The following is a 54,581-nucleotide window of genomic DNA, read 5'->3' on the forward strand; positions in this document are numbered from 1 at the left end:
TGAAGGTCTGTTCGAGCAGACCCTTCGAAGGTCTGCTCGGAACTGACCTTCAGATCTGAAGGTCTGGTTCAACAGATTCCGCGCGAAGGGTAACCCCTTCGCCGTAACCGGCAAGGTCGCCGGCCAGAAAATTTTCCGGCCGGCTCTCTCTCTCTCTCTCAAAAGATTCCGGCGAAGGGGTTACCCTTCGCCGGAATCTGTTGAACAAGACCTAAAGGTCTGGTTCAACAGATCTGAAGGTCTGGTTCAACAGATTCCGCGCGAAGGGTAACCCCTTCGCCGGAATCTTTTGAGAGATGAGAGTTTTTTTTTTTAAGGTCGCCGGCCGGAAAATTTTCTGGCCGGCGACATTGCCGGAGATGACAGAGAGAGAGAGAGTTTTTTTTTTTGTTTTTAAGGTCGCCAGCCAGAAAATTTTCAGGCCGGCGAATTTAATCGGAGAAGACAAAGTGAGGTGAAGAGAGAGAGAGGGAGGTTAGGTGGAGAGAGATAGAGAGAGAGGTGAGGTGGAAAGAGAGAGAGATGAGGTGGAGAGAGAGAGATGAGGTGGAGAGAGAGAGAGAGGTGAGGTGGAAATAAATATGTTTTTAATATTTTATTTAGAAATTAGGAAGGGTATTTACGCCATTTACATAAAAATAGGGGGCTAAATTTGAATTTATGAAAAATTGGGGGCCAAAAAGGAAGCTGGTCACAAAGTAGGGGGCCATATAGGAATTAACTCTAAATTTTATTTATCCTCTAATCCCATCATCTTATAGAAGGTACATTGTGCCACTCAGACTGACGTATGTGAAATAAGTTTTACATAATACAGAGTATTTCGTTTTCCCTGTCTATCCTAAAAAAAAGGCCGCGGCTTTGGGGAATAAAGCAAATTCTTCGGGAATAAAGATTTTTCTTAAAACTAGTCAAATAAGATTGACTTTTTATGTTTCTTTTTATTGCTAAGGGGATTCTAATTTTAGAAGATGCTATAAAAAAGGCTCCTCCATCTCATCACCTCTCTCTACCACTTCATCTTCTCGACACCTCATCATCTTCTCCGGCAAAAGTCGCCAGCCGGCGACCTTCAAACATAAGAAAAAAAAATCTTTTTTTAATTTTCTCTCTTCTCTCTCTAATTTTTTTTTTCTTTTCTCTCTCTCTCTAGATCTGATCTAGAGAGAGAAGGTTTGTTCTCCAGATTTGTTCTTAGTCTTTGAAGATCATATTCCACCTACCCTTGCGACCAAAATGGCAAAACAAACCAACTCGCCCGTTTCGTGATCTTTTCTTACATGGGTGCTTTGAAATTCATGAAGGATTATTTTATAAGTTAAAAGGTGGATAAACTGAGCAAACTTTTAACAGTTTTGGTACTCATTAACAATAAAACACCCTAATATTAAGGATTTGCAAGGCATTCAACAATCATATTTGTTTCGTTCTAAGATGATTGATGCATAGATAATCATTTTTTACAACAATATGTTAATACTTGACTTATATTTTTATGGGTATTTGCCTAAGTCCCGATTTATTAAACCCCTTGACCTAGAATTTTGGTTGCAAGTTTCTCAAAGAAGAAATTCTGGTTATATGGACAACTAATTGTGAGTGGAAGAACTGAAAACTTCAACAATGATGTTTAAGCAAAACCAATACCACAAATCAAAAGCTAAATCAGAACAATTGGATAATTTCAATCTAAATATCATCACAAATGAAGCAGAATCTATCTGGTCTGATCTAATATAATCTGTATAAAGAAAGCTTTAAATCAATCATCAATCAAAGAAACAAAAACCAATCGAATCAAAACTACGTTCATTAAAAAAACGGAAATGCTACTTTCACGGACGAATTTGACGAATAAAAGTTCCGGAATGATGTGGCATCTCTTTTTTGAAACTTTGACTACATCTGGGCCGTCAAAAGATGAACGGTCCAGATTCAATTCTCTTTCACCCCTCATTCTTTCTTTCACTCAGACGTTTTAGAGAGAGAGAGAAGGCACCGGATTCTTATTTTTCGATTTGATCTGAAAGACTGGTACTATAGGTTAATTTGATTTCAGATCGTGAGCACCCACCACCAAAACAAGAATTTGCAGAACTTGAAGTTGAATTGAAATCATGGAACCATCACAACTAAAATTTTGGTTCTTCTGTAAATTTTATTGATTGGAATCAAGAACATAATTTCTTCCAAAAACAACATTTGCACTTAGTTTTTCTTCCCTCCAGTTTTCAATTAAACAAGATTTTGTAAGATTTTCCATCTTGATCTTCTCTTTGCTGTTTTTAGATCTTAAAATGTCATTTCTCTCTCTAAAACGCAAGATCCAGGAATGATATGGCTTGAGAAAGAGAATTGAATCTGGGCCATTCATCTTTGACGGCCCAGATTTGGTCAAATTTTCAAAAAGAGACGCCACGTCAGTTCGTTAAAGCTATTCGTCAAACTCCTCCGTGAATGTAGCATTCCCGTTAAAAAAAAAAATCGAATCAAAACTACAAATAGATCTGATTATTATAAAAGGATAAATAAGTAATTGAAAAAATGTAGGTAAGAAACAGATGAATCGAAAATGTTAGATGATCATTACCATCTCCATCCTTGTCGAATAAGCTGAAAGCTTCTTTGAATTCAGAGATCTGATCGTCAGTGAGTTGATCCGCCATTGTTCCTAAGACAGATCTTAGAGAGAGAAAGAGGAAAAATAAAAAGAAGAAGAAGAAAAGCGTTGAAGACAAGAAACTTTCAAAATCCCTCTTCTGCTTTGCCTTCGCCGCACAATTAGGGTTTTATACGATACCAACAAGAGGGGCATGACAAAGCATATTATTACTCATATTCAGCCACCCCCACCCCCATTGGACGATATCACTTTTTCCATCGTGTGTGTGATCTGGTCTACAGACCTTCTTTCTCTCTCTCTAGATCTGTTCTAGAGAGAGAGAAAAGAAAAAAAGAATTCAGAGAGAGAGAGGAGAGAGAAAATTTTAAAAAAAGTTTTTTTTTTTTTTTTTATGTTTGAAGGTCGCCGGCCGGCGACTTTCGCCGGAGAAGATGATGAGGTGTCGAGAAGATGAAGTGGCAGAGAGAACAGATGAGATGGAGGAGAACTTTCAAAAAAATGTATTCTGTATTCCCCATAAAAATTTATTCCCCGGAGAATTTTAAAAAAATTTGGATTCCCTCGAGAATTTATTCCCCGGAGAATTTTCTTTATTCCCCAAAGCCGCGCGCCAAAAAAAATTAGAAAGTCCGGTAAGAAACGGAAACGCGAAATTAGAAACATAGAGAGAAATTAGAAATTCCCAAATTCGCAAACCCTAATTTCCGAAATCTCAAATTCGGTCGAAGTTAATTTGTTATAAATACCCAATTCTGATCATTCTTCCTGTCGAATTAAGTAACTAATAATGGGGATGAAGAGAGTCGCTTCGTTAGTGTTTCATACTGAAACAAAATTTCCTCGACTTACGAAAGTGAAGAACAAAAATTACTCGTTAGGGTTTCAAATCACTGCCGAACAAATCGTCAGAGAAGCTAGACACATTCAAGAAACAGAAATCAGACAACCTCCCAAACAGAAAATTGCAGATGAAGATGAACTTTCTGATTATCTTCAACAGAAGCGCAAGGAATTCGAAGACCTAGTTCGAAGATCAGGAGGGCAGAAAACTAGGGTTTTCATCAAATATGCCAAGTTTGAAGAATCACAAAGGGATTTTTTTAGAGCAAGATCTGTTTATGAAAGAAGTTTAGAATTAGATGCAAGGAACCATACGTTATGGGTAAATTATGCAGAATTTGAGATGAAGAACAAGTTCATCAATTATGCCAGGAACGTCTGGGATCGAGCTGTTACCTTACTTCCCCGTGTCGATCAACTCTGGTACAAATACATTCATTCCGAGGAGATGATCGGAAACGTTGCCGGAGCTCGTCAGATATTCGAACGGTGGATGAATTGGATGCCGGATCAACAAGGTTGGCTTTCTTATATTAAATTCGAACTTAGGTATAATGAAATTGAAAGAGCCAGAAATATTTTTGGAAGATTTGTCTATTGTCACCCAAAGGTTACCCCTTGGATTAAGTTTGCACAATTTGAGATGAAGAATGGGGAGATTTCTAGGGCTAGAAACGTCTACGAAACCGCTGTTGACAAATTAACTAGGGATGCAGAAGAAGAAGCTGAACTATTATTGGTTACGTTTGCTGAATTCGAGGAAAAATGTAAAGAGATTGAACGAGCAAGATGCATCTATAAGTATGCTCTTGATCATATACCAAAGGGTAGAGCAGAAGATTTGTATCGAAAATTTGTCGAATTTGAGAAGCAATATGGAGACAAAGAAGGGATTGATGATGCCATTACAAGGAAGAAAAGGTTTCAATATGAAAACGAAGTAAAGAAAAACCCATTCGATTATGACTCTTGGTTTAGTTACATTCGTCTGGAAGAGAGTGCTGGCGACAAGGATAGGATCACAGAGCTCTACGAAAGAGCCATCGCTTGCGTACCTCCTGCTGAAGAGAAAAGGTATTGGAAACGTTACATTTACTTGTGGATTAACTACGCTCTGTATGAAGAACTTGATGCTAATGATACTGAGGTAACTAGACAAGTATACAGAGAATGCCTTAAGCTTATTCCCCACAAGAAATTCTCGTTCGCGAAAGTATGGCTTTTGGCGGCTCAGTTTGAGATCCGCCAAAAGAACGTGGATGCTGCCAGAAGAATTCTACTAGAAGGAATTGAGTCGGCTATTGGTAACATAAACTGTCGCAAAACCCTTTATGACAAGTATTTCAATTGGGCTCAACTTTAGTCAAATTTTAATTTTCTTAGCATGTAAAGTCTTTGATATTCAGAAGGATTATAAATAAAGGACAAATATTTATTTATTTTTAATTAGAATGCAACTCTCTAATTAGTGTTAGTTAAAGTTTTTGACTTTTTGCTTGTTGACATGAATGTGGAAACAGGAAGTAATATGGCTTCACAAGTGTAGTATTGAGAGTCTTTTCTGAACCTATGTTTGTGTGTGTGTCTGACCTGCATGGCAGATCAAGTCTCGAATAATCTTTTCTGATTCCTAAATCCTATCATTATTCATCCAACATATCTATCTACTAACTAGTGATCTAGACCTTTTCTCTCTGTGTTATTGATAGGGGGCAGTGTCACAGTCAGAATCTTAACGATTTCATGTTATTTAGGATGCAGAGACAAAGCTCCAACCTTTTGAACGGATAGCCGAGTCAGGGGTTACTAATGAGCACTCAGAGCAGACCCATGGTTTTTGTAACTTCTTCAGGTAGCTCCTCTCTTTATTATCCTTCGTTGTAAAATCCGACTTGTTTAATGTCTACTAGCAGCATTGTGGGAAGGCTTAAACTTTTTCTGAGAACAAACTCTAGGGCTATCCAGAATTTAAATTTTGATAGTTTATAGTCGTTTTTCGGTTTGAGGACAATTTCTTAGGAAGAAGTTTCATACGTTGCAGGTACAAACAAAGTTTGTAAGGGTCGTGGAATATTAACTTTGAGCTTGAACTTGTGTGCCTGTGTTTTTTCCTCAAAACCAGTATCTAAAGTACAGATTACTGGACTTCAGCATTGTCAATTTCCATGTCGTTAGTGTCTGCTTTAGGAGGGTCCTCTGCGGCCTGCGGGTAAGCTGATACCTTTTATCTGTTAGTTTTGTTCTCGAGTTCCTTCGTCTTGATTCCCTCCTTTTTTTTCCTCTCTTCCTCGAACACATTTTAGGTCTTCAAAAAGCCTGACTACCTTATTTGAGACTAATCTATTGTCATCCATTACTGCATTGTGGTTTCCAATCCATTGTTGGAAATAGGCTGTCATCTTCACTGTGCACAGCATTGGGAGTAGCTCATCTATTGGAAACGGAGTTCTTAGGGTCACCCATCCTGTCCTGAAAGGTAGGAAGATTCCCCATCCAAGTACCAAGGATGGCCTCAACCCCTTCTTTAAGAATATCCGAGTCTGATGACGGTGCGGAGTTCCACAACAACCATCTTATGATGGTTCTCATAGTGTCGTCGAGGCTGCCGAAGAATTATCGAAGTCTTAGAAGGTAAAAAGGTTAAAAGAGTTAGGTTACGGGGGTGGGGGTTGATTGCTCTGATTGAATGGGTTGTGGTGGATTTTATGGTTGGTAAGTGATATTAAAGGCTTGTTGTTGGGTCCAGGTGGCTTGCAAGGTTGGGGTTCGTGGAGGTGGTGGTTGAAAGTTGAAACAAGGTAGCGTATAATTTTCAAAAAATGATTGGGACAGTCATTGATAGGGGACAGTCAGAATCTTAACGATGAGAGACAAAGCTCCAACCTTTTGAAGCTGATGAGCACTCAGAAACCCCTGACACAGCTATCCACTCTGAGTTTGAGTTGTAACGGTTAGCCATATTATTTGTAACGGTTCAAACCTTTTAATCACCCCTATGAGTTTGATTTTGTTTTTAGTTAACCCCCTTTTATGACTACAAAATTAACAAATTAGCCCTAAAATTAACAATTTAGCCATATTATTAACCCCACAATAATATTATTATCCCCACTAAAAATTCAGTTTAAACCCCACCAAATTACTTCATTGTAGATTAGCCCAGATTTAGCAGATTTTGTCAAAAAGTCTATAATTTCTTTTTTGCCCCTTACATCATCTCCTTGTAATAAATGTGTTTTTTGTCTCATTTTCAATAAATAATTCAGTTTTCAATATATTTCATCGTTTCTGTGAGTTTTAAAGTATTCACACTAACTGAAACGTCTCAATTTTTGACAGATCGAAATTTAAATCAAAACCGAAATGATTGGATGTACACACATGGCCGGATGACCCTCTTAAGTCACTCCTCTGCACACCTAGGCGCCTAGATTGGGAATAAGACTAGGGGCAATTTTGTTTTTTTATTTATTTTTGTTGAAACGGGGCAATTTTGTTTGTTCATACAATGTGATAAAAATATTCTCCTTGGCGCCTTTGTTTTTCGGTTGACAATTCTACACATTATAAAGTGGTAGACCTGTTACCAAAGCGACATGACCTTCAATTTATATAAAGTATGCCTTTCATTATCACAATTATTAGATTTTCTCTTAACAAAAACAAACCAAGATAACACATCTACTAATAAATGAGCTTTGGTTGGGGTGATTATAGAATTTTCAAAAACAAAAACTACACAATTTGTAACAAAACCATTATCATATACACTTCATTACCTTCTTCCAATTTCTTTCTTTAATTCTTTTAACGTCTACACGATTTTTTATTACGTAAAATGAAATAACAATGAGACCGATATTAAATAAAATATATTCAAGATGAGAGAATTCATAGTTGGAACGTCTGTCTCTTCTCACTCTCAGCATTTCCTCTAACAAATACTGCACAAATTCCGTAAATACGAAAGTTTCTCCAATACAGCAAATAAAGAATTAAATTGAGAATAGATACGCAACTTCAAAGTAACAAGTCGAAATGCCAAAACTACAAAAGAAACAAGCATGCCGAAGGATTTTATACTATTATTCTTGTGAAAAAGTTATTGATGACACCCGTCGAACAACAACCGGTCTTAAAATAACATTCATGTCTCTTTCATAGGCCCCATAAGATAAGTCAAGACACCAACAACGACTGTCTTTTGACAAAAGAATATAGAAAAAACATAATATGATTACATAATACTAATCTCCATAACATATTTAATGTTGTCAAGTAACAAGTAGTAAACTATCAATTGTCAGTGTCCAAAAGAAGTACGAAATATATTTTGAACAACGTAGGGATGATTCATATTTAACTTTGTCAAGAGTTTCTACGATACTCTCCTACGAACAAATATATTAGATATGGTTCGAACTAAATATGAGTCGACAATTAGTCGTACCTAAATTTCAGTTCTCAAGTCCAACTTCAAAAATGCCACAAAATAAGGTTTTTGAAAGCCAATAAATGTTTGATGATACAAAGAAGAGAAAGATGTTGATCACTTGGTAGGAAGGAAAACCCCCAAAATCAATCAAAATGTAACTCCTTTATAGAATTATAGAATGTAAAACTACAGTAATTCAATGATAAAGTGCATTTTTTACTTGAAGAATAACAAGCCCTAGAGCAAAAGTACTCCCCTGCTCAACTTCATGTTTAAACTGACTTTTCTTTTTTGATATCTTCCACTAAAGGTGGAGGAGCCTGAAGTAACCCACAAATGGATTGTGGTGTTGCAATAGTGATAGTTAGAGTCGATGGCAGAGGTAATAATGGAAGGCAAAACTTCTTCACTTCAGAACATTTAAGAACTGCAAAGATGACCAATACACCTATAGACAAAATGAGATACAAATCCCAAAGAAAACGATAAGTCTCACAAACCTAATGATTATTCTAAATATAACAAAAGATTAATCATGTATCAACTTCGCCTATCATATAATGTAAAAAGAAAATCTGGTTACAAAACTTCTAAGGCATTGTTTCCAGTAGTCCCTATTATGAACATGATCTAGAGGTATTATCTGATTTTTTTTCTTAAACCGACCGAAGAGTTAAAGTAAAGGAACAATGTTATGAGGAAGTTCTATACTGTAAAAACAAAATCAGGTTACAAAACTTCTATATACCTTCAATCAATGAATTGAAAGTATATACTATATTGAAAGGAAACCATTTATCGTACCTTCTCTAAAGCGGCAAATGAGTATGGCAAATGACAAGAGAACTTCAGAATCCCAAATAGCTAGCATGAAAACAGGTAGATGAATTATATGGATATTTCTATGAAAGAAGTTAGATGAATATGAATTACGCATCTCCTTTTAGGTTTCTTTGTAATACTTTTGGGTTGGTTTACCACAACCAACCAGACATTTTGCTACGCGATTGGCCTTCAAAATAACTATTTACCCATCTGCATTTTCATCTATGTTTCTTTGTAATACTTTTGGGTTGGGTTGGCTTACCACAACCGTCCAAAAATTTTTGGTACGCAATGTCCCCCAAAATATAACTACATCTATGCAATTTTTGTTTGCCAAAGCAGTCGCATATCTTCCGATATAACTACATCATAAAGCTTTACTTGATTAACAACAAATTTAACAAATACTTTCAAACTCGTTAAGTAACAACAAAATTAACAAATATCTTGAATTCAAATACTCATTTTAGCATAAATCTAAAATGGGTTCAAGGGGAACTTTGTACTAATTTTATCTTTAGAATACTATTTTTTTTATGGAATAACCGAAATCAAATTAAGGGTAAGAATATAAAGGTATACCTCTGGCTTGGTTTGATGTTTGAAGATTGTGTCAAAAAGAATCTGTAAATGGAAATCACAGACTTAGATAAGAAGTTGAACCATGATAAAATTGTTCAATAACAAACAATTCTTTAAAGAGTGAGGGCACGAAAGGAAAAAAAACAAAATAACCTGATAATCGATGTCCATCATTCCCATCTTTGGTTGCAACCACCTTTTCAAAATATGCCTACATTAATAACATTTTCACATCAGTTACATTCAAATGTGTTGACATAAACTCCAGAAAGCCCTGGAGGTCCCAGGTTCGAATCCCAGAGAAGGTGGAATCTGTGGTTATTTGAATTGGGATTATTAGGGTGTAAATAATGTTGTTGGGCTTTAGGCCATGTCTTGTTGGGCTATAGGCCCGGTTCTGTTAGTGTTTGAATGCGCGGTTATCGAGCTTATCACATCTATGATGTATCAAGTGCCAAATGTAACGACATACGTAGATCGTAGTCGACTTCCAAAAAAAAAAAAACTAACTGGCCTATCTTGAGTTCATCGTCAGATAAAACGTAAGTCCAAATCAGTTCTATTTCACCTTGACATTCAAGCAAACACCTTCGCGAACCTAGAAAGAAACTTAATAAACATACCAAATATTAAAATTTTTAAACTATCTAACAATGAAATTGGATAAAAACATTGAAATGTAGAAGATGAAAGACTGAATTTTTTTTTTACCTTGGCCAAAGCAAATGACGGTCTATGGATGAGCACCAAAAGCGGATGACTTCCCAACTATTGTAATAGACAGGAAATGGATGCGTATTTAAGGGTTTCAATGTTCTAACGACTCTCAATTCGTGGAAATGTCAAAAGGGAAGGAGAAGAGAAGATAATGACCATTATAAATTCCCCACTTCAACTTTGACCAAAACACCAAACCCGGAAGAAATTGAAAAGGTTGGATTACATCCGTTTTGGCTGAAGAAATAAAAAATCCACAAGGTGTTAATAAGTGAAAGTGGAGGATTGTCTTCTTCTCAACGTTTTGGATCAGGAAATCTCATTAAGGGGTTTGAAGTTAGAGAGAGACAGAGTGAAAATGAAATCTCATTAAGCGGTTCAGATGTTTCACTGAGAGTTTTAATGGGACAAATTTTTTTTTTTTTTCCCTTTAATGGCGATGAAACTGGGGAGATAGAGAGTTATTTTAATCCGGTCGTTGAACCAGCTCGGGGAGTTTAGACGGTCTAGATTTATCTTCTTGTTCACTTTCTTGCGTTATGTGGGTGAACTAATCTTTTCTTTTTAGGGTAGGTGATAGATCAAAGGGTGGGGATACTATCAGAAACGCAATGAACGGTTGGATTTATCTATCGCTTTGTCCCAGTCAGCAAAAAACTTTGTGTTCTATATAATATATATATATATATATATATATATATATATATATATATATATATATATATATATATATATATATTGAGTATATTTATGCAGATAGAACGAGAAAGATGATAGGTAATATATACTAACTATAACCCGTGCCTCCAGCACGGTTAATGAAGGTGAGTATTTTATACGTTACAAAGTGGTTGACCAGATATTATTCTTTATGACTTGTTGTGATTCGTAGTTTGCTTGATCTATGAACACGGAGGACACGTCATAAAAATCCATTCAAGATTTATGCAAAAAAAATCTTGTTCTCTTGTATTTTTCCGAAGTGAATGATCACGACTCAACAAAAGTAAACTCTCGTGTTATCATCATTGGGTTGGGTCTCCTTTTTAATACAAACATACAAAACTATAAATTTAATAATCTAAAATTTCAAAAACAAATTATTAGATACACATGAATCAACAAAACTAAAACATTTTCGTCAAAAAAAAACTAAACTAAAACACTTGCAAAATGTAAGCAGGAAAAAAAATATTATTATGATAAGTTTGATTCAATATATACAAGGTACTTTTGATTTCGTATTATTCTTTAGGTACTTTGATTTATATATAATCAAATGAAATTTGCTAGATGTACACAAAAATTATATCATTTTTCAATTGACTCTTGGTATAAAAGAAAAGTTGTTCACTCTTCGTAATAAAAAATTACATTTTTGCGGTTATTTTAATTTTGAAGTGTCTTAATTCCTAGTCCCGCCTCTGCTTCCGTATTTCTCTATGTTGTCTCTCTTACAACTCTATTTTTTCGTTCCACATTACCCTAATTATACATCATTTGGCAATTTACATCCAGTATCATATTTCGTTCCATCATTCTTGAGAACAAGAGCTGATAAAATCATCGCTCATAGATGCTCGAAGAATGTGATAAATCGGGAAGAAAAACCATTTTATGCTATAATAGTGTTGAACATATCAATCCACAAACATAATTTTGTGTTTCAAATATGTTTTTCATTTTTTGTCTAAACTCTTTGAACACAATCTCTCCAAAGTTGATTACCCTTTGTATTGATTAACATAAAATTATGAGATCATAATAAACTTAAATAGATTTTATATTTACACGTCCATATTCAATTGTCTAGAAGTCTGAAAAAACCCTCATGTATAGGCCATAATTATTAACAAAAAGTCATTTAAACTACAAAAGCTTGTACAAAACCTGATTGGGGTCTCCGGTTGTGAGCTAAACTTTAGATTTGATCAACATGACCATGCCCAACCCTCAACCTATTGATGGATTTGCCTCCGGTTGTATCGTCATCATCATTATCTTCAACCACATTTTCCATACATATTTATTAGAACCTCATTGAACCCGGAACCCATATACTGACACCTAATATAATGTCTAACAATATAACAAGTTTCGATCATATCGATTTGCTATTATGCCCAAGGAGACGGAAGTCAAAGCTCTACCCAACATGAATGAAGCACATTCAAGAAAATAAAAACACTACAACAGCTAGACTTAACTTATTTTGCTCATAATGAACCGAAACAGTGGAAACATGATAGAATGAAATAAAAGGAAGGAATCAAATGACCATTACAGGTAGCAGGTTTTAAACCAAAGGGCACTAACCAGAATATAGCTAAATGAAAATAAATGAATCAAGCAAAAACAGACAATTTAGCAGATAAATAGATCTAATAACCGAAGAAGAAATCTTTAGATCGCATAGAGATAACTTAACCTACTTTTAGTTCTAGGGACAGAACTAAGTATAACTTGGTCTACAAAAAAAAAAACCCAAACCAAAAGATTACATGGAATGAATGCAATAATCAGCTTCTAAGTTTAATCATGGTATTTAAGTGTTCTGATATATATAAGAATTCAGAACAAATTCAAGTATGCATATAATCATATATATGTTCATTCGTATAAACATCAGAGTAAGAATTGAAATAGTTCATTCAAATAAAAGTAAAAAATAGAGGTAAGAACTAATAATTTCATCCAATAAATTAAAATTCGTTGGCGGTGTGATTAAATTTGATTGATGGTGTTAAACCATTTGACATTTGCAATTGAAAGAAGACACATTCCACGGATGGTATAATATATCAAAAAATGTAGGTTCTGTATGTAGGTATATGGGTTCCGAGTCAGCATTAAGAGAACTTTAATCTACAAATCAGTCTAATATAAATTGTATAGTTCCAATGGATTTTAATTAAAACTAAAGGAAGCAAACATAGGCGGTAGTAGACCATTTAATCTGACAAAATCACTGATTTAAGGATTATAGTTAAGAAGTTTACATAAGCAGGTAATAACAATGTGCGTCGATATACTTTGTGTCAATATATTTAATTAGTCGATTTTGCATACCTATAGAATACATGAATACAACAAATTCTACGTTTTTAACGTTATGGACGACTCACATACTGCCTAGGGAAGTCACCAAAAACTAAGGTACAATATTTCACATAAAGTCGGGTTATTTACCTAAATGTGGAATAACATTTAGAGAGTAATTAAATGGTTGTAAATAACGGGGAGAAAATGAAAAACAACTGTATTAAACATATTGATCAATTTAGACGCATCTAACATGAATCAGAGTCAGACTTTGTCGAACCCAATTTGCGGTCATCTGTCAGCAAAAAAGAGAATTAACCAAAAACGTATTTGATCATGTATGAAGCATGAGTTAATTGATTTTTCGGTAGGAAATACACATATTTATATAAGTTGAATGGCGAAAAACCGACTGTGTTTTTGGCCTTCTAAATATTGCTAGAAATGCAATAATAACTCCACATAGTGTAGCAAAAACTTCTGATATATGAGGAGGCAGCAGTAGTAAAGCCACTTTCTTTTCCCTTACTTTCCAAATATTATGCCTACACGGAGAGTCAATAATTAAGAAAACAACCCATCCAGCAACAATTGTCAAGATTTATGTAAACTCAAACAAACCAAAATAAGGGAACACAACCCATCAAACGAAAATGAAAACCATAAGTTACTCAAACTAATCAATCACAGACACAACAAGTAATGTTGTTTATACAAATGAAACCCTAAAAATTAAGAAAGAAAACCAAGTAAAAGCTTCAAATCATAAAAAGTATTGCCATGAACACTGAACAACATAAGATTAAGTATGCTTCTAATCTTAAAACAATCAGGTATTTCCCTGATCTAGCCTACTGCATTTGACAAGTAATTGGACATACCCGTAAATGTTTTTAAATTCGTATATTGGTGTTCTGAAATTGTGGTTGGTTGCCTATATTGTACCGTGCCAGAGTGATGCAGGGAGATTTTCATGAGATATTCCAAGTATCTTGGATATCTTAAAATCTAGTTATTTTAGTAGCATAATATTTTTGTTAGTAGAGAACTATTATTTTTATCAGTTTTATATTTTTAGGAAACTTTTTAGGTTTTAGATTCTAGTATTTTATTTATTTAGAAGTTGTTATTAGAATTTGATTAGGTTTAGAAAAATAGTATTTTATTTATTACAAATTGTTATTTGAGCTTGATTAGGTTAAGGAAACCCTAAGTCTATAAAAAGGGGGATCTAGGAGTTGTTTTATTCATTCAAGTTGATTAATAAAAATGCAGTATTTTAGTATTACTTCTTATAATTTTGGTTCTATAGTCTTTAGACGGAGTTCTAAGGCTTTTTCTAGGTTTCAAAAGTTTTAGACGCAGTTCTAATTCTTTCCGAAATTTTTCCGCTGTGTCAGTTGGTATCAGAGCGAGGTTTCTCCTGGCTTAATGGCAGAAGGCGAAGCTAGAAACACAAACCTCGACGGTGAACGAGGTAACAATGTCATGTGGGCAAAAATTGACGGTTTGAGTCATCAACTAACCCAAGTTATGGAGATGATTAACAACCTGAATGTCAATACAAACCCTAGGCAACCTATTAACAGAGAACGTGTTGAGGGATTCGCCCACAACCAAGTTGTTAATGGAAGCGAAGGCAGAGAACAACCACTTCAACAATATGCTGGCAACCAAGAAAATAAAGGTAACTATTATCCTAACCAATTATCCGCGTAGATATTATGATGAATACAAAATCAAGGAAGAAATACCACTCTTCAATGGTTATTTGTCGGTCGAAGAGTTCCTTGATTGGCTACATGAGGTTGAGCGGCAAGTGAATATGTCATATACTGTTCCTGGTGAACAGATGGTAAACATTATTGCTTGTAGACTGAAAGGAAGTTTGAATCACATCACAATTATAGTCAGAAAATTTTCTGTGACTTAATAAAGTCTCCCGTCCAATCTGATAGCTTGGTGATTCCCATGCACAATTCACGACAAAGTTTTCTCATGGGTGTACCATTGAAGACAACCTTCCAATCAATCAGTAAACTCGAGGCGAGTTTCTTTGAAGTGGAGGAGACTGATGCAGGGAGATTTTCATGAGATATTCCAAGTATCTTGGATATCTTAAAATCAAGTTATTTTAGTAGCATAATATTTTTGTTAGTAGAGAATTATTATTTTTAGCAGTTTTATATTTGTAGGAAACTTTTTAGGTTTTAGATTCTAGTATTTTATTTATTTAGAAGTTGTTATTAGAATTTGATTAGGTTTAGGAAAATAGTATTTTATTTATTAGAAATTGTTATTTGAGTTTGATTAGGTTAAGGAAACCCTAAGTCTATATAAAGGGGAATCTAGGAGTTGTTTTATTCATTCAAGTTGATCAATAAAAATTCAGTATTTTAGTATTACTTCTTATAATTTTGGTTCTATAGTCTTTAGACGGAGTTCTAAGGCTTTTTCTAGGTTTTAAAAGTTTTAGACGGAGTTCTAATTCTTTCCAGAATTTTTCCGCTACGTCACAGAGGCACGGGCTATACCTAGTACATCATAAAGATGAAATAAGTATGTAATTTCTTTCAAGGCAATGGCAAAAAAAACATAAAACCACTACAGGTGCCTCCAATTATTGCATTTACCCTCCTTCACAAGTTCTATAGGAAGACAATATTGGGGCACTAAAAACAATTATATGCGCCTTTAAAATAGCCTATTAAGGCATTTTTAAAAAAATAAATTAAACTTAAGTTGGAATATAATTCAGTGTGATATTCCTTTTCCTCGTACACTCTTTTCACTCCGCCCATCTAATGCTGATTATCCATTTCTAAAGATTCTATCGTCAATATCATTTGGCCAACGTTTTAGGGAAAACAAAAAAAATTTCGGGGAAGACGGTGAAAAGTAAGAAAATGTCAAACAAACACTCCCTCTTAAGTCGCCGGAATGAAAGGGTCGACTGAAAATTTCCGGCGTCGCATTTCTCTCTCTCTTCTCCTCTTTCCTCTATCTGCCTCTCTCTCTCTCTGTCTTTCTTTCTTCTTCCCCTTTCCTTTTTTTTTTACAGTTCTGGCGAAGGGGTTTTCCTTTTGCCGGAACCCTTCGTCTGGATCTAGAAGAACCAGATCCAGACGAGTATCCAGCGATGGGAGATTCCCTTCGCCGAAAATTTCGTGAGATAATGAGAGGGGGAGAGGATAAGAGGAGATAGAGAGAGAGAAGAAAGAAGAAAAGAGAGAGAAGAAAGAAGAGAGAACTCTGTTGATGGTGACCGCCGATATTAATGGTAGAAGTTGCTGGAATCCGATGGAAGTTGTCGAAGTTCTAGTTGAACGGGTGATGTTTGGAGGAAACAAAAAAAATTGTTTTCACCTGAAACTTATTGCCACAAAAACTGTACTTTATTCCCTCCAGACACTGGCCTATCATTTTTCATTTCTCCATAATCAAATTCTACAACAACTAGTACCAATCAAGTAAAGGTCTCAATTTCAAGAAAAGAAAAAAAGTTGGGCTAAATCCTCTTCTACCAACCATCCTTGCCTCAGCATTCCAAGACTTCATTAGGGTTGAGGAATGCGAGAGTACTATGAAGATGGTGTAATTCAGGTGTAACTAAATAGATAAATAATTAACAAGGGAGTGCTCATAGAATTCCATGACAGAAACCAAAAGTTGTTAGAGTTAGTTTTCTGTTATTTTTGTTGAAAGTTAAGAGAGTTAGTTTTACTTCTTCCTCTCTCTACAATAACTATAAAAATACTGTAATACTAGTTGATTACTACTACTACTAAATAAGATTTTGAGATTTATCAAGAAACCATTTAGCCAGGGCCCAGGAGGATAGAGAATTCCAAGAATCAGGTTCTTCATCTAAACTTACTTTCTTCACTACCCATTTTTCTTTTCAGTTTTGATTTCTTGAAAATGATTAGATTTCTTGAAATGGAAGTTATCATCTACCCCTCGTCATCTTCCTCCCCAATTTCCATGGGTAATGATGCTTCATTCATCTATGCTAATCCCCTTACTAGGGTTCAGATCACTTTATTAGGTAATCCCCTTATTTTACTAAAAGAAAGATCAAACATCATGGAAGAAGTAGTAGATTGGTCTGAACTTCCACCTGAACTAGTAGGTGTGGTAGCTAAAAAGATTACCATCTATGCTGATTACGTTAGATTTCGTGCTGCTTGTAAGAAATGGAAGTTATCTTTATCATCTACCCTTGATCATCTTCTTCCCCAATTTCCATGGGTAATGATGCTTCATTCATCAGAAATATCACCTATGCTGATTACATTTGATTTCTTCAATCTTTTAGAAAACAAAGTTCACCATTTGAATCTGTCGGATAGTTGGAGTTATATTTGTCATGGGTCTTCATTAGGTTGCCTTATTTTACAACAAGGAAGATCAAACATCATCACTTTAATGAATCCCCTTACTAGGGTTCAAATCACACTTCCACCTTTTACATTTTATAAATCAATGAAGAAAGTTGTTTTATCTTCAAATCCCATGTCACACGACGTTGCAGCTGCAATCATTAGTTCAAGAGGGGAATTGGGTTTTTATAAGAAAGGAAATGAATCATGGACATTTATCAAAGGAGAAGCTCAATCTTATTCCGAAGATGTTATATATTATAAAAACTCATTCTATGCTGTAAACGCAGAAGGATCTCTAGCAATTTATGATGTTATCGGTGGTGTTCTTTCATTAGTTTCTACAATCGAACCACCACTAACAGAATCAGTATACCTCAGTGATAATGACGACTTCTTACTTTATCTGGTGTACTCATTCGAGGAACTATTGCTGGTTTTTAAGTTTCACCGTTGGTTAGATTATCGTGACCTTCAACATCGAAACAATAAACCAACTTTCGATGTTTACAGACTCAATTTGAGTGAGAAAATATGGGAGCCAGTTTCAAGCTTAGACGATCGAATGTTGTTTGTGGGTCGTGGTTATTCATCGCCGTCTCTATTAGCTACTGATTTTTCTGGTTGTGAAGGTAACTGCATCTATTTTATAGATGATGAAGCCAGAACTAGTGAGAATGGAAACCAATATCACTATATGGGTGTATACGATTTAACAAACGGTAGTATCAAATGGATACCAATTTTTAGCACCATGTCTTGTTCAGATCCTGTTCCTATCTGGTTTACCCCTAATCCATGTAAGTTGGAATCGTCGAAGAGTATTTGACACAAGTATTTGAAGTTGGGTTGTTCTCTTTAGTTATGCTATTAGCTATCGACGAAATGCGTGATTGGTTAAGAAAATTGTTGTCTTGTTAACCCTATTTCTTTTTGTGGTAATGTTCTACTTGTTAACTGTTTTTTTTTATTTTTCTTGTTATGATGGGGTCAGTCTTGGTTTAATGATGATAGAATGTAAATTTACCCTTGAACTGGTTAAACTTAAACCTTGTTTTGAAATGTTCTAGGTTAAGAATCAAATAAAATGAATTTGAAGTATTTTCTCTTCATCCTGATAGACACGAATGAGTAGGCATCATTTTCATGTCAAGATTTTCGAACCAGAGTAGAACATCTTTTACCTTCCAAACAAGATTATCTCTTAACTTCTTATTTTTCATGGGCCATCTTCTACTACTTGATAGATAAGTTTGAAATGGTGGATTTATTCAGATCATCCCCTTGTAACTTGGTTCCATGGTCTTTAAGGATATCTCATGTTTTTTCTATGATAGTTTACGAGCTTATACTATTTTGGTGTATCGATCTCATATTATATAACATAAATAATAGATTAACCGAAAAAACAGGTCGACACCTGTGGAGAAGGACCAGGATGTGCCATCCATCATAGAGAAAAAATGGACGACCTCAACCTAGTCGTTTGCCTCGACATTTCAACCTACATTTTGTTTAATTTTGAGTCTGTTAATTTTCATATAATGCATGTGCTGAGAAATCACTCAAATTGCGATGAAACTGTAAGCAAATGGAATAGACAGAGACACACGACCAATTAATAAACAGTTGGTGGGCACTTCCTACTTCATACAAATATAACATACAAATGAAATAAGAGATGATATCTGAAAAATCCTCAAAAACTCACATATTCTGGTTGATAAACTATAATTTAATTTATTAATTTTAGAATTAATTGTCTACCTCATAACTTAAGTAGTGAGTTTAACATTAACTAAAGATTTGTTGTTCAATTACATGTTAATTTTTTTTCACCACCAAACAAAACTCTTCTTTGGGGCGCAAATCTTTCAAATTCATTCGTACATATATGTCTCACCCTAAATGCGCCCTTTTTATCAAACTAACTGGACCTCTCTCCCTAATCATATTCAATCCAAACTCAACTCTCTGGCCATTCGACTGTCGAAATGGAACAAAGAAGTCTTCGGCCATCTGGAAACAAACATCAAACAGCTCACCAACAAAATTCAAACTATCCTGGATCCAGAGGCCTTCAAAGAGACGTAATCTTAGATCGAAACCCTACTGCTTCAGCAAGAAAGTCTCTGGAAAGAAAAATCCAGAATAGCCAATATCAACCTGGGCGACAGAAACACTCAATACTTTCATGCTAAAGCGGCAACTCGGAATCGTAAGAATCAAATTCACTCCATTAAGAAAGAGGACAACTCATGGACCAACGACGAAGCAGAGATCTCTTCCATCTTTTCCAATCATCTTCTTAGCATCTCCACGTCGGTTGGCTCCAGCTTCCCCCCTAATCTGCTAGAGTGTTTCTCTTCACAACTTACTTACCTTCAAAATAATTCTCTTATCTCTACCCCCATCATGGAGGAGATTCGGAAGGCCACTTTCTCCCTCAAGCCAGGGGCATCCCCAGGGCCAGACGGTTATCCCCCTTTTTTCTATCAAGCCAACTGGGACACAGTGCAGGAAGACATAAAGGACATGGTCACTCACTTTTTCAGCACTGCGATCCTACCGCCTCAGTCCAATCACACTCACATCTGTCTGCTCCCGAAATCTAAAACCCCTCAGACCCCGGCGGATTACAGACCGATAAGCCTTCTCAATACTACCTATAAAATCATCACTAAAATCATGGCTAATCGTCTCAAACTCATTCTGCCATATCTCATTTCCCCTTTTCAGGCCGCTTATGTGCCAGGCAGATAGATCACCGATAACATCCTCATCAGTCAAGAGCTTGTTCATTCTTTTAAGAAAATCAGAGGGCCTAAAAGCTACTTTGGTCTCAAACTGGACATGTCGAAAGCTTTTGACCGCATCAAATGGAATTATTTGGAGAAAATCATGAATCTCATGGGCTTCTCCTCTCACTGGATTAATCTTATCAAAACTTGTCTTAACACCAGCACCATGGCAGTTTTGATTAATGGTCGTCCTGGCTCAGCTTTCAACGTCAGTCGTGGTATTAGGCAGGGTGACCCTCTCTCTCCATTCTTGTTTTCCATTGTCATGGAAGGTCTCAGTCGCTTATTAGAAAACAACAATACCCAGAATCCTTTTGTCGGCTTTCCTATTCCCAACTCAAATCTCATTATCAAGCACCTATTATTCGCAGACGACTGCATTATCTTCGGCCGCAATTCTCTCAAGAATGTTCACAACCTCAAATAAATCTTAAAAGAATTCTGTGAGGCCTCTAGTCAAATGATAAATTAGGCAAAATCAAACATCTTCTTCTCCAAAAACTCGCACCCCAAATTCAAGAGAATGATCATTCGAACCCTCATAGTCCATCAATCTTCGTCCGGTGACAAATACCTTGGAACAAATCTCTTCATTGACAGAAACAAAAATCAAGTCTTCAAATCCCTTCTTAGTCAAATAAAAAACAAACTCTCCAAGTGGCAAACTAATCTTATCTCGCAAGCTGGTCGCTCGATAGTTATCTCGACTATCGCAGCAGCGGTTCTCCGATGCCAAATGCAGTGTTTTGCCATTCCTAGAGGCATTTGTAACAGCATCGAGTCCCTTGAAAGGACTTTCTGGTGGGAAAAATCCAAAACTTTTCACACTATCAACTGGTCCACCATCTGCAAGCCACACAAATTAGGCGGACTATGGCTTCGTCTCCCCCTCCTTGATAATCAAGCATTCCTCAACAAGCTTAATTGGCGTTTGCTCAACAACCCCCAGTGATTTGGGTCCAAGTTCTTAAAGGTAAATATTTCCCCAAATCGCAAAAACTCACCCCTTCTAAAGCTAACCACTCCTGGCCTTGGAAATCTATTAGTAAACAGTTTAGTCAAGTGGATGTTCTTGTCTTCTGGGATATCAACAATGGCAGTCACATCAATATCTGGCATGATTACTGGATACCAAAACATCCCCTTACTCTCACTAATCAGAGCGGCACAAATCTCGAATGGGTTGCCCAACTCATCACTAATAATACCTGGAATATTAATTTGATTAACAATTGTTTTAACAGTGATATTTGCAGAGCGATTGTAAGTATTAATTTACAGACAGACAAAGAGGACACGGCAGAATGGACGCTTGATGAGACATGGAAATGTCCCATCTGAGTCTCTTAATTTAGACGAGATAGTCTCTCTAGAGCAGTTACTCTCACGAATTACTCTCTTTTATGTTCAGGTACCTTTTTACAGAGTTACGCGTGCAAAACGGATAAAGTCGGAAAGAATACAGACTAGGGGCATTTTGGTCATTTGTTGATTCTGTTTTCTTGGTCAACATTAGTGTTCGGATGGAAAGTAGAGTCCAAGGCGAGCCCGTAGGCGAAAACGGAAGTCAAATCGGAGTCCGGATCAATGAAATATTCAAGGTCAAAGATTGGGGTCAAAATCATTTGACCAAGGGTCAAGAGGGACACGTGGCGCGCATCCAGGAAGTCATCGGAGGGACCAAAGAAGTCGCGGGCTACATTCTGTCACGGTCAGAAGTACACCCAGCTATTAGAAAAACACGGGATTATTTAACGGACCCGATTTAGCTGAGATACGTGGCAACATCAGGGAGCTGAGGCCGTACCATTTCCGTCCAGCCGCGAAGCACCGAATCCTATACAGATTTCCAGCAACAGAACACCGAGATTTTCTCTTCTCCGGCGACGAAGTTCGTTCGGATTTCCGTTTGAAATCTGGGGATAACGAAGAATCTATGGGCCGGGTCTATAAAGGAGAGAGGAGTTCGGCTGAGAGAAGGAGGTTTTTTTTTATCATCGGTTTTAGAACAGAACGGTAGAGAGAGAGAGAAGTTGAAGCTCGGCTGGGAGCAGGGCTCCTCTCAAGCTCAACTAGAAACAGAAATCAGAGAGAGAGTGAGAAGGAACGATAGATAGAACAGAACAGAAAAGGAGATAGAGAGAGAAACCGAGAGCTGAATCTCGGTTTTAATAGAGAAATAGAACAGTAGAGAGAGAGAGAGAGAGTTTTTGAGTATTTCTGCTTTTTCTTTTCTTTCTGATTGTACTCTTTATTCGTGAGAGATAGAGAGAGAGACAGAGAGATTGAGAAGAGAGTTTTGTAGAGAGAGAGAGAGAAAAACAGAAACTCGGTTTTTAAAGAAATAGTTTGATTTGTTTTTTTGATTCTTTGATTTCTCTTGTTATTTACTGTTTCTAGTGAGAAAGAAAGAGATAATATAGAGAGAGAGATTAGATTAAGAAAAAAAGAGAGAAAACAGGAAGTTTAGAGAGAGAAAACAGAGTTGAAGAAGGTGAGAAAATTATTTTCCCAGAAGGAAAATATTTCCGGGAAGACGAGAAAATCGTTTTCCAGAGGGTGCGTTTGGCAGATTTCCGGGAAAAACAGAAGGAAATCAACTCCTTAAGGGTCTGTTTGGTGGGAAAATCGCAGAAAAGTAAGTTTCTTTCATCTTTTTCTTCTATTACTTCGAATATTTATCGTTTCTAGCATGAGTAGCTAAGTCTTTTATATCTAGGGTTTAGATGAAGTTTAAATAACTATTCTAATAATAAATTTATTACAGTTTTTATTGTTTTAACGATAATATCTTCCGGGTTTTTAGACCGTTCATGGACTGAAAACCTGAGTTATACAAAGAACTATCAAATTAGACCAAAATTAATTTGTCCTTAGAATTGTTAGGAGAACGGATTCGAAAACCCTAGGTTCCCTTTTTCTGAATATCGAAATATTTATTTATTTATTTATTTTTCTTGAGTTTTATATTTTAATTCTATTTTATCACCATCAAAACCAATTTTAAATCTCAATAGTTTTAAGGTTAGAATTAATTTAACTTAGTCTCTGAGGAACGAACCGGTCTTACCAGAACTATTACTTGACGCCCGTATACTTGCGGGTGGAAACCTATTTAGGTAACTTTTTAGGCCCATCAACGCTCACAAAATCTGGAAATTTTTCGATTAAGTCTATGTATAATTATCTTAGAACAGGTAGCTCTGGACCGATGCATGATCAAAATGACTGGTTTTTCATTTGGAACATGAACACGATACCTCGTATAAAACTATTCCTATGGAAATGTTGCTCGAATAGTCTACCAGTAAAGGACAAAATTGGTAGGTATATTGGTAACTCTTACCCTTGTATAAATTGTAATGAAAATGAAACTCTAGACCATGTGATGTTACACTGCACTACGCTAGAGCAATATGGTTCACTTTTCAGGTCAGATCGGAACAATTAAGCACGGAAAGCCGTTGGATCCAACAATGGAAAAATTTGGATGAGGATATAACCACTTTATATCCCAAAATACTATCGTTTATATGGAAAGCCAGGTGCGAAAACTGCTTTACTACCAATAAACAAACCCCTCTACAGATGATCGCTCGTATCAACAACACCTCAACCATGTCACTCAAAATTGAAGCTGGTCTGTTCAGTGGAGAACAGATCTCGGTCTGTTCTTCAAGAATAGACCACTCCGGCGAAGGTCTCCCTTCGCCGGAGTTTTAGAGAGAGAGAGAGAGGAAGATAGAAAAAAAAAAAAAAAAAAGCTTAGTTTGAAGGTCGCTGGCCGGAAATTTGGCCAGCCGGAAATTTGGCCAGCCGGCGACCTCTGTAGGAGAAGTTGATGAGGTAGCATAACAGATGATGTGACGTGACTTGGCAGAGAGAGAAAACATGATGGAGGAGAGAGAGTGACGGTGTTATAACGGAAGGGGGCCATATGGGTATTTCTCGTAAAGTGGGGGACCAGGCGGGAAGCTGGTCACAAAGTAAGGGGGCATTAGGGAAATAACCCTTAATTTTATTACATATCCTATTTGCAAATCGTGAATAATAACATCTATATAATAAAACAGAAGGAAAAACGATGACTTGGACAAACATCCTTTTTTTAATAAAGGATATTGTCTAGAAGCCCTTCTCAAAATTTAAAATATAGTCCTTCGTAGAGATAAAGTTACCTATTTAAAAAACAACAATTCTTTCCTTCTTATAAATAAAATAACTAATTTAAGAAAAAAAGAAACAAAATAAATTTTAAGGGTTAAAAAAATAAATTAAATCTCTCTCTCAATAAAATAATAACTAATTTAAAAGAAAAGAAACTAATAATACAAAAAAATAATAACTAATAAAAATAATAACTAATATTAAATAGAAACAATAACTAATAAAAAAGAAATTAAAATCTCTTTCTCAATAAAATAATAACTAATTTAAGAGAAAATAATACAAAAAAACAATAACTAATAAAAATCTCTTCCTTTCTATCAATAAAATATAACCAATAAATTTCGTAACATTTGATTGATACAAGTGACCGTGCGGGATATACTCTAGTCAAATATGTAATAGTACATTCACTTGTTTCCTTAAATAATGATATCAAAATATATAAGAAGACCTTGTTTAAAACTAAAAGAACAAAAAAGATCAGATAAACAATGATTTATGAATAAAAATAAAACAGATGCACTTCCTGTTTTTCAATGCCAAAATATGAGACTTGAACAACTAAATAACTAATTTTTTTTCTTCATGACCTACCTCAGAGGCAACCACCAAACTTCATTGACAACCACCACCTTCTTTGGCAACCACCGCGATGTTCATATTCTATATAACCCAACTTCATCTACACTCTTATGCCAAAAAAGCCTAACTATATATTCAACCTTGTCAAAAGGTACAAGATATTAAGACGGTTCAACTTGCGAGGAACTCAAAATTCAACATTAAGAAATCATATAAGCGACAAATTAAAAAACTGTAAATACTACCAACTGCAGTTCCAAGGCACCAAGCAGCAACTAATCAAACCCCATCTCGGGATTTGGTACGTCCTCTCTCAATGTCTCCTCTAACTGTAGTTCTCGATTCGTAAGCCCTAGCTTCACCAAAAGTTTTAGACGTACGACCTAGGATGGATATGTCTCCATTAATGATAGCTCTAACGAATCAAACCTACCATTACAGAACAACCAATTGAGAAAAGAAATTCAACCATAAAAAACAAAAATGCAACAAAAGCGAAAATTCTAAAAACCTAAACTAACGTGCATAAGTTTTATGCAGAAGCTCTAACCGAGAAGCAGTCTTCATCTTGTTTCTTCACCATCACTACAATAAATCTTCATTGTTTTGAATAGCAAAGTCGTTAATCTTCGAAGGCAACATAAAGGATGATATTCTTTGACCCTCTCTTCCATTTACTTAAAGAGAAAAGCATAAACGATGATATTCTCTGAACCCAAGAGAATGCAGTGAATAGTAGCAGATATGAAAGAATATAACTTGGTTGAGCCAAAAAATTGAAGAAAAAATGGTCAAATTTGTAAGACAGAAACTGAATTCAAATGAGGGCAAAAATCAGTAAACCCACACGAATTCGAAATGAAAGAACCAAATGAAATGAAGAAAATTGTAGGAATAAAACTGTTTTTTGATCTCCTAAATTGAAAGACAAATAAGAGATTCATTCATGTCTGAAAAAGAGAAGTACTTGTAAACCAACAATAGGAATTGTAGGTATTTCTAAGTCGAGCAACTTGTCATCCAATTTCCTGTATTCACGTTGTAATCGTTTAAACAACAAAAGTGCCAAAAAGCATTAAACCATGAAAGGAAGAAAATGAAATTTAAAAAATGAAGTGAACTTACCTCTTGTCGGCTTAAGATGGAGCCGATGAGAAATATCCTGCACTCGAGGCTTTTCAATGGATGGTATAATATAGCAAAGAATGTCGGTTATATATAAAATATCGGTTCCTAGTCAACATAAAGAGAAGCATAACCTATAAATTAGCCTGATATAACTTGTATTGTTCTAATGTATTTAAATTAATATTAACTGAGTTAACAACGTCTTGATATACTTTGTGTGCAATTTATATGATTTAGTCGATTATGCTTGTGTATAGAATACATTTTTTGTTGTTGAAAGTGTCTATAGAATACATGAGCATAACAAATTATAATCTTCCAACACCATTGGCGACTCACACACTGCCTATGACAGGACAGTCACCAAAAACTAAGGTACGGTATTTCACATAAAGTCAGGTTATTTACTTAAGTGTCGAACAACATTTAGAGAGTCTAACTAAATATTTGTAAATAATGTAAGAAAACCAAAAACAACTATGGAAAACATTATTGATAAATTGAAACACACCTCATGTGAATCAAGCCTTGTCCAACCCAATTTGGGGTCACCTGCCAATTGAAGGATCAAAATTAGCCCAAGAAGTATCAATTATGTGTGAAGCTGGAGAATGTTGATTTTTCAATAGAAGATGCACATATTTGTAGTGGTTGAATAACAAAAAAGGCCCACTGTGTTCCTCACCATCTAAATATTGCTATAAACAACTCCATGCACTACAGGAAAAACACTTAATATAGAAGGGATCAGCAACACTAAGCTACTCTTTACCTTGCTTTTCAAATAAGGTTGAAAAGGGGCATATATAATTTCAAATACTATGCCTTTACAGAGGACCCAATATTAACGAAAACAATCCATCCAAAGAAAGTATCAAGATTTATGTAAAGTTAAACAAAGAAAATGAAGGAACATGATCCTTCCAACAAAATGAAACCATAAGTTACTCAAACTTCAAACTATAATATGTAACAAACACAACAATTATTATCGTCAATAAAAATGAAACCAAACTAATTAAGAAAGGAAACCAAACAAAAGCTCAAACACCATAAAAAGTATTCAGTATGGTAAAGAGAAGATACTCCGAAACCCTGAGGTACATAGTTTAACTTATGTAATTACGTATGAAAATCATTGTATCTAATTTTGTATGAACAAATCTAACAATGTAACAACTTTGATAAGAAGACGAATTAAATCTCACTCACCTTCGCTGCGACAACTTGTATGCCTTCAAAATAGTTCACTCTTCTTATTTGTTGAGTAATAATAGACTTAAAACTGCACCGGGGCTAGCAAGAGTATCGGCAGATTGTCAAGTAATCACAAATAAAAAAACCCAAAGACGAAGTTATACCCTTTAAATGCAGTTTAGTTGTAGGATCAACATTATATACATTCTAAGAGGCGGCATCCTTGGGTTTGAGTTCTTCATTCATATACTCTCACCAAATAGATTGATGTCCTGTAAGAACATTCCTGAACTTAAAACAAAGCAAAAAAAAGTAGAGCTCTCACCTTCAAATTCATGCAAAATGGAGGATACAGTTCATACATGTACAAAAAATGTACAAGAAACAATAAATGGTGCATCCAAATCTGGTTCACAATGCAATCTAGTCATAAAATAGATAGATAGATAGATATAATATATGTGGCAATCTAGTCATCATCCAGGGACATTTATTTTGTCCCAGTCACATTGATCTGTTTTGTATAATAGAAGATATATCACTTTGTGTTTTGTGTACGGAGTCTCCAACAAAAAAGTGCCTCCGAAAATTTGTTTGCCATGGCCAAAGATATCACCTTCTGAGCCACCATGGCTTCTCCTTCATCTATTGATCTGCATTTGGTTGAGTTTGTTGACCCTGTAATACATTCACCATGACTAGAGCAATCAGCCTTTTTAGCCGCTTTATTGACAAATAAATTCTCTCGTGGAAGAACACTGTGGCTTTGTCTGTTAATCTCAAGGAAAGCTATAGGTTGAGGTTCTCTCTGCTGCATGTTTATCTCTCTAAAATATACACAAGACAGTAGGGACTAGGGAAGTTATAGCACTGAAAAAGTTTTATCATTCAATTTCATCACTACCCAAGGAAACCAACAAGAATACAAATAAAACTTACAAATAAAATATCGGCCCATGGCATCCACTACTACTCATATTTCCTCCTTAATCCTAATCATATAAGAAAACTTAACCCAAAGTCACATAAATATAAATAAAAGGAAGGAATGAAGTTTGATCCACCCGCTACAATGTGCTAGAAGAGAGCTTTGTCATCGTTAACTGGCAGAAGGCTCTCCGAGAAAGTAACAACAAAACATTCGGTGCACAAATGTGGAAAAGATGAGGGGTTTCCACGTACTTCAAACTCTCTCCAACTACCCTTCTTCCAGTTGTAAGAATAAAAAGATACACATTTCTTCTTCCTCACTTCTTTACCACAATTTGTCCCCTCGGATGATGTTAAGATTATTTCGTTATCTGATCCAACAAACTTACAAAACCTAACACCACACTCCAGTTCTTCTTTAGATGATTGTGATCTTATCAACCCTAAATTAAAAGGCAATGTGAAACTAGTAACCTCACTCCACCTTTCGCTGTTATTACTAGAAAAACTAATACTACTACCAGTAGGTATTCTATTGATCTCTTCCAACTTGTAATCACCATCTTCATATGTATAAATCTTGAACAGACAATTGTTTACTCTAACTAACATAGCTAAAAGTCCACTCACTTCTAATAAATTAAAACGCTGAGCATCATCAGTGGAATATGATGAACCGTTGAGGGGGTTGCATTCTGTTTCGAGATCATTTCCACGGTGGTGGCTATCAAAGAAAAAATCAGGGACAGTGATTGTCCTGAACTTCTCCCTTCCCACGTCAAATGCCACTATGTATGCAGGCTCCCCAAAGCCATTATTACTGTAGGTACCCATCCAATAAATAACACCATTCACATGAACGGAATCCCCCGTTGTGCATACATCTGGGACCTCTTCGATCCTCCTCCATCTATCATTACCATTAATACCTTGACGCCCTATCGTCAATACCTCACAAATCAGATGTCTTTTTCGCATATCTTTAGAATAAACTTCCCACACACAGACCAATTTGTGTTCATTAGTGGACGGATCAAAACCAAGTTGGTAGCTGGGCACTGCATGCCCATAGTCCTTCATCCTCTGGCCTTCTTTTTCTTCGGATAACAATGATGATTCAACCCATGGTGACAATTCTCTTGTACTGATATTGCATATACGAACAGCATACTTGTGATGTTTATCAATGAGACATATCAAACCGTTTACAGGGTTCGACATGATATCGTAATCGGTAGAATCCACCTCCTTTACTGTGTCAACTGCAACAACATTTGTAGCAGAAGTGTCTCCTTCGTTGTTGTGTTGAAACAATATTAGTTCAGCTGTAATGGACGAGTCAGTATCATGCCCTTTGTCCCAATAGTCCATTCCATCATAATAATCATCCAGTTCCTTCCATCTCTCTGGTGTCCTTGGTACAGGATTGACGATAAATAGACGGCGAAGACGTGAACGGTTAAGAAGGTGTAAATCTATAAAGTTTTCATCTTTTTGAACTAAATAACACCAACTCTTACAAACAGTCTTAAAACGAAGTAGGGATTTCACAGGGAGTCTGGTTAGTACCTCAAATATCAACCAATCATTTTCAATTTGTCTAGAACTCATTTTCCACCATGAAATAAACAAAAATTATCAACCATGAAAGCGAATAAGAAAAGATGGAAAAAATTTCACCAAAAGCCACCAAACCCTTAATTAAATAAGATGGATGAAATTGTAATTTCTATTTGGAAGAAACAACAGTTGATTAAATCTGGAGATGAAAACTACTGGTACGAGTATATGTATGACTTACCCTAGTTATTAATAGGTACGGCGAGAGACTTTGACCAATCCCAACAAGATCAATAGTCTTCTGGTTGTATCATCTAATCAAAAGGAGAAGTTGAAGAGGTAAGGTGTCTTTTTTGCCCTAACTCCCAATTTCAACAAAAGACATCCAACGTCTTAATTTTATCTTTGGGTTAGTCCTTTTCTGCCACCTAGTTTTTACCAATTAACCAATCTTAATTACTACCTGTTTATGCTTTCAACAAAAAAAAAAAAATTACTACTCCACCTGTTTATTATTAGAGTTAATTCCTATATGGCCCCCTACTTTGTGACCAGCTTTCTTTATTGTCCCCTTTTTTTCGTAAATTCAAATATGGCCCCCTTTTTTTAGGTAAATGTCCTGATTACCCTTCTTATTAATATTTTTTCAACATAAAAAAATAAAAAAGAAACTTGAATTCCACCTCACTTCCTACTCCCCCACACATATCTCTCCACATCATCTCTCTCTCTCCATCTCACCTCTCTCTCCATCTCACCTCTCTCTCCAACTCACCTCTCTCTCTATCTCCAACTCATCTCTCTCTCTAACTCACCTGTCTCTCTCTCTCTCCAAGTCACTCCTTCTTCTCCGACCAAGGTCGCCGGACGGAAAATTTCCGGCCGGCGACCTTAAAAAAAAAAAAAAAAAAATTTTTTACCTCTTTTCTCTCTCTCTAGAAACTCCGGCGAAGGGGAAACCCCTTCGCCCGTGGTCTGTTCTTGGCGAAGGGGAAACCCCTTCGCCGGAGTTTCTAGAGAGAGAGAGATGAGGGTAAATTATTATTTTTTTTTTAAGGTCGCCGGCCGGAAAATTTTCCGGCCGGCGATCTTCGTCGGAAAAGAAGGAGTGACTTGGAGAGAGAGAGAGAGGTGAGTTAGAGAGAGAGATGAGTTGGAGAGAGAGAGAGAGAGAGAGGTGAGTTGGAGAGAGAGAGAGAGGTGAGTTGGAGAGAGAGATGAGTTGGAGAGAGAGAGAGAGGTGAGTTGGAGAGAGAGGTGACGTAGAGAGAGATGAGTGGTGGAGAAGGAAGTGAGGTGGAATTTAGGTTTTGTTTTTTATTTTATTTTGAAAATACATTAATCAGAGGGGTAGTGATGACATTTGTCTGAAAATAGGGGGCCATATTTAAATTTACGAAAAAAAGGGGGTCATAAAGGAAGCTGGTCACAAAGTAGGGGGCCATATAGGAATTAACTCTTATTATTACGTGTTTTTTATTCTTAGTAGTTGATAAATATGAATGAAGTCTATTTCTATCACAAATTCAGATTCTATCCCAATTTTTCTTTGGCCACCATATTGGGGAAAGCTAAAAAGTTTTCGGAGAAGACGGTGAAAAACCAAAAAGACTCAATCCAAACGCACCTTATGTCTCTTCTCTCTCTTCTCCGGTCAACTCTCCCTCTCCGGCCACCGCCGGCCGGTTCTCCCTCTCCGGCCACCGCTGGTCGGCTCTCTCTCTCCTCTCTTTCTCTTCTCTCTCTCTTCTCTGTATCTTTCTCTTCTCAATCTAAGTTCCGACGAAGGGAATGCTCCCTTCACCGGAACCCTTCGTCTGGATCTGGAGTCCAGATCCAGAAGAAGCTTCGTCTGGTAGAACCAGGCAACTCATCTGATTTTTCAGACGAAGGTTCCGCCGAAGGGGACTCCCTTTCGCCGGAACTTTGAAAAAAAAAGAGGAAAGATAGAATGAGAGAGAAGATAGAGGAAAAAGAGAGAAGATAGAGGAAAGGGAGGTATGAAGAGAAATAGAGAGAGAGAGAGAGATGGATGACCAGAGTTGTTGTCGCTGGAAATAATGGCCGCCGGAGTTGATGCTGGGGAGAAGGAAGATGATGGAAGAAGAATAGGATAGTGTTTGGAAGAAACAAAAAAATGTGTTTCCACCCAAAATTTATTGCCCCGAAAACTTTGCTTATTTCCCCAAAACACTGGCCTTTTTCTTTCCATTGATTATTTATGTAACGATCAATCCACGAGACTAAGTCCCTTGTCTTGGATTTTTGTACAAAGTCTTAGATTACATTAATCCATATCACCATATGTTAGATTGATTTAATTCTCAATTTCAATGTGATAATCATGTTTTGATGAAGAGAATAAGCTTGCTTGATGTATTTATATGGTGCATATTTCATAGTTACTCGTTATCCACTGTATTTTATAAGTTACGATCATTTGACTAGTTATGACCACTAGGTACATCTAGCTCTTATAGCATCTAGCTTTGGGTCAAGTAGGCTTAAAAATCCAGAACCAAAACCACGAGAGTGTGTATATATTGGTTTCAAAATGACTCCGAAAATTTCGACTTCTGTAACATTTTGGAAATAAACCTGAGTCTTCCATCCATTATTAATTAGGTTTTATTTTACTTGTTTCTCTCTATATTTCTCTTGTTGGATTTACGCCTAAAACAAAAACTCCATTTTTTTCTCATTTTAGTCACTTAGGCGTTTTACTTTTCAGTCGCTTTTGTGGTAAGACTTAACACTTCGTCCCTAAGCTACGTGTGAGCTATCCCCCGTCATTCATTTAGTTTGATTACAACTTCTCTATTTATAGTTGATTAACAAAGTAACAGAAAATCCTAACAGACTTTTCATGGACGTTTTTGGAAGTTAGAGAATGGGCTTTTCTAACAGCACCACATAAGCTAAAGGAACCACAAACTAAACCATTATTTATTATTATTTACACTTGTGTGAACCCTCTCTTCTGCCATTAACTAAAACTTTAGTCCACCACTCTTTAGTGTAGTGGCAGGACATCCCTCTATGCCCATAATGCCTTGTACCGACTGAAGTAGATCGCAGTCGATTTCTCAAAAAAAAATATGAACTAAAACTTCTTAGTACCATACGAATCTCAACTTTTATTTTCAAAAGAAAACAAGAGTGTGTGTGACCCAAATAATCAAAGATAGCATTAGTGCCTCAAAAAGTTTGGCTGTTCCTCTTTGTCCACCGAATAGCAAAAGAATGCATTTGACAACGGAAAGCATGCACCGAATCAGATTTGATTAATTTTCAACTCTTAACAAATTTCCAATATAATATCTATGTATTGGACAAATCCAAAGTCCAAAATAATAAACATCTAGATCTAATATTGTCTTGATTTAGATCCAATATTGTGCCAAATGGAATTGAAATTTCTTGATGTGACAACATCAAAAAAATTCTTGATAAAATACTACTAAAAGTTTTAACACTTTTGGATGATTGAGTAGCATTACTCTCATGAAAAAAAAATTAAAGTCAACTGGAAATCAGTTGACTTTACCAATATTTCATATAACTGTTCTAACGACCCCATCAAAGTATTTCCAGTTGACTTTACCAATATTTCATATAACTGTTATAACGACCCCATCAAAGTAGCTATGAAGGTAATGGTATATTATCAAGTTGTGCATACCACTTTTTAGATCATAAAATGAATTTTTATTATTGTTCACTTTTCTTACTACTTCATCAAAAAATGAACAATAATTGGATCGTGCTATCCACCATAAACTCAGGTTTTTTTGAATCTTATTATAAATATGATGATCAAATATCTCAATTTTTGCAACTCTCATTCATAAATTCGATTTCATACCTAAAACCTTCACTAGAAAATGAAGGGTTTTGGAGTATTTACCCTTGGGCTTTGCCTCATTTTACTTAACTTGGCATCTTCTTCTCATGGTGCTTTGAAAGTAGGGTTTTACAAAGGGAAATGTGGAGGGATCGATGTTGAAGCGCTTATCCGAAGTGTTGTAAGAGATCGATTCTATCAAGATCGTTCTATTGTAGCTGCCCTTCTCCGAATGCAATTCCATGACTGTTTTGTTACGGTATTTTCTTTCTCTTTCACTTACATAAAACATTTTTTTTTCTTTTTAAATTTTTTTATGACAAATGTTTGTGTTTATTTTCGAAATGAAGGGAGCGGGATGTGATGCATCGATACTCCTAGATGGTGGTTCGTGTGAGAAAACTGCACCACCAAACCAAAGTGTAAGGGGTTATGATCTCATCGACTTAATAAAGACTGCGGTCGAGAAGCACTGCCCCAGACTCGTTTCATGTGCAGATATCATTTCGGTAGCAACAAGAGATGCCGTCTCCTTGGTAAATATATAAAGATCATAAAAAATAATTACATCATTCTAAAAGGCCGATTGAACTTTTAATCTTAAGATTAATTGATAGACTAATTTGTTTTAATATAATGTAGAGTGGGAAGTTCACTTATGCAGTGGAAACAGGAAGAAAGGATGGTTTTGTTTCCCTAGCAAAAAATGTCGATCTCCCTGGTCCTTCTATTTCAGTCTCTGATTCCATTGGAGTATTTGCTAGAAAGGGAATTAATGCAAAAGATATGGTTCTTCTTATAGGTGCAAATTATAATCAATATCGATTTATATTATCTTCTTTTTAACATAAGATTTTTAATGTAATTAAAAAAATTCGACAATTAGAAACGACATATTTTACAAAAAATTATTACTAATTTTACATTTTTTTTACGTGTTTTGTGTGTAGGTGGAGGTCACACCGTTGGAATTACACATTGTTCATTAGCTCATGATCGACTATACAATTACAAAAACACTAATAAACAAGATCCAAAATGGGATCCAAAGCTAGCAAGTTCATTACAAGGAACTTGCCCAAAAGTTTTGAACAATAATAGAGTGATTAATTTAGATCAAAATTCAACTAGTTCTTTACTTGTTGATAATTCTTTTTATAAGCAAATAATCCTCCGAAAAGGAATTCTCGATATTGATCAACTAATGGCCTTTGATGTTGCTACTAAGGCTACTGTTGCAATGTTAGCGAAGGATCCAGTTGCTTTCCAAATTCAATTTGGTCAAGCCATGGTAAAGTTAGGCAGGGTCGGTGTTTTAACAGATAATCAAGGTGAGATTAGGAAATCTTGCCGATCGGTTAATCCGCGACAATCGACAGCACCAGCCACTCCTCGAAAATCGGCTGCCCCTATTGGTTTAACACCTTCGGCGACTACATTACCACCACTATTAAAGACTTAAATCTAATATGTGGAGATGGTTTTGTTATTCAATTTTCTAACAAGAATATGGTTTGGTTTGAATTCATTTGGTTCTTTTATTTTGTGTTTTGTAATTGTAATACATTATTTCCTTTTGATTTGATCATTCAAATGAAGGTATTTGAGAGTGTCTAAATATTAAACAATAAATAGATAATCCAACTGTCATTGAACTTTCTTTTTCACTAAATAAATATACGGAAATGCGGGGCATCAATCCCCGTTCCTCTCACATGCTAAGCAAGCGCTCTACCATCTGAGGCTCTGAGCTATATCCCAATTTTGTTTTTAGGTTTTCATATCAGAAATAGTAACGGTTGCAAATGGTAAGCATATGATGGTCTATCTACTAACCCAAATCAGCTAGTAACTCAATGTCTCAATGACCTTAAGATAAGGCCATAATTGGAGCATAAGATTGAGATATGATTAGGAAGATCATATTTTTGGAATGTGATTGATACTAATTAGATTTCTTTAGTTTAATGTTTGGTTTGATCAAAATTATGAATTCAATTCTTGATAGATTTCTAACTTTATGTTTTGTTCATATTGAGAAATGAAAAGTTTTGTTGCTTTCTGCACAATTTCTATTATATCGTTAATTAAATTTCGTAATCAATGGATCAATTATACTGAACAATTATAGATTTTTTGACGAGGGTAATCCATCAACAAATAGAGGTTTAGTCATTGAATGTGCATTAAAAATAGAATTATCTTTTCATCAAGATACTGAGAGAGCAAAGATGAGGGGAGAGAAAGAGAGATACAAGAGATTGAAAGGGGTGGCGGGAATGGAAGTGTTGCAGTGCTGTTCTTTTTTTTTGTTGGCCAATACATGGACAACCATTTTTCTTATATGGACAATTACTTTACGTGGACAACTAGAAAATGTAGAAATTTTTTATGCACAATCGTTTTAAGGGGACATGACTCTATGATTTTTCTTTCATCTCCTATAAGAAGTAGAAGTTTTATTTTAAGCCCTCAATTTTTTCTTCCATAAACCCTAAGGTTTATTCTACTTCTTCACATCACACACAAATTTGTAGAGAGAGAAAGTTGGGAGGACATTGTTGTTCATGGCACCAAGAATATCCAAGGAAATTGTTGCAAAAAGTTCTTGTCGAAATAGGATCCAAATTCAACTTGACTTTCGTCGAAATATGTTGAACTCTGAAGGCTAAAAAGACAAAAATCAAAAAACAGAAGTCACAAGAGTACTTAGCACGACATCTGGCAGTCGAGGCAAAATCGCCAGATTCCGTGGCAAGTTAGAAGAGCAATTGACACGAAATTTGGCAATTTGGCCTCGGCTGCCAGATTTCGTGGCAAAGTATAAGAAAATATCCAAAATTTTCCGTGGTAAAACCCCAAAAAAGGTATAAAATTTTCGTGGGGTTTCCACGAAATCCTGGTAGTTGCCTCTTTCACCTCGAATTTTGCTCATGAAATCGTTTTCGATTCTTCCAAACTACCAAAATGAAAATACAAAATAAAATGGTAAAAGTTATGATTTTATCTCATCAATATCATTAATTCCTACTATAGAAACGCCTGAAAAAACTTCTTGGATTGAGATTGAGGGGATTTATCTTCCTCATCCATCTAGGGTTCGATAAATAAAATAGTGAAGTTGTAGAAATTGTAATTTACTTGTAGTAGCCGTAAATGAATAAGAATAAGATTAATAAGAAGAAGAAGAAGAAAAAAAAAAGAAAGAAGAAGATGATGATGATGATGACGAAGATGAATGTCAGTTAGGTTTTCTATTCTTAACTATTTTATTTATTAACGACCCTTAGAATAATTAGTGTTAATATTTAAGTCCTTATGTCCCTGCTGATGTCGAAAAATGGCTTTTCGTCGATCAGTCATGAAATAGGGACTTGTTGCATGACATCATCCGTTATGATTGAATATTCCGTTAAGTCGATCACGATTCCTTTCGCCTGCTCTTGCTCCTCCTTGTAAACCCGGGGGGGAAACCTGCAAAGGGTTCGAAAACCGGTTTCTCTGTCCTGCTTCTCTGTCCCAGCTTCTCTGTCCCAGCTCCTGGCTCCTTGCTCCTTGTTCCTGTTCGTCTGTCCCCACGGGGGAAAACCTGCAAAGGGTTCGGAAACCCCTCCGACGCTCAAGACAGTCAGGGTGCTCTTTCCAGTAAAAGAATGAATGTTGATTGATCCTTTTGGGGGCGAGTTGTGAGAACTCTGTTTTTGGGGGTGATCCTTCTGGTATGAAGAGATCGTATTTTTGGGGGAGAGAGTGTATTTGTTCTCCAAACCCCGTCCTCTGTGAAGGACGATGTGGGGGGGGGTTGTTATAGGCGAAGTTAGGCCGACTGTGATTAGTGGCGGTGGTGAGGCGGTGGCCGTCAAACCGTAATGGAAGTTACCTCTTTTGCGTATCTAGGGTTTCTCTTCGAGTCTATCCCGGATCTTTGATAAGTGAAAGTTCCTAAGTTCAAGGATACTTCGTTGATATCTTGCCGGAGTGGTAGACTCTAAAGGAGAAGTTTCCTCCTTTAGATACGTGGAGTCTAATCGGGCTTAAACACTTCTAGATGTGTAGTCGACTGAGATCTTTCTGGAAAGTCCGGGATTAAGTCATTAAGTCGCGTAGCGCTGATATCTCCCCAGTTCTGGGCGTAAGATATGGGTCGAACCTGTGGAGACCCCCCTTATTCCTTTAGAGATCCCAGGGCTAATCTGTCCATACCGAAGGCGTTTTGTGCAGAGCTGGTTTCTTCTGGCCGACCTCCCAGTTAGGGGAATGTGTGGTGGACCATCAGGGGTTTTAGCTGTCTTGCTGCCTTAAGCCGAGCTGTTCCGAGAGACTTCTGGTCTGATCTCTGACTCTTCAGACGTTAGTCAACGTCTGGACATTTTATGCATCATCAAAAACGAGAAAGAAAACTAGAGAAAAGAAAAACGCAAGAGAAAAATCAAAATTAGAAAGAGCGCGAGAGAAACCCTAAACACACACGACAATAAAGGAGTGACAAAAAGACTTATCTGCAAGTGAAAGATGGAAGATCTATTTTGACACGTGTCTCCTTTTGGTTCTGAAAATGCTCCTTTGGTTGAAGATTGTGCTGATTTCAATGAGGTTAGAAAGGACCAGAAGTGGTCTTCCTCCAATCCGCGTAGGTGGAGTCTTGGGAATAGCGTGTGCTTACTACAAAGGGAAACTACAACCGTGACAAATTGAAACAAATAGAGATAAGTAAAAGAAAAAAAATCAAGACTAAACAATTAAGTCTAAACCAACAAAAAATTCACCTTGGACAGATTATAACAAAACTTTGTGATGAAAGAACACCAGTCAAGCATACATATACAGTTCACCATTGGTCGCCTACACGACTACACGAAGCATGACTTGACAAAGTCGTTCATGGGTTGGGCCCCTTCAAATAAGTTCAAACATGTAACCATTAGGGTTCTTCATACAAACAACAATAACCAAAACACAAACCTAAAAGGGATAGTTACTGATCAACAAACCCAATTATGAAGAACATTTTCTATTTTTCACACACTGGTAATAAAAGTAAGATGCATAAACCATTAAGAATATCAGAAGTTAACAAAAAAAAGAGAATAAAAAAAGAAACAGAAAATAGATTGTGAGACAAAAGTTACCTTGATAAAGCAAAAGAATAAGAAAAATGATACATCAAAATTGATAACTGAAGCTAAAGAAAATTAATCAGAAGTTGTTTGAAATTAGCATAACAAAATTCTAAAAAAGTAAATAAAAGAGAAATGAAATTCTTAGACATATTGGTGAATACCTTATTTGTAGAAATTGAAAATTATTAAGTTCCTCTAACCTAAGAGACATTTCTTCAAACATCTAACCACAGATTTATTCTGATAGAGAGAATTGATTCTACCAATCAAAGGAAAACAAAACACAAATGAGAACCATCTCTTTGAGTAAAGAGTGTGAAAAGATAAAACCAATAACAAATTTCATTCCTTGGTTTTATGTTGGTCGTTTCGGACCATTGGGTACATCTTCTGACTTTTCTAAACTTCAAGCAGGTATAGATAATCAAATCTTCTGATGCTAAATTTTTTTTGGGTGCATCTTATCTAAAGCTAATTTCTAAACTTTCGCTACCTGTATTTAGTTATTAGTCTTAATGTGCTATGTATTTTTATATTGGTATTTTTGTACCATTATGTTTTTATTTGGTATTTTTATGTGGTTCTTATATAATTACTTGAATACTATACAAGATTAGTATTTCTGATGCTCGTTACAGTTGGATGATGTTTTTGAGCACGCCGAGTAGTACACGTAATTGTTGGTTTGGTATTCTGTAAATAAAGTTTTAGTATATCTACTTGGTATTCACGTGCAAATTTAGTATGATTACCTGTGTAGCATGTCCAAATTCAAATTGTAACTTTTGGTGATTGTATCGAGTAATGTGGATCAGAGTTAGTATTTCAGACTTTTCTTTATACGCGTACTTACATATATTATTGTGCTGATAGTAGTATGTACTATTTGTATTTTGAATTGCTTTGTATATGAAATTTATAATTTGGATTGTTTGTGTATGGTATTAGCATTTTTGACTGTTTTATCGTGTAAGTGGTGTTTTGTTTGTTGAGTTAAGTATACGTATCGAGTTATTTGGTGTGTTACTTATTTTACAATTAGTTTCTTGTGGGCGTAAATTATATTTTTATTATTGGATTTTGTAGTAGTATTTATAGCTATCCAATGTTTCTTTGTTAGTCGATTACCTTTGTAAAAGCATGTACGGGATTAATATTCTTTCTATGTCTTTTTCGTTTCGAATATGTGTTATTGCATGAGTTTACAAAAATAATCTTTGGTGTGCTTCCTTTAAATATATGTTGGTGTATATCTTGGGTGGTTGTGTTTTTGGGCTAGTACTTGCTGAATTGGCATGTCTAGGTAATGTTTTGCCTTTTAATTTTGTAGCCCTTTATCGTAGATTCAATTCAATTTACTGAACAAGACAAATGGTCTTTTTGTATGAATTAAATTTGTTTGTATTAGAATAGTATTATTACATAGTACAATTAGTATGTAATAAATTTGTATTTTGGTGTACTTTTATGTATTTTTCTTATTGGTTAAGTAGTTTATACAAATTTAGTATTTTCATAAGTTGTATGTGTCACTGTTTGAGTGGTGTATATACAATACTAAGTATGCTTCATTTTATGTTCGTATGCTTCATTTTATGTTCGTATGCTTCTTTGTGTTTGTAAAATGTATTGGTACGGATGTTTTTGTTGTGTTGTCTATTATAGCATTAATAGTTTTACTCAAGCAAAAAGCATTAGTATTTTGGTGAATATGTAATGTAGAATCAGCATTTTGTGAATTATGTTGTCATTATCAAGGAATAAAATTTCGGTTTCGGTGGAACTTTCGGTCAGTCCAAAAGTGGAAACATTTCGTGGAAACGATTCGGTTAGTGTGGAAATCTTACAAATCTATAAAAATGATAGAAATATGATGCAATTATGTATAAAAAGATTATTAAACCATAGTGAAGATAAAAATGATGTTTCTAACCAATTACCATAATCTATTAGTTTGAGGGAACATTAACAATTACACAGTTACGTCCGGAGGTAAATTGAATAACTTTTTGGCTATAGCATCTAAAAGATACCATTCTTACTTATAATAGTTAATAGTTAACAAACTATGTTAGTTTGAAAAGGTATCGTCAATTACACAGGTATATTAGGAGCGTTACTAAGATAAAATCAATATAGGCAGTTACGTTACAACCTAAATCATTGAAATAGATTCAAATAACATTAAAAACATAACATAAAAATCAAAAGATATCTATAGGAAATGAAGATAAAAAAAGATGAAGGAAGAGATATGTTTCTAGTACTAGTTTCTCCATATGTTTTGCTAGATTTCTATGATGTCAATCGAAATTTCCATCATGTTGTGGAAGTTTCGAAATTTCCAACAATTTCGGTCGTCATTTTCCTCATGTTGGTGGAAACTATGCAGGAAATAGTTGTAACTGTGAGTTCGTGCACCTAATCTAAATTTAGGAAACGTTTCGCGAAATTTCATTCCTTGGTCAATATCGAGTGCAGTGTGCATATTTGTTTTTATAGGTGCATGTACCGAATTAGTCTTTTAGAATTAGTAGATTTTGTAAAAAGAATCTTCGATGTCTTTAACAGGCTGCAGGCATGTGATTGTTCAAGTAATATCAATACTAAATTAAGTTATTATTTGGGTGTGCTACATTTTTATATTTGTACACGTCATACTTGTTTGTAGAAATTATTTGTTTAGTGTATTTTTCCGATTGTTTCGTTCAATTTTGTTAATGGATCATTGATATCTATAGTTGTTGTTTTGAGAAAGCACATGACAACTCAAATAGTTAGGGTTATATAAATTGTGCCAGAATCTTATGCCTGGCGTGGGAAAGAATATTAATCTAGAGTCTTTCTAATTGAGTAATGAACAGATTAAGTGCGAACCGTCTTATTTCTAACCAGTGGTTGTGTCTGAGTATGACACTATGATATGGGCACAATAGAGTTGTTGATTAGGAAATACCTAGCGGCTGAAAGGCTCTTGGAGTTGCTCCTTAGGTTCATGAGTCTTATTTCTAACCAGTGTTTGTGTCAGAACTACTTAAATCAAGACATGTTAGGGTAACTTACATTCGTGACTGCTTTTAATTTGGTCCATTTGTTTCTAGTGCTAACAATGAAAAAAATCCAGATAATGAATCGAGAATATTTAGTTAAATAGACTCTCTTATATTCTACCAAGATGTCATTAATGGTCTCAAGGCCGTCCAATAATCATACAAATAAGCAAAATCCTTCACCAATTGACTGCAAAACTATATTTGAAGTAGGCCTTATAATAATTGAGCTATATCGACGAGTTATTGGTTCTGATAAAACAATTGACTGAACAACTTTTATTTCTCTAAATTGGGATTATAAAAGATACTTACAACATGCTCATAGTAAAACTGTAACATTATTCCCTTTCCTTGCTTAACTCACTATTGTCTTAGAATATTAGTTCTCTATTCACCTAACTTTTTTGTTATAGGAGAAAGGGTTTCCTAGCTCATTATGCATCCGCAAATTCAATAATAACAAGGTTGTTGTAACTGAGTTTCAAATTCACAACGTGAGCTCAATGTATCCTCTTGTTATGAGCTACCATTAAACGCATACACCCATCACCAATGGATACTTAGACACGCAGGAACTTCTTTAACGGTTAGAGAGATATATATTGAGGTACATTTTTCATTCACTTTTACTACTTTACGATATTGTTACACTTTTAACATGAAATATTTTTATTTCCGTGATGCAAACTTAAACCCAGTTTTCTAGTTTTACTGAAGTAGTAACTTCACTTGTGATTTACTTGAAAGGTAACTTGCAAATTACTTTCTATTTAAGGAATATATTGAGGTATAATCTGAAAACTAGCTTTCCCAGGGCTCCTAAATACGCATCGTTCTGGAAAATACTCTCATTCTTAGCTTTTGTTGTTTTGCTAAACAAGTAAAATGACTTGTTTTATTTCAGATGTTTTTAGGTTTATGTCATGACTAATTTTGCTGTAGTGAATTCTGATGTTGTAAGTTCCAGTTTCGGAACATAGGGTACATCTTCTGAGTTCTGAATTTATATACTTCAGGAAGGTAATTTGTTCTTAGGTTTACCTTTAGTCGAAAGTTCCATTAGAATAGCGGAAAGCTAATTTCTGAACTTTCACTACATATATTTAGTTATTAGTCTTCATGTGTGTATACTTAGTATTAATTATTATTATATTTCGGTACTTTTGTACCAGTGTGTTTTCATTTGGTATTTTTTTGTGATTCTTATATGATTACTTGAATACCATAGAAAATTAGTATTTTTGTACAATTGTGTTTTCATTTTGGTGGTCATTACTATTGGATGATGTTTTCAAGCACGTCGAGTAATACACATAATTTGTTACTTTGGTATTCCGCAAATAAAATTTTAGTACATATACTTAATATATACGTGCAAATTTAGTATGATTACCTGTGTGGTGTATTGTAGTGAATCCAACTCGGGAACTTGTGGTGATGGTACTGAGTAATATGTATCATCTTTGACTTTTCTTTATACAAGCATGTATATATATTTTGGGATTGTTTTAATAGTAGTATGTACTATTTGTATTCTGAACTGTTCTCTATATGAAATGTATTTTTTGATATCTTTGTGTATGGTAATAGTATTTTGGACTGTTTCATCCTGTGAGAGTGTTTACTGTCTTGATTGTAGAGCAGTGTATTGTGTATCGAGTTATTTGGTGTGTTATGTATTTTACAATCAGTCGTTGGTGGCGTTATATACATATTTATTATTGCGGTGTATAGTATTATCTATCGATTAAGCGTTCTAGCCTTCTAGGTACAATTATTATGTTTCAACAGTATTTTTATGTACATTTTAGAATTAGCTATTCAATATATTTTCGTTGTCGTGTTGTGTAATTCTTATGTTTTTTTTTTGTATTTATGTTATTCCATGAGTTCACAAAATTAATCTTTCGTGTGCCCCCTTTGTATGTATGTTAGTGTATTTGAAGGGTAGTTGTATTTTTGGGCTAATGTTTGCTGCATTGGCATGTCTAGTTAATGGTTTACCTTTTAATTTTTGTAGCCTTTAGTTTGATTCAATTTCATTTCTTGAACAAGAATAATGCTCTTTTGTGTGAATTACATTTGTAGGTATTTGAATAGTATTATTCCGTGTACATTGTATTTTGGTGTGCTATTTCGTGTTTTTCTTATTGGAGTGTTTTGATGTGGTGAATGTGTATTTTATACAGATTCAGTGTTCATAGAATGTATTGGCGCAGGAGTTTTTGTTGTATTTTGTATTTTAGCATCAGTATTTTGGTGAATTGGTAATTGTCGAGGGCATTCAGCATATTTGTGTTTATAGGCTCATGTGCTGAATTAGTCTTTTAGAAATTGTAGTTTTTATAAAAATATTCTTCGACCTCTTTTATAGGCCTGTTATTGATCAGAGTAGTGTACATACTAAATTTAGTACTTGGGCGTGCTACATTTTTATATTTGTACACATAAAGGCTTGTTTCTGTTTGATTCAATTTGTTTACTGGTCATTGATATCTATAGCTATTGTTTGAGACATGAAGTAACCATTTAAATAGTTAGGGTAACATATATTGTGCCTTAATCCTATGCTTGGCATGGGAAAGAATATTTAATCTAGAGGCTTTGTAACTGAGTACAAAAAAAGATGACAGAGTGATCATGTTATTTCTAACCAGTGTTTGTATCTGAATATGATTTGGGTACAATAGAGTTGTTACATAAGAAATACCCACCGGTTGTAAGGCTCTTGGAGTTGGTATATTGGTTCGGTAACTGAACCAAACCATAAACAGATTGGTTCCGATTGAATTATACAGCAACCTAACCCTTTATATTGGTCTATGGTTAGGTCTTAAATGTCAGTTATCGAACGATATGATTGTACAACCCTTACTCCCTAGGTGTAATGTTGAAGCAGGTCGTCAAATAATCATACAAATAAGCAAAATGTCTTACCAATTTACTGCTCAACTATATTTGTGGTAGGCCTTTTTTTTTTACGTGGTGGTAGGCCCTCTAATAACTCGATATTGACGACTTATTAGTTTTGATGAAACAATTCATTCACAATACGAGATTAAAAGAATCACCACGGTAAAAAAACTTACTACTCATTTTATACTATTGAAATGTAGAATGATAAAACTACTCAAACGGTTAGTAAAGAGGTTACGACAACAAAAAAAAAAGTACTGAAAAGGACTCCATCAATTGCTCTTGGAGCCTTCGTCCCCGTGGTTCTGTACTATGTCCAAAAGATTTATTGTCCCCATTGATGTCGTGGAAAGTGATTTTCTAGGCATTTTCTAGAAAATTGATTGCATCTCTCTTGAATGTTTTTTTTAATAAATAATGATCTGGATGAGGGGTCTGCAAAATAGAGACTCCGATGCTAAAGTCAGTTAAGTCTCGCAAGGAAATGCCCTTCGACCAAGATGACCATGCGCTATGAGGATACTTGCTTGATGAGAGTCATGTGTTAGCGCTGTTAGAGGATAATATTTATTTGAGTACATTGAAGGAAATGCTCTTCAACCAAGATGACCATGCGCTCAATTTGTCAGATAGGATAAATCATCAAGTCGGTTGTTTTAGGGATCGTAATGTTTAGTTATAAACCAATTATGATTGACGAATGGATGATTCGCGACTAACTTCGATCGGGTCCTACAACAAGTTAAATCAATGAGAGTCAACTCAATCGAAAAATATGACTAGAGGGAATCACATGAAAGGGCCTTAATTAAATGCGCTTAAAAGTACCCAAAAGAGTCTGGGAAAAGTCCGAACAAAGATAGCAAAAAGTTGGCCTGGGCCTTGCTAAGGTCGACCTTATAAAGGCCTAGGCCAAAGCATGGCCGACCAGAACAGAGAGTCCCAAATGGCACTTGGTCCCATCTGTGAATTCTACTCAGAATTGGATTCTGAGTCTCTTCTTTTCTGTGGTCCTTATTGAATCTTGATTCAGGATTCTGACTTTAGGAGTGTCTATATCAAGACCCCATTAAAACATAATTGAGGGCCACCGTTTTGGGGAAAACAGAAAAGTTTTCGAGGAAGACGGTGTAAAATAAAAAAAACTCAAAACCAAACACTCCCCTCAAGTCGCTGGCATGAAGCTGCCGACCGGAAATGGGCGGCGACATGTTTCTCTCTCCTTTCTCTGTCTCTCTCCCCTCTCTGTCTCTCTTCAATCTGCCTCTCTCTCTCTCTATCTCTCTTCTTTCCATCTCCCCTTTTTCTTCTATTTCTCTTTGTTACAGTTCCGGTGAAGGGGTTTTCCCTTCATCGGAACCCTTCGCTGGAAATTTCGTTAGATAATGAGAGAAGGAGAGAGGATACAAGGAGAGAGGAGAGAGAAAAGAAAGAAGAAAGAAGAAAAGAGAGAGAAGAAAAGAGAGAGAAGAAAGAAGAGAGGAATCTGGTGATGGTGATCGCCGGCAATAATGGTGGAAGTCGCCAGAATTCGGTGAAAGTCGTGAGAGTTCTAGTTGAGGTGAGGAGAAGAAGAAAGACTATAAAATTGAAAGGGTGATGTTTGGAAGAAACAAAAAGAATTTGTTTCCACCCAAAACTTATTGCTCCGGAAGTTTTTCTTATTTCCCCAAATCACTGACCTAATTGAGTGATGAATTTTCTCAAGAAAATTTCTATCTCTGCCAAATCAAGCTGAAGACAGAAATAGAGAAAAAACTCCCAGCTACTTATTTAGTCTAAAGAAGAATCAATTCTTTGTCTTAACATCTGAATAAGGTCTTAACATGACTTGAAAGGCGAGAAATTAAGTCGATTGTTCGGGTGTCTCGAGCAGTGGAGCTCCAATTTGGAGCTCTCGTTCTTCGGCAAACGCGATTAATTCAGTCTATGGGAAAGCGATGCAGGTATATTACTAACCCGACCTAGTTCATCTTTAGTTTATGCATGAGATCCTGAAAAACCTAGTGTTAGACGTATAAACGTTTAAGATTCCACTTATAACATTAGGAAACTCAATTACCCAACAGTGGCGTTAGAGCCTCTTGCACGAGCTAATTTTTGGATTAAATTTTGACTTGTTTGTTTAGATTGATAAATCTGAAAATAGTTTCAGATATCAATTGATTAGTTTTGAATTAGATTTAAAATTATATAAGTTGTTTTCAAAATTTAAATTTGAAATAGGTTTTATGAATATGTTTTTGAAACTTTCAGTTTTGAAAAGGTTTCAAAAACAAAAATTTAGAATTTCAAATTTAGAAATTCAACGTTTTGAATAGGTCTAAACAATAAGCGAAACAACAAATAAAAAAGATATTTGTGAGAAGCTGCTGGCCAGGACGCTCTCGGGCAAGCAGCGTGACTCGGGCAAAAGCCCCAGCATGTCTCAGGCAAAAGCCCCAGCATGTCTCAGGCAAAAGCCCCAGCATGTCTCGGATTCTGCCATGCACGTTAGAACGTTCATGTAGTTTAAGATGCGCGCAAACGGATTTCATCAGGCGCGTCTCAAGACCGAACCCCCTATTAAATAGAAGTCAAATATAGTTGAGTTAGACCAAACCAATTCTTTTTTTGGGAATGTCAGCAAACTTTAATGGGTATGACGCCTTGTCTCGAACCCATAACTAGTTTGTAATGCCATTAGGTACAAAGTATTGGTCAACTAAGCCAAACATAAGACGACAGACATTTCTTGGTCACCTCGAATCCATAACTAGTTTGTAATGCCATTAGGTATAAAGTATTGGTCAACTAAGCCAAACATAACAGAGTTGTACCGAGTCCGAAAATTTTTGTCCACATATAATATATGTCTGTCCCTATATTGACCACCTAACGCAAAGACAAGTATCGGTCATCCTAATTCCGTAATTAGTAGTTTATAACGCAATTAGGTATAAATTTTATAAGAAAGAAAATAAGAGGCACTGAGGTTTAAATAGTTTAGGCTCCACATATTTTGCACTTGTAATTAAGTCAAACATTTTCTTTATTGATCAACAAAGCAAACAATTTTGAAACTTATGGTTGAGTTTTAATTACACTTTTTTTTACAACATAATATATATTATACATATAAATTTGAGAGCATATAAGTCGTCCCCTGAGTATAGTACTCATATTACCTAACTCTTCTTTGGACTTCAAAGAAATAACTAAAGACAACTAGAACAGTTGCAACTGCAACTATCACAATGCTTTGTGTCAATAAAGTATTATTTTGTGCAGTTTGGTGGATGAATCCTAATTCAGATAACTTCTTGTGTGCTTTTCTGTAGTCCCTGAAGAAAGCTGCTTCATCCTGCCATTTTTAACCGCATTTCTTTTGTTAGGATTTCAATCGCATCAAACACAGTAAATATATATAGAATGTGGCTTTTTGTTCCAAAATAATTTGGCCGAGTGGTTAAAAGAGCCATCGCAGTACCAACATTGGCACCACGTGCAAAATAATATGTTGTGATGGCTATTACGTCCAAAACAATTTGACCAAATGGCAATTAGTTACGTAAAAAGAACTTGTCCACCCAGTTGGGTGTTGGTCACATATGTGATGTAAACATCACATTTAGGTCACTTAACTTGGATGAGTTAGTTCTTTTTATGCCGTAGCTCTCGCAACTTGTGTTTATTTCATGGAGAGGTGGCATATATAGGTAGACGAAAAATCTAGCTAAGAAAGGGATATTGTGAGAGTCAAGAGAGTTCATGAGAATCAAATGAGTCTTAGGAGAACTAGGAAGTCAAAGAAAACTTAAGAAAAGGTTAAAGGAGTCTTGGGAGAACTAAGAAAACTTAAGAAGTAGGACAGAGCAGCTGGAAGTTTCGGCTCAAGCTTTTCGCCGAGCACCTTGTCTGTATAGGAAACAAGGCCTGAACGAGGAAGCGAGCAAGTCAGACAGAACACAGGGACACTTGGGCCAAATCTCTGAGTGCGAAGATCACTCTCAGCTGGGACAGGCAGCTGCTATAGCATGGTCCAGGAATCACTCTCGTTCGGACCTCACACACGATGCGAACACTCCGTCTTTGCCATAATCAACTTTTTTTCTGTGGGTTTTCTTGGGTCATTTTTGTTGCTTGTTTCTTCTTCTTGCCTCAATCTTTTAGGGTTCAATATTAACTTGTTTAAGTTGATTATAGGTTTCATTTAGCTACATAGTTGTTAATGTTTAGAGGAAAGAAGTACCAAATAAGAGTGATTCATGTCGTTGTGCATATCTTTGATACATCAATGATTGAATGCTCTTTCGATTGATTAGAAAGTGTTTAATAATCTCTCTAATTCTTAATTTCCACTTTTTTTTAATCCTTACTAGTCTTGATACGAGTAAAATTAGTCAATTGTTATACCATGTTCATGATTCTAGGCTCAATTTCACTTCCCATTAAATATGCAGGTAAAAACTAATGCTAAGTCTCTTTGAAGAATCAGAGATTGTGGAGGTTCGTATGGTTTGATGAAGCATGGTTGTGATGGAGAGTTGATAATGAAGCATGGTTGTGATGGAGAGTTCCAGTTGTTTCAACGATTTGAAGAAGCAGAGGTTGTGGAGGTTCGTATGGTTTCATATTTTTTATTGCTCTTTTCGTAATTTAACTCCTAAGTGGACTGAACAACCATTTCGAAATTTCAGTGGCTTTTAATGCTATTACTGACTCTTTTACTCCTGCCATCATCCGATATATATATATATATATACACACACACACGAGGGTATAACCCGTTCCCTCGGACACGGGTAGTTCTATCAAATGCGTAATCTCAACTCTGGTGATAAATTTGAAAGGTGTAATCTTAACTATTAAAGAGGAAGGTATATTTATTATTAAAAAAAAAAAACAGAAGGAATGAGAAGCATCACCTTTGCATAAAGTTCAACAAAACCCTTGAAGGAAGGGTCATCCAATAGAGCCTTGTCTGTTGGAAGTCTCAATAAGTCTTTTGTTTCCTCTTTTAGGAGCTCACTAATCCAAATTCATCAATAAAATGGTAATAAGTTATATAATCAGGTATCCTTGTCTCTGTAGTAACTGAACATAACTACATCAGATGAAATAAATCATGGTAATAATTTGGGTCTTACCCAAAGTAAGAGTTGTCAAACTTATAAGGATCCCTAGTCCATGAACCAGCATAGTCTGACCTGTCTTTATGTGCACTTCCCTTAAACCACCAAAGTCAAATGATTTTTTAAGTATTCACACATATGTATATAGAGAGAGATTGAAAGAAGTTACTCCGTCCGAAAAAACGTGCTGAAATTCAGCTTGAATCAGACGTAGACGTCCGGATTTTACCAACTTTTTCCGCCGGATGTTACCCAATTTCCCTATGTTGATGGCTTCGGGAAAATCCGTTAGTCCACGCTAGAATCAAGCCCCATTTCGGCATGTTTTCTTGGGTAGAATATCAGCTTTAAACACTTAAGTATGGTTTACCAATGTGTGTGCCCCAGATAATGCCACAATATCCCTATCGGTAAAACCCATTCTGTAAAATATGTCCCTCAAGTGTTGTGCACCTACAATCCAACAACAAGAGGTGAAAAATTATATCGCTTACGAAACTGTCCAAGAATAGGGAAATACTCGTAAATTGATTGAGTTATGCAGCTTGTTATAGATGAAGTTACCTAGTTTAGAACTTGGGAGTCGTCCTTCTTCGGGAGATTCTAACGAATCCTGGTTTACAAAGTAAGATGATTCAGTTTCTAATGAGCAAGAAAATGTTTCGATAATCTTTAGTGTTTAGTATACCTTTCTACCAGGAACAAACTCGATGCATGGACCACCAGTTGCTTCTACTGCAACAACCCCAGCTAGCTGAAAACGTTAACGAATTTACAGTATTAAACAAAACCATGAGTTTGACATATAGAAAACTTAAAGAACTAGAGAAAAAACTTGCTTAAGCAGTTGATTGTGGAGTAAACCTGGTAAAGATCAGCATAGGTGATATTTGGGTTGTTTTTCTTTACTTGTTCTGATACCATGAAGAAAAACGAATGATCCTCAAAAATGCAAGTTTTTGATGCAACATGATATTGAAAACTTACGAAATACAAGTCATACCACAAAAATCGACAGCGATTTCTAAGCCTTTATTTGCTGTATGATTTAGCTCTTTTTCGTTTCTGATTGATCCATTAGGCCCACCAGAATTTGTTTTTGGATCATAAGTACCCGCGTCATGAAAACTATAAATGAGAAACATAAAATGATAATCAAATGTTTATACACTTCGTGTTAAATTTCTGGTCATACAATTCAAAATCAATCAATAATTAGTAGAGGTGATCTAGAAATTATATTTGTGGTCACAAGATCATTTTTTTCATGCGAGACTATTCTCAAACGTCAGTCACGTGATCTTTTCTGAGCTGAACACGTGTGTTTATTCGGCTCACGTGGACTACACCAAAATTTTAAACAAATTATTTGTGGGCCTAACTCTAATACCATGTTAAGCTTAGGTCATCAAAATCAAATTAGGTGAGCCTATTCTCACACCTAAGAACTGAACTACATTCGCGAAAGAAAGTAAACAAAAAGAAAGAGAGGAATTACGCCAAACGTAGTAAAATGGGAGCGCAGTTATTCGCCTTAATTATGTCAAGCAGATCACTTCGTGCCTTCCTGATTTGCTTCAGGTACTCTTCATCAACTGTAGGAACTGCCATTAAAAATTGAGCTAAAAACACAAGAAGATGAATAAGGTTTCAAAATAAAAGAAGAAACCAAAAGAAAAGCAGGATGAAAGAAAACGAATTTGTGAAAGGTCTATTTATATAGAGAGAGGAAGATAATGCACGTCTGGGAGAAGAATTATTAGAGGTATTGGTTTAAAGAGATGCATTTGAATGAGTCTAACTCTAAGCAAAGGATTGATTTGCTTCTTAGGGAGGAAAGAATATTTCGAAGTGTGAGGAAAGAAAAAAAAACTCGTGAATAATGCCAGACTAATGCATCCTATTTTACTTGCAATTGGAAGCATAATATCACCATTGGAAACTGGACATTTTAATGTATGAGATATGGTAAAATAGTTGTGGGACTCTCAAAGAGCGTTACGACATTAAGATTGTTAAAATCAATCAGTAACAATTAAATTCACAATAACTTTTAAGATCGTACATTTTTTCGTTCTTCAGATTTTTTTCATTTTGAGTTTTCCGGATAAGGGTTTAGTGGGTTTTATGTGCAATTGGGATGTATATACCCTCTTTATATGTCAATTCATTGTATATATATCAACCAAGTAGTTGGAATATGTTTTGGATTTATGTGACCAATCAACGTTTTGTGAAATTTTAAAACTGATCTATTCCTAGCATTTTCATTTTTTAATCTTACTTTTTTTTTGTTGAAGGATTTTTTAATCTTACTTGAAATGCATGTGTCGTCCTCAATTCCATATACTCGAACCAGTAACATTCGTCTACAATTTAACATGAAATTGTGACCAAATCTTCGTTTTCGTCCGATAGTCTTAATTTGACCCATCAACGAATCTGAGTTTATCTTTGGCTCGAAGATCTTTTATCATACTTGGGGACCAAGAAGAACAGGTGGAGTAGTTTCAGAAGAAAGATCCCCGAACGAAGCATTTTCAGTCATAAAACAAACAACCCTTAAAGTAGATTGGTATCATGACTAAAGCTACTTCAAAACCACTTTATATGTTAAGGAAAGGACGAAGAAAACCTGTAAATGGTAGAGAGGAGCCCTTAAACCTTATTGAACCTGAACAACAACCAAAAGAGAAAGCTTAATCTCAGATTTTATGCATTGAGTTGTAGTTCCCAACATTTCCAAAATGAAATACTATTTACAACAGAACTTTCGAATTACAAATTATCAATAACGATGAGGGAGATAAAATGACAGCTGACAACATGAAACCTTAACTATTTGGGTCACCTAAGTAAAGGGTAACTTGGAAATAGAAAATATGGAGTAATTAAAACCAAATGGAGAAGGTAATGGAAATCTGATTCATAACTATACAAAAAGTTGGGGGTCATTTTAGTGAATTGGTCATTTTAGGGGGCCAAGATAGAAATAACTTGAATTATTTAGGAATTACGCCATTAAAACTTCTTAAATAGGATGATGCCAGACAATGTGAGAGTTGTTATAGGATGGTGCGGACCAGCCTTCTGGGCTGCTAGTGATACTGTCCGCTTTGGCACATCTGGGCCTCACAGTTTTAAAAGGCCTCACTAGGGAAGGGTGCTTAACTTCTAAAGAGGAGCACCACACTCCGTCTCCCACCAATGTGGGATTGTTGCCACAACAGATCCTCCCAAGCCCACATCATAGTAGAGCGAATAGTGCTGATAACGTGTTATATGATGCGGACCAGCCTTCTAGGCTGCTAGTGATATTGTCCGCTTTGGCACACCTGGACTTCACGGTTTTAAAATACCTCACTAGAGTGCTTAACCTCTTAAGAGGAGCACCACACTCCATCTCCCACTAATGTGGGATTGCTGCCACAACAAGAGAGAAATATTCATTTGTCCATCTTTTATATTATTTTTCATTGGTCACATATCAACCATTTTGTCATTATTTACTAGTCACTATTTTTGTCATATAGTCCCTTAGTTTATCCTAATTTCTTATGTAGCCTTTATGTTTAGGAAAATACACAAATGGTCCTCTTTTTTTTGGTAGAAGTCAGCAGGGATTAAAGGGACCCTGGCCCTTTTATTGAATCAAAAACTCAAATAGAAGCAGTCCCTCAAAAAGGAAACTGCAATGAATCTAAAGAAAAGCCAACAAAGAGCTATTATGCATACCTAATAGTACAAACATCTAAACAATAAACCAAAAACTTAAGCTATTAGGCATACCTAACAACACAAGACTACTCGAACGGGTTGCATCTATGCAACATCACATGTAAACACTAGCAATACATGTACATCTCAATCAAGCTTTTCTTAATCTGATTTTACCAATTTTATCTTCATACACTATACAATTTAAGTCCCAAGTTGATCGGCAAATAGTTCTTCACAACCCCAGATGGTCCTCTTCTAATCCATTAACTATCTATTGACTGGTATTATTTTTTTATATTCATAAGATTACGCTTATTTATTATTTTCTCTTTCAAGCTTCTTTCTTTTTATCGTCATATTCTATTTTCTTCATTGTCTTTCTTCGATGGACCTCCATTAGTGGATGTACAAATTTTTCTCTACAAAATATTTTCTTCCTCTCCCATCCTTATCTCTTTTTCTTCTGATTTCTCTCTTCTATGTTGGTAAATTCATCCTTAGAATCATAATCTAATCATGTTTCTAAGACGATTATGATCAAACAAAATAAAAAACATAAACATATATACATAACTCCATTAGATTCAAATAGATGATAGAAAATAGAAGCGGGAGCGTACCATGGTCCACACCCTCAAGTTATGGACTTGATTGGGTTGATGATCTTCCATTTGATTCTTATTCTCCATATAATCTCTCTTGTGATGAAGGGTTGTCATACTCAAACAAAAAATTAGAGAGATTGAGAAGCAACCCAAATGGGGATCATGACCCCCTATAAATAGTTGAACTATTTCCTTTATTTCTAATTTGACCTCTCATCAAATTAGAAATCACTCAATATTCTCTACAAATTTTCTTCGTGACATTTTGATACCTTAGGTCAGTAGTTAACAGTATTAGATCACCATGTCACTTGATCATACCTTAACATAGCTATACACACAACTTTACATATGGGAGCCCACAAATATTGGATTTTTCCAGCAATCTCCCGCTT

At 35.5% G+C, this 54,581-nt stretch overlaps 5 protein-coding genes and 2 long non-coding RNA genes across 9 annotated transcripts; 3 read left to right on the forward strand and 4 right to left on the reverse strand.

Annotated features, from left to right (window-relative positions):
• The first annotated feature begins 3,241 nt into the window (after positions 1-3,241).
• Positions 3,242-6,302, forward strand: LOC147544511 (uncharacterized). Of its 3 annotated transcripts, XR_015224300.1 has the most exons (3): positions 3,242-4,537; positions 5,218-5,315; positions 6,210-6,302. XR_015224300.1 is itself a non-coding variant. In XM_086638404.1 (2 exons), exons 1-2 carry the CDS (start codon positions 3,411-3,413, stop codon positions 5,252-5,254), a joined length of 1,164 nt encoding a protein of 387 aa, XP_086494530.1. In that variant the 5' UTR covers positions 3,242-3,410; the 3' UTR covers positions 5,255-5,626. The 3 variants fall into 3 exon arrangements, 2 of the variants coding, with proteins under 2 accessions (XP_086494530.1, XP_086494529.1); XM_086638404.1 differs by lacking the exon at positions 6,210-6,302 and having other exon boundaries at positions 5,218-5,626; XM_086638403.1 differs by lacking the exons at positions 5,218-5,315; positions 6,210-6,302 and having other exon boundaries at positions 3,242-4,987.
• A 1,760-nt stretch (positions 6,303-8,062) lies between these two features.
• Positions 8,063-10,397, reverse strand: LOC147544512 (uncharacterized). Its single transcript, XR_015223850.1, has 5 exons — positions 10,017-10,397; positions 9,459-9,516; positions 9,306-9,347; positions 8,703-8,762; positions 8,063-8,346 (listed from the first exon to the last, which is right to left on the reverse strand). It is a non-coding gene; the product is annotated as an uncharacterized LOC147544512 (long non-coding RNA).
• A 5,702-nt stretch (positions 10,398-16,099) lies between these two features.
• LOC147544513 (putative F-box protein At3g25750) lies at positions 16,100-18,547 on the forward strand. The gene has a single exon (XM_086637994.1). It carries the CDS (start codon positions 16,986-16,988, stop codon positions 18,273-18,275), a length of 1,290 nt encoding a protein of 429 aa, XP_086494120.1. The 5' UTR covers positions 16,100-16,985; the 3' UTR covers positions 18,276-18,547.
• Positions 18,548-24,796: 6,249 nt separating this feature from the next.
• On the reverse strand, positions 24,797-27,618 carry LOC147544514 (uncharacterized). The gene is made up of 7 exons (XR_015223794.1): positions 27,489-27,618; positions 26,813-27,412; positions 26,340-26,679; positions 26,125-26,279; positions 25,979-26,027; positions 25,550-25,708; positions 24,797-25,428 (listed from the first exon to the last, which is right to left on the reverse strand). It is a non-coding gene; the product is annotated as an uncharacterized LOC147544514 (long non-coding RNA).
• Positions 27,619-28,186: 568 nt separating this feature from the next.
• Positions 28,187-30,226, reverse strand: LOC147544515 (F-box/kelch-repeat protein At3g06240-like). The gene has a single exon (XM_086636709.1). The coding sequence runs from the start codon at positions 29,863-29,865 to the stop codon at positions 28,402-28,404; it is 1,464 nt and encodes a 487-aa protein (XP_086492835.1). The 5' UTR covers positions 29,866-30,226; the 3' UTR covers positions 28,187-28,401.
• A 3,420-nt stretch (positions 30,227-33,646) lies between these two features.
• On the forward strand, positions 33,647-35,308 carry LOC147544516 (peroxidase 60-like). Its single transcript, XM_086636710.1, has 4 exons — positions 33,647-33,917; positions 34,009-34,194; positions 34,301-34,460; positions 34,609-35,308. The coding sequence occupies exons 1-4, from the start codon at positions 33,699-33,701 to the stop codon at positions 35,118-35,120; spliced, it is 1,077 nt and encodes a 358-aa protein (XP_086492836.1). The 5' UTR covers positions 33,647-33,698; the 3' UTR covers positions 35,121-35,308.
• Positions 35,309-47,760: 12,452 nt separating this feature from the next.
• Positions 47,761-51,622, reverse strand: LOC147544517 (L-ascorbate peroxidase 3-like). The gene is made up of 9 exons (XM_086637636.1): positions 51,360-51,622; positions 50,865-50,989; positions 50,726-50,775; positions 50,550-50,615; positions 50,426-50,474; positions 50,232-50,314; positions 49,877-49,956; positions 49,655-49,757; positions 47,761-48,090 (listed from the first exon to the last, which is right to left on the reverse strand). The coding sequence occupies exons 1-9, from the start codon at positions 51,470-51,472 to the stop codon at positions 47,911-47,913; spliced, it is 849 nt and encodes a 282-aa protein (XP_086493762.1). The 5' UTR covers positions 51,473-51,622; the 3' UTR covers positions 47,761-47,910.
• Positions 51,623-54,581: the final 2,959 nt, after the last annotated feature.

Source organism: Eschscholzia californica, unplaced genomic scaffold, assembly GCF_041429995.1.
Source record: "Eschscholzia californica isolate CP2 unplaced genomic scaffold, dmEscCali1.0.p SCAF_4, whole genome shotgun sequence".
Lineage (NCBI taxonomy): Eukaryota > Viridiplantae > Streptophyta > Magnoliopsida > Ranunculales > Papaveraceae > Eschscholzia > Eschscholzia californica.

Bases quoted from the DNA above. Each gene is read 5' to 3' on its own strand.
- LOC147544516 (XM_086636710.1), top strand. From the start codon at position 33,699: ATGAAGGGTTTTGGAGTATTTACCCTTGGGCTTTGCCTCATTTTACTT. The intron at 33,918-34,008 runs GTATTTTCTTTC...TTCGAAATGAAG, and splicing joins TCCATGACTGTTTTGTTACG to GGAGCGGGATGTGATGCATC. The intron at 34,195-34,300 runs GTAAATATATAA...AATATAATGTAG, and splicing joins CAAGAGATGCCGTCTCCTTG to AGTGGGAAGTTCACTTATGC.
- LOC147544511 (XM_086638403.1), top strand. From the start codon at position 3,411: ATGGGGATGAAGAGAGTCGCTTCGTTAGTGTTTCATACTGAAACAAAA.
- LOC147544515 (XM_086636709.1), bottom strand. From the start codon at position 29,865: ATGAGTTCTAGACAAATTGAAAATGATTGGTTGATATTTGAGGTACTA.
- LOC147544517 (XM_086637636.1), bottom strand. From the start codon at position 51,472: ATGGCAGTTCCTACAGTTGATGAAGAGTACCTGAAGCAAATCAGGAAG. The intron at 50,616-50,725 runs GTTTACTCCACA...TAACGTTTTCAG, and splicing joins CCTATGCTGATCTTTACCAG to CTAGCTGGGGTTGTTGCAGT. The intron at 49,957-50,231 runs GTAAACCATACT...TGGTGGTTTAAG, and splicing joins TATCTGGGGCACACACATTG to GGAAGTGCACATAAAGACAG.
- LOC147544513 (XM_086637994.1), top strand. From the start codon at position 16,986: ATGATTAGATTTCTTGAAATGGAAGTTATCATCTACCCCTCGTCATCT.